Genomic DNA, 72,089 nt, shown 5'->3' with positions numbered 1-72,089 from the left:
CGAATGAACAACTCAGCATTTGTCAGCCAGACCCAAGGTGATATTTGCTAAAGTTAAAGGGATTTGTAGGAATGTCCATATCACAGTTAATGGAAATTGCAAGTCAGGTGTATATGAACAGGGAGGTGAATAGAGGAGTTGAGAATAGGCTGAGTAAGGGAGGAAGTAGGAATCACTGTGTGTATTGTAGAGAGGAAGGATATTGGAAAAGTGACTGCCCACAGAGGGAATATAAAGCAAGTTATAGATAAGACAAGAGAGAAGGTTACGAGATGGTTACAGAGGTGGCTATAGAGAAAGTCTTGGAGGGAATGACAGTAGTAACAGAGGAGGTGTTCAGGGAAGTAGATACTATTCCCCTACCCAGAGATTAAGGGATAGAGAAGATAGAGATTTTGTTGGTCTGGCTGACACTGTCATGGAAGACTATTGATACCGACTGGGCTCCATCCCCCTTTAGCCGAGTGCAGCCTATGGTCGATGTATCAATAGAGGGAAAGAGGAGCTCTTTCATGATTGACACTGGTGCTGAGTACTCTGTGGTAACTAACCTAGTTGCTCCTCCTTCAGGAAGACTATAATTATGATAGGAGCTACTGGGAAAAGCGCTGCTAGACCAATTCTCAGGAGTCATACTTGTATTCTAGGAGGCCATTTGGTTAAGCACCAGTTCCTGTATATGCTGGAGTGTCCAGTTCAGCTTCTAGGACGAGATCTATTATTAAAGCTTCAAGCCCAGATAACTTTTAAACCCAACGGATCAACGTCTCTGAAGTTTAATAGATCACCAGGCATAATATCAGTATCGGTGCAAAGGAAAGAAGAAAGGCACTTCTACTCTATAATAAAAAATACAGACCCTAAGAGTGATGAATCCTTATTTGACATTTCAAGAATATGGACAGAGAATAATCCTCCAGGACTTGCTCGCAATATTCCACCAATACACATTGAATTAAAGCTTGGAGCGTATCCTGTTAGCCTTAGTTAGTACCATATATTATCGAGGGCTAAGGAAAATATACAAACCTATGTGGATAAGTGTGTAAAGTACCTGTGAATATTAATCCACCTGTTCATTCTTACCATCCAGGGGATCAAGTGTGGATAAAAGAATGGAACACTGTTCCATTAGGTTCCAAGTGGAGAGGTCCCTATGTTGTTCTTTTATCTACCCCAACAGTTGTAAAGGTTGTAGAAGTGACTCCGTGGATTCATCACTCTAGGGTAAAAAAACCAGCGGCAGATTCCTGACAAGCTACCATAGATCCAGAGAATCCTTGCAAGATCCAGTTGAAGCGTGTGACCGAGTTGGATTAAAAGTGGTTTTTGCGAAGATAATATTGTTAAAAGGGAACATCAACAAAGATCTACAAGTGAGTGTTTTTGACGGCCATAATAACGCCTGTCCGCTCACCAACGTGTTATTAAAAGCCAGGAAAGTCTCGAAGGGACCCCTGTGAAGACGAGCAGAACTCCATTCCCTGCAGCCCTTACATCCTGGAAGCTGAGGTGCCATCGCACGGACGAAGACTGAGGATGAAGACGTCGAAAGAAGTGCTTTTGATAATGTATATTTTTGTGTCTTTTTATATTCAGGAAGGTAGAGGTACCGACACTCCTAGCTGTGAGGTTTGCATTAAGACTACTAAGACAGGTAATCATATTTCCCAGACCCTAATTTGGCATTCACAATATGAGTGTAAAGGTGATGTGTCTAGGTGTATATATCTAGGTATAGAATATAGTGTATGCCATTTAGGAGTAGGAGAACCTAAGTGCTTCAATCCGGAGTATCAACCCCGTACAATTTGGTTGACCCTCAGGAATGGAGATCCACAGGGGACCTTAATAAATAAAACTGTATTAGAAACCATACATTCTTCGGGTGTTCTGCTATTTGATGCATGTAAAGCAATATCAAGTGGTAGAAAGCCGTGGAATGTATGTGGGGATCTTAAGTGGGAGAGAACGTATGGGTCTAATGATAAATATATTTGTCCCAGTAGTAAGAACAAGTACGTAAGTCCAAAATGCCCAGATAGGGAATATAACTTTTGCCCATATTAGTCTCGTGTGGGGTGGGCAACTTGGGGACGGACAGTAGATAAGGATATGATTGTTACTAAGTTGCCTACAAAGCCATATTGTAAGTCTAGGGAATGCAACCCAATCCATATACTCATAAATAATCCTGAACAACTTTTAGATTTGGTTCGGTAACTTATTTGGGTTCCAAATATATGGGACGGGTTTAGATCCTGGGACAATATTATTTATAGGGATAGAGACCGATACCGTAGCATCCCAAACTCATCAGGTTTTCCATTCTTTTTATGAAGAGATGAGTGTAGAAAATAAGATCCCCCATAACGCTAAAAACGTATTTATAGATCTAGCCGAAAACATTGATGGTAGTCTTAATGTCACCAACTGCTATGTGTGTGGAGGTACTAACATGGGAGACCAATGGCCCTGGGAAGCAAAGGAGGTAATGTATTCCGGTTCTGAGACAATTGAACAGTTAATATCTTCTCAAACTGATTATCAAGTGAGTGTTAGAGGTAAATCTGAGTGGCGATTAAAGACCTCAATTATAGGTTATGTTTGCATAGCAAGGAAAATAATAATGTTTAATACATCTGTAGGAGAATTGACTTGTCTAGGGCAAAAAGTTTATAATGATAGTACAAAAGATACAACTTGGTGGTCGGCTTCAAATGTCTCAGAACCATCTAACCCGTTTGCTAGATACGCCAATTTAAAGGATGTGTGGTTTGACCTATCCATCACATCTACCTGGAGAGCCCCAGCAAATTTGTACTGGATCTGTGGTAAGAAAGCCTATTCGGAGTTGCCACAGGACTGGGAAGGGGCATGTGTATTAGGTATGCTCAAACCATCCTTCTTCTTGTTGCCAATTGAAACAGGAGAGACCTTGAGAGTTAAAGTGTATGATGTGAATCATAAAAAGAAGCTAGCATCCTTGAATGTAGGTAGCTGGGAAGATAATGAGTGGCACTGGCTACCTTAGCGCGCTTCATTGCCAATAGGAGGGATGTAATATGTGAGGGAACTGGTTAACAGCCAAACTGTATGCCCATGAAGTGTTATTGTATTCTAATACAGGGATTCAAGCCTCATTTTACCATCAGGCAATTATGGATTCCTCTGTAAAGCACATAGCCTTCTTACCAGGTAAACCAGTTGGGCTGTTGATAAAGTCCTCCATTCACTTCCAGTGCAAATAGAAGGAGGTGTATGTGGAAAGTTCAATCTCAGCAACTGTTGTCTGCACATAGATGATGAAGGGCAGGCAGTGGCTGATCTCACAAGCCACATGGCTAAACTGACGCATGTACCGACTTAAGCCTGGAACGGGTACAATTCTAGTAGTTGGTTTGGAAGTAGGTACGAGCAGCTTGGAGGGATCAAGGCATTGGTAGGAGGAGTCATGTTGATTATAGTGTGTCTCTTTCTACCATGTTTGGTTCCATTGGTAATTAGGTCCATACAGAGTGTCATAGAGAGCACGACATAAAGGAAACAAGCTGCGCATGTAATGGCTGTTTGCAAGTATGAACCCTTAGCCCAGAGAGAATCAGAATGAGGAGTGCTAAAGGAATTTGTAAGGATGCTAAGATGCTTACGAGGTCTGTTCTGATTCATGGCAACCTGAGGTGTAAGCAAACTATGGTTAAGTGATGCATCTGGAATTGTGAAATATCAGAAGCATCAAAGGGGGGAATGTGGTGGAATCTCAGTAAAAATAAATTTACTAGGACAAGATTGCCATGTGGCATATGTGTAAATGTTGTATCAGTTAGTTAGTTACACGTAGCTAAGATACAATCAACACTGTATTGAGCAAATGCAGGAATGCAGAAACTGAAAACACTTCCCCTCCTCCATTGTTCTGGGTGAGCCATGTGGTCTAACAGGTAAGGGAAGTTGGGCTTTGTTCAGCTGATTGTGTAAAGAGTATATGTGGGTAGAGTTAACTATAGGAGGAGCTATATGTCTATATCATGCATTTACACAGTCAGTTCTGGGCTCAGATCTTGCTGTATTTTGGTGACATTAGTCCCTCTGAGCCCCGGTCGGTGAATCGAATAAAGAATCTCTTCCTTCCTGAAGAAACCTGTGTCCATCTCTCTGTGCTTGGCTTCCGTCAGTTTCTCCGGTATCAATTCATTGAAACTCCACTCTGCAAAGCTCACATTTGAAGGGCAATTTCTAAACTGCGACTGTGCCTTCATTGTTAATATTGCAGAGAAATACTATACATCAAAATGTAGGTCTTGGTCTTGTGATTCTCACAATATAAAGCTCTTCGCTGTAGGATTTATAGTTTTTAAAATACGACCGTTTGAAGATGGCAACCGCCAAAATACTCTGACCTGTGCAAGGCTGCAGCAGCATGTGATGTCATAGACAGGGCCTTTTCTACACCTGCTAATATTTTTATAAATGTATGTTTTAATGTAACTGTGCAACAACATTGCAATTAAATGTGCTATATAAATGATAACAGTTACTCCGCCCACTCCAGTTGTAGACTACTGGTGGAGGCAAGAACACTTCACACAATTTCCCCAGAAATTGTAGCTTTTCTAGTTATTATTATTATTATTTTTAAATGTACTTCCCAATCACTCCTATTTGCTTATATTTTGTGCAATCCAGAACAGGATCCCCTGGAAGGAATTGCTCGGTCTACATTTCCAGTGGGTGTAGATCCCTGCCAGATCTTGTTTGGATGTTACAATGCTCATATACAACAAATATCACCACATTGAACAGTGTGCTGACATCCGGAGGTGCGTAATACACGCTCCCATGCAAAATAAGCAAAGCTGGGCTGGTCGTAAGAAATGCAAAATATGTCCATGACAACTAGTGAAGCTACTGGAAGCCCTCTTTGGGTTGGTGCTTCTGTCTTGCAGTAATGCCAGTCCTGGGTGGAGACCAAAGAGATAGAATAAAGGTTGAAGATAACTGGGGTAATATATATTTCTCCACTTCACAGCCAAAAAAAAAAAAAAATAGTAAAAAAAAATAGCTAATTGACACTTCACTGGATGGATGAGCATCGTGAGAAAAGTACTTCAGTCATCTGAGATTGCTGTTTAAAGATACATTCACAGTGCACAAACATGAATAATATTTACGGTATATTAGAATACATTCATTTGTATGTTCCGCTGTACTTCTTATGTGTATGTGGTGAATGTTACCATGTAAATAACTATTGTAATCAGTGCACTTTGTATAAAAATCTGTTTTAAATGTGAGTTACCCATATGCCCTGAAAGCCAGAGTTCTTGAATAAATTCAAGCAGTTTCTTTACGTCTATGACATCATGTATTTGAATAGATTCTGCCGAATGTTTCGTTGCTGTGCAAAAAGAAGAAAGGAAAAACAAAACAAACACCGCTCCATTTTGTGATTGTTATGGATTTAATTAACATTTCAGACTAAATAAACTGCTGTATAGCTTTTACTGAGCTTATCATTTTATATGTTTTTAAAGGATTAGTCCAAGCACCATGCCTACTACGGCATACAGAGTTTAACCCCTTTGCTGCCGGAGGTAGCTAATATAAATTCTATGCAAATTTTCATGAACATTGTGCCGTTCATTGGCTGAGAACGGTCAGCTGACGCTCTCAGACATTGCCTGGCGACTGGATTGGCTTCCCCTGCTGCACAATAGACCCGGAGTTCCGCCCCTTAACAGTTTGCCCCATTACCATCAAATGGGGCCAGGGTATGGCATCATAACCAGTGCAGCGGACCAACGTGGCTATGATGCTTGCTTGCAATAACCCATAAACTATGGCAGAGCTGACTTGAAGGATTGTTCTTCTTCCTTTCCATTTGAATTAACTTTGAATACTCACTTTAATAGGTAACCTCTTCAGGTTTTGTATCCTCAGTAAGAGAGCTGATATCTTCCTGACAGCGATTATGCTTTTTTTGGCACAGTTTTTCATTTGTATTAGGGACACCAATAGAAAAAAAACACCTACTTTCGAAATGTGTTTTTCTCAAAAGAGCTACTGATTAAAATGATCCTCTAAGTAAGCCCAGGTACAGAGCAATTGGCAGTTAGGTTATGTTTTGTGTGTGGACGTCCAACTTGAAGTTTGATTGTTTTCTTTTTTTTCTAAATCATAATACACATTCTATTATGAAAAACATACACAATGGTGTGCTATGGAAAAAATTATGTCATTCAGGGGTTCTGGATAAACTGAAACAACTCTCATGGTAACATGGTTTATGTTCATGGATTATGTATGTACTGTCTCTCTCTCATGGGTCCAGAGATATCCTGGTTTGAAGGCTGACAGCAAGCCTAAAAAATAAATAAAATAAAAGTGTGTGTGTGTGTGCGCGCGCAATGTGTGTGTGTGTATTTCTCCAGAGTATTTATTATTATACAGCAGAAATACCTATGAATATTTTACAAGTATAGGGAACCCAACAACCAATGCCTTCAGATTCAAATTTAAAGTACTGATTTTAATTTCAAACTTGAAATATCTAAATAAATCCTTCTCTACCTGTCACATTCCATTTCTAACTGTGATTGACATTTTGTTTTTCTTGGCTCTAAAATGATGTAATAAAGAGGTAATGGGAGTCCGTGTGCTGTAAAGACAACAGAGGCAGAATAACCCTCCAAACATAAGAATTCCTTCAAGGACAATCATGTTCCCTCTGTTGACAGTAAGTTTCATAGAAACTTAAAGGTAATAGTATGGTCTAAAGCATTTTTTTAAATTCACTGGCATGCTCAAATAGCTTTAACCTTTTGTGCCATGTAATTGCATTTTGTAATCTATGAATAATTTGTATAAAGTAACAAAATCCAGAGCATACCAACGTTTATAATATAATTGGCATGCCTGGTGTTATTTAAGGTCCCAAGCTGGCCCAGGTCTGATTTGATTATCTTGTTCAATTGCACCTGGATGAGATGACATAGTTCTGCTATTGTTCTCAGCCGCCTAGAGCTGCTGTGGAAAGGCTGGGAAATTAGTAATGTCAAGCCACAGATCCTGGATGTCTTAAAAGACAGGCCTATGTATATTTTTCTGTCCTATAGGGATTAACAACATGAGGAGATTTAGTTGGACCTCTCGAAAGTAGATATTGTTTTAGAAATACATGTAAGTGGACGTTTATATCGTTCAGCAGGGAATGACATCTTATTAGGTCAGGGATTGAGTAAATGGGGGTAAGTGGGCACAGCGAAAAATCTTGAGTTACAGTCAAATTCCGAGGGTAGAACCTTGCACCACACCATTTGTAAACTTCACTAGCTGCCAATGAGTATAGGGGTGTATTAAGAACAAATTATATCACATACAAAAAGAGCACACTGGCTATCGTATACAAGTATTCACCATCATATAAATACATTGTTACTAGCAACTACATGTGAGTGATATGTTTGCATGTAGTATGAAGATGGCAGCATTTGCAGTCACCTTAATAGCAGTCACTTTGCCCACTGCAGAAACAAACATATCACACATGCATCCACACTATGCATGAGGAATAATAAGACTTTCAATACAGCAAGAGAGAGAGATTCAGAATACCAGCAAGACAACACAGAAATATCAAAAAACATAGTTTGCTAACAAAATAAGAATCGAAATATCAATAACGACCGGATGACCTACAAGTCCACAGTGATGGAACACACGCATTACATCGCGATGGACAATCTGCAGAATGACGTTAATCAAATGAACAGATTTGAGGTCAGTTATCAAACTATTTCACCCAGACAGGAAACCAGATTACCTAAACATCGACCACAGCAACAAAAGCTGGCACCCAGCAAGCAACCAGAGTAACCAGAAGAAACAAGAAGGGAAATCAATCCAGCTACACCACTCAACAGAATAAAACAGACAGCCATTCTCTTTTTTTGGTTTTCAATAAACATTGTCAAACTGAGAAGAGGTTTTTGTGTCTTCTTTGTAAGTCACTTATTGTTGGTAGGGTTGTGAACTGAATTGTAATTTTTGTATAATTCTTTATTTTTCTGTGTGTAGAGTTACATACAGGCTTGTACTGCCACAACAACAGGTACAAGCTTATGAGAGCAAATTCAGATAAACAGTATTATGACAGTTGATAGGTCAGCACATTTTTGGGGTTAATAAACATGTTTCACAATTCTACCATATGATAAAAGCAGGTAAAGATTTCACAACAATACTGTGCAGAATCAGATATAACATTCAAGGTTTTAAATACCACTGGGTGGTCAACTTAAATTGTTGCAGATAATTAGTTTTATATATATGATCAGGACACAAGCACAGTATTGGCAGAAAGAGATTCAAATAGCTGCCCTGTCAGTTAGTTGTTTAGGAGAGAACCTGATCTATCACTGTAACGTGAACGTGTGTAAGCTTAGCCTAAAATCCACTTTTTTATGTCAAGCGGGTGCTGCATGGTAGTTGGAAGGCTCTAAATACTAGAGACTGAGCTAGATAGGATAGCTGTTCTGCGTTCACAGGTAGATGCTTGTCAGGAGATTATACTTTATTGTGTTATGTCAGGCTAAGCTCAGTGAAGCATGTGTATTGCCCCTAACCAAGGGGGAGGGGGGAGAGAGGGATTCTCTCTTTAATCGTGGTGGGTACAGCAGACTAAAGTTGTACATCTTAGTACGGAAGATAAGGGCCTTTGAGATGCGAGAGTAATCCTTGATAATGAATAAAACAACTGGTGAGAATAAACATAAGAAAGTAGAGAAAAGCATTTTACAAGTAACATTTAACAATTGGGGCTCCAGGTGTGCCCTCTCTGCATTTCTCTCAGGTTCCCTGGCGGGTATCAGAGGTACTTCGTGGGATGAAAGTGACAACTGTGGCAGGATCCCAAGTTTGCTAAATGTGTTGCTGAGTTTTGTTATCAGTCAGTGGGGGGAGACCCAGCGCTCTGAGAAATGCTAGAGCTTCTGTAGCTGATGAAAGGTTGAATACAGTTCCCTGTTGGGTCACCAGGAGAGTCTTCGAGGGGCCCCATCTGTAGGCCAAACCCGCTTCTCTGAGCCAGCTTGTCACCATGCTAAGAGACTTGCGCTACTGGAGTGTGGCTCTGGTGAGATCATGAAAAAAGGAGAAATGAGAGTTCTCAAAGGGGTATGGTGGTTTACCCCTAACAGCAGTCATGAATTGTCCCTTATCTTGTAGTGAGGCACAGCGGACTATGACGTCCCATGGTACAGCTGTCGTGGCCCGTTGGAGTTTCAGATGGCGGTAAGCCCCATCTACTGTGAATTTCCTGGCAACATTTCGGGGCAATACCACTGCCACTAGGCGTCTCACATAATGTGGTATTTCCTCTGAGGGAACAGTGTGTGGTATGCCACAGATCTTGATATGGTTCCTCCGGTATCTATCTTCCATAGAGGTTAGTTGTGTGTTGAGCGTCTGGTGGTAGGATTGGATTTGTGTAAATTTAACCTGGATAACTGAAAGGTCCCTGCACATATCCATGATGTCCTCTTCATTAGTTTGGACTGTTTAATCTCGTGGAGGAAATTTTGAATGTCCAGCTTTGTGGCCAGGTCTGTCGCCTCCCGGGGTAAATCTAGAGAGACATGTGTTGCCAGTTCCAGGGGCTGTGGGATAGGAGTGGAGAGCTCTCTAGGGCTTGGTGAGGTTTCATGGTAGCCCTCTGTCACCATTTTAGTTTGGGGCTGCCGTTGGAGCATAGATCCAATATCCCTGGTGTCTGCTGCGGCCCCAGCCATCTGTTTCTGGGTGCGACGTCCTATTGCCGGTTCGTTGCCAACCTGCACCATCTGATCATAAAGCACCTTAGTGGGAGATCCTGCTCAGTGGGAGTCGCTGGGTAGCACGCTGAGCACAGCCCCAGGAGGTGAATAGTGGGCCACAGGCCTGCGTTTCGATCGGGAGACCTTTGGTGTATTAAAAAATGGCATGGGTCTCAACTTGGGTAACCCCAAGACCGATAAAAGTCATCACTCAGGCAAAGGCCTGGAGCATAAGACATTAAGCTAACGGCGACACATACCGTTATAAAGGGGGCACCCTGTAAAACACAGCACAAGACGCGCGAGTTAGAGGTACTGAAAAAAACAATGCTGTTGTGTCCAGATCAAAGAGACATACTGTAAACACTGTGACAATTTTGTACCCCAGTACACTCTTCTTATTTCTGTACCCCCACCCTGAACAACAAAATAAAAATTGTCAACTTGGAAAAAAAAAATGGCATGGGTCTGATCGGTAGGACACCAGGAGGCAGATGCCAGATACTTCACTACCAAGAGGTGGCTAGGTATCAGATTTTTTGGGGGAATTGCAGGCAGTTGACTGGAGCGTCAAGAAATGGTGTCCACTCTCCCTCACGAGCAAGTTGCGATTGGTGATCAAGTTAAGCAGTGATATGGTATTTAGGTACATTTGTTACTATAGCCTAGCAATACTTGTCCAGTGTCACTTTATAATACATCGCAAAATCTTGACATAAACACACAACAGTTTAACTACAGATCAAAGATAGCTGATTAACTTGAAATGTTATTAAAATATTTATAGAAAAAATATTTTCATAGTGAGGTTATATGATAGAGGGCAGATACTCTGTAGCCAATAATACAAGTAATGTATCATTGAATGAGTCTGTTACAGGCCTACAGACTTCTCTCACTACTGTTATCTCCTTCCTGTGGAACATTAATAATGTGGGGGTCAATTAGAGAAGTATCTACTGGTATTGTATGGCAGACACCTCCAGTATGATTTAGACACCTAAACCTAGACTTTAAAAGACAAAAGACCTTTTCTGATAGATATTTTTATATGATTATATTTTATTATATTTTAACTTATCTCTGTGGTGGTTTGAGTTCTGCACTCTCAATTGTGGGATTGTGAAATGATTGCTCTACGTTTGCAAATAATTATCATAAAATGACATTTATACTTGATGACATTGACAGTAACAAGGTTTACATATGGTCTAAATTTGTGAAGAGCATTTGAAGAATACAATCCATGTTGGCATTGATGGGATGGTACAACATTTTCCACTCCCTGAATAGTTTCTTGCTGAGCAATCACATTGAGAATGCCTTTTCTGACATATAAGTCAGTCTTAAGCCTGTTCCACTACTACTGTGTGCTGGAGAAATGTATGAATCTGTGGGTGGAATCCTGGCGAATGTGGGCTATGGTTGCCACAGGGGAATCCAGCGTTCAATGTGACCATTGATGAGGCCATAGGTATGGTATGCTTAAAGGAGTAAATAAACAGCCATCTATTACCTTCTGGTCCAACTGGGAGCTGCATCACCTTCTCCTTCCCTCCAGAAGAGAGCAGCTCCCATGCGGTGTGATGAAGCCTTACTGAGGGAGCTCAAAATGTAATTTCCTGCTCCCTTCTACAGTAGGTTCCTGATATATTGCACTGTGAAGGAGTGGCTGGCGCAGGTAGACAAGTACAGACCAGCTCCTTTTCAGAGACAATCTTCACCCAGGCTTTCAGCAATTACGGCTGGTTGATCAACTAATCCTTGGGGACCACCTGCAATATCTTCTGATGCTCAGCACCTATGATGCTCCCTTTCATCTCCCGAATCTGTGGCAGTGCGGAGACAGCATAGCTGCTGTTGTTCCTCGCAACTCCTAATAGTGGGCAGTGCTCTGCTGCCCGCCCCATGTTACATGCCTTATTCTCCAGTTAGGTGAGTTAGGTGACCACGAGAACTCAGTGAGTGCAAGGCCTTAGGCGGCCAAATCTCCTCATTTTATTTTATTTTTAGTTCGTGTGTTGAAGGTAGGAGCACAAATCCAATCCATTATGATATGATTAAGCTAGGTAAAAATGCAAACCTTTCAGAAAAGCTTTGAGGGTTTATTTACTTAATGCTGAATGCCTACATCTGTTGATTTACTAAGAGATGCTAAGTTGACTTTTTTTTACTGAAGTCTGAAGTTTACATTTTTCGTTGAATGGTAGTCAAAATACCCCTCAGTAGGTTTAACCCTCTCCAGATGTGTGACCCATAGGAACAGGAGCAACAGATGCGTTCCTTTAATATTAGGTTTCATCAGGTATTAATTGTGACTGTGATATGGTGGTATCTGAACTCCATGAAAAATGTGAAATATTTCATTGAGGGTACACACATAGGCCAGAGTCTATAAACAATCCTTGGAATGATTATGACAAAATAAAAACAGGCATTTGTCATGTCATATTACAGGGTACTAACTAAGTAAATCGCACACATGTTAGTAGAAAAATGGCAGTGATTTTAGAGCTTATTATTATGGTAGTGATATTTCTGTACATTACATCTGTAGTTCATCACAGAAGTCAGTAGGGGCACATTCTTTTAGACAGACTAGGTCTAACAAGTGTACACCTATATAAATGTAAAGACGGCTTACACATACATAATAAAACTAAAGGTCAACGTTTCAGCCTTTCCTTGACTGCACCATTGCTCCTTAAAGGGACATGCATCACTTTGAGAAAAATGCCTCATTTAAAGATTTAGCTTTGAAGAGACAGTTGCCTCACTCTGCATGCTGAAAAGAGGAGGTAAATATGTTTTTTTCATAATTACCTTCTTTTTCTTTATTATGTTTTCCACACCCACTACAGGGTGTTTCTGACCAATCAGTGTCCTATCCCTAGGTAATGCCTGACAGCAGGGCCGGACTGGGAGAAATATTCGGCCCAGGCATTTTTTATCACAGCGGCCCACTAAGAGGAGGTGTGTTTTGTCATCACCAATGACAAGCACGCCCCCTCTCAAAGTGAGCATGTTGGTTCAATGCTCTTCCAGGGCAGATCATGCGCAGAGCTCTGCTGAAGAGCTCTAGCATGAGAAAAAAACAAACTGTATTTGTTCTGCACAGTGCAAGCAAATGTAATAACATGCTTGCACTGTGTTTCCTTGCAACTTGTCTCGGGTGTCTCTATAAATGGATACCAGGAGACAGAAGGGCCAGGAAAGAGCATTGTGCATGTGTTTGGAGTCTGCTTGTGGTATTGCGTGTGTGTAGAGTGAGCTGATTGTGGTGTGGTATTGTGTAATAAGGTTGGTTTTAGTCATGTTGTGTTTGTGGTGTGGTATTGTGTAATAAGGTTGGTTTTAGTCATGTTGTGTTTGTGGTGTAATGTGATGCATATGTGGCTAGGGGCTGTAGAGAATGTATGTATAGGGGATGTAGCAAGTGTGTGCATACAGGCTATAGAGTGTGTGTATGGGTGATGTAGTGTTTGTAGAAAGTGTGTGTTTAGGGGTGTAGTATGTGTTTGCTTACAAGGAATCTAGTGTGTGTGTGTATAGGGGATCCAGAGTGTGTATGTTAAGAGTGTAGTGTGTGTGTGTGTGTATAGGAGTCTAGTGTGTGTTTGAAGGACCTAGAATGTGTAGGAGATCTAGTGAGTGTGTGTTTATAACGGATTCAGAGTGTATATAGGGATATAGTGTGTGTATGTGTGTAGATGATCCAGAGTTGGGTAAGGGATCTAGTGTGTGTCTGGAATGTAATGTGTTTAGGGGTGCAGTATGTGTGTATGTATGTATGTATATATACAATATATATATATATGTGTGTGTGTGTGTGTTTGGAACTATTGTGTATGTGTGTGGTGCAGTGTGTTGGGGGGGTTCTGTGTGTATGTGAGGGGTGCAGTATGTGTGTGTGATGGGTGCGGTGTGTAATGTGTGTGAGAGTGCTGTGTGTGAGAGTGGTGTGTGATGTGTGTGTGAGAGTGCTGTGTGTGAGAGTGCTGTGTGTGAGAGTGCTGTGTGTGCTGTGTGTGAGTGCTGTGTGTGAGAGTGCTGTGTGTGAGAGTGCTGTGTGTGAGAGTGCTGTGTGTGAGAGTGCTGAGTGTGATGTGTGTAAGAGTATTGTGTATGATGTGTGTGTGAGAGTGCTGTGTGTGTGTGTGAGAGAGAGAGTGCTGTGTGTGTGAGTGCTGTGTGTGATGGGTTAGAGAGTGCTGTGTGTTAGAGAGTGCTGTGTGTGAGAGTGCTGTGTATGATGTGTGTGAGAGTGCTGTGTGTGAGAGTGCTGTGTGTGAGAGTGCTGTGTGTGATGTGTGTGAGAGTGCTGTGTGTGATGTGTTAGAGAGTGCTGTGTGTGAGAGTGCTGTGTGTGAGAGTGATGTGTGTGAGAGTGCTGTGTGTGAGAGTGCTGAGTGTGATGGGTGTGAGAGTGCTGTGTATGATGTGGGTGAGAGTGCTGTGTGAGAGTGATGTGTGAGAGAGTGCTGAGGTTGATGGGTGTGAGAGTGCTGAGTGTGATGGGTGTGAGAGTGCTGAGTGTGATGGGTGTGAGAGTGCTGTGTGTGATGTGTGTGAGAGTGCTGAGTGTGAGAGTGCTGTGTGTGATGGGGGTGAGAGTGCTGTATAAATGTTAAAATGGATTTTGTGTGTGTGTGTGTGTGTGTGTGGGGGGGGGTAAATAAACAAATGATATAACAGCCATTATGTCCCCCCCCCCTCCCTTCTTACCTGTAGCCTGGGAGGGGGAGACCTGCACGCTGGTGAGTGGGAGGGGGAGACCGATGCTCGCACATTATCCCTGGTGGTCCTAGTGGTGAGTGAACTCTAGCCTGCGGGCTAGAGTTCACTCTCGCGAGATCCGGTCGTTGCCATGGCAACGCTCCGGATCTCGCGCGAGAAACCCGGCGGAGCTGCAAGTTAGAGCTCCGCTGGTTCCTCTCTCCGGGCAGGCTGGCTCCCTCCCTCTCTCTCTCCCCGCCGGCGGCCGCATATCTATTCAAGTGGGCCGGTGAGGGGATCTCCCCACCGGCCCTCCATGGAATATAGCGGGGCCGGCGCTCGGATAGTGCCGGCCCTGCATAAACCGGCAGGGGAAGTCCTGGGACCTTCCCCTGCCGGCCTCGGCCCATGGCCACCGCGGCCCACCGGGCATTTGCCCGGTGTGCCCGATGGCCAGTCCGGACCTGCCTGACAGATTTACGTATGTGCAGTTGGAAGATCTCTTCACATTGCAACATTCTAGCAGGGACAGAAGAGTCTGATCAGTTGTGATCATGCAGAACAGGCTCAGGTATCTGGTTTCTCTCTCCTGGTGCCACACAATGATGCCCTGGTCTGGACTGGTCTGAAACGGAGAAGAGTGGGTAAGAGGGAGGAGCGTGGTAGAGTCTGAAGAAACTCCCCTAGCTTAGAGGCTTGTCCAATAGTGCAATCTGATCAAGTTTATAGTATGCTGATAAACATTTATTACTTTGAGTTTTTCTTGCTTTATTTTGCTTTGTATATTTGTTTAAAAGTGTTTGCAGGTCAAAACAATAATTGTCAACTAATGCATATCCCTTGAATAGTCTTCCAATCATATATTTGCTAAAAGTAACATATTATCTTGCTGCAGTGTAACTAAGTGAATCCAGATAGAGTAATCCCGCTGTTGGTGGTGTTGAACTTCCGTTTGCTCAGTTTTATTGACTGATGTATCCATTGGCAGGGTGGGCAGGGGGCACATAAGTTACCACAGTCAAAACTGGGGGGTACTAATAATTCTCTGAGGGGTGGGGTAATGCCGTTATGCAATGTGTGCTGGCATCAGACAACAAATTTGCACGGCATTCACACTAGTAACCTGGGAATTTTATTCTGGGCTGGCTAATTTTGAACTTCAAAATGTTTAGCAGGTAACTCCCCTATTTGCTATATTCATGTGGGATTACTATATTTAGAAACACAAGATAAGTGAGCTATTTGCTGCAAAGCGCCCTGATTTGGTATCCTTAAGTGTTGAAATGCCACATAAGGGTACAAACTTAGGGAATTATCTACTAAACAGCTGAAAGCTAAAAATTAGGGAAAGCCCTTTTAGTTAGCAGTGGGCACCCCCTCTCCTCCCCATACGAGCATTAGCACTCTAGGCAGAGGGGGAACATGGGGGATAATGAGCAATCTAGGGGGGATAATTGCCCACCCTTGCCCAACTGTGTCAACGCTATAGGCTGTATCCAAGTTACTAATTGTTATTGAAGAAGAACTTTGGTTCCTTTTTGATTTAATGTTTTTAGAGGATCCTGGAGAATCAATCCATCTCTTCTCATACGTGACAGAATCCTGCTCACTAAAGTCATAAATAATCATGGAAATGATCAATCTCAAGCATTGTATCCCTTACATCCCTATAATGCTAGAATGCTTTCCTGGCAGGCCCAGAGCACATGTAAACCAGCCTGTGTGTATCACTTATAGGAGAAATTCTCCCAGGACTGCTAGAGTTCCAACTAGCTACCATGGCATAAATAAATAACTAATAAAAATGTATTTAATTATATTGCCTTCAATTATGTCCCTTCCCTCATATAACCATTTCATATAGGTTTATTATACTATGGCTTGTGGCTGGAGCAGCTGTCCCATCAGCCCCAATTTTAGACTGCGGGGGAGACAGAACTCTCGGTGCCAATTCTATTTCTGGGTTGCCAAGGATTGGTCTAGCCCTGGTGTGTAAACTGACTTCCAGCTCTGCTTTTACCACATATTCCTCCTAAATCTTTGTTATTCTTTCTATGGCGGCTGCTTGTTTAAATTGATACAATCGCATTGAATAAAATGTCTTTAGTAAAAGATCAGAAGCCACGTGTGGACTTTTTATGATACATGAAGATCTAATGAAGCCTTTCTAGTTTTGGTGGACCAGGTATAATATATGCCACAGAAAAAAATGGTGGTGTTCCAATGGTAACATGGCCAGTGAAGATGAAAACAGTCACCAATGTAATCAGTTTTGATGCGAGAGGATATGATACTCGCAATGTTTGTTGTGAGATCCATTGATGGCAATATTGAGCTTGGTCATTAAGGGAGGAGCAGGAAGGTAGAAGCAGACACTCCCTGTATGTATAACCCCCTGCTGTCATTAATGTTATATTTAGAGGTTGTCCAAGTAGATATGTGTCTCTGGAAAATTATTTATGTACCATTGTGGAATTTGGCTCACTAGCAGCTGACAATAGAGATTTAGGATCTGCTGAGCAATGAAGATAGAGTGTCCATGAGTTTTCCAATATGGGTGTTCCCTTCAACAGAATCTCATAGCTAGTGTTGCTATCTCTGTAGAATTCCACTGACAAATTTCATGTTGTGTAATAGCCAAGCCTGAGGAATGCGAGTTTATCACAGTGGTTTGTGAAATAATTTGGATCCCTTGGTGGAATTAAGGTCATGTCTTATAATGGACATAGTTTTTTCATAAGTAGCATTAAGCATGATTATTATTTCTTCATTAGCATATGAGCATACAACATGTAATTAAAGGAACACAAAGGACACCATAATATCAAAATCCACAAACAATTTAACACCAACGTTTGTGCTTAGTAACTTCCTATGAATGTGACAACAAACTATAGACAACAAACTATGCAACAATGTGCAATGTCAATCAGCAGTGGCCAAGGCCAGTAAGGTATTGTCATGCATGAAAAAGGGCATTCATTCTCGGGACGAGAATATCATTTTGCCTCTCTATAAATCACTGGTAAGACCACATATTGAATATGCTGTGCAATTTTGGGCACCTGTTCTAAAGAAGGATATCATGGCACTAGAAAAAGTGCAGAGGCGGGCTACAAAATTAATAAAAGGAATGGAACATATCAGCTATGAAGAAAGGTTAACAAATTTAAACCTATTTAGTTTAGAAAAACGTCGCCTGAGAGGGGATATGATAACATTATACAAATATATTCGGGGCCAATACAAACCATTGTGTGGAAATCTATTCACAAACCGGACTTTACATAGGACACGAGGCCATGCGTTTAGACTGGAAGAAAGAAGATTTCGTCTAAGGCAAAGGAAAGTTTTTTTTACTGTAAGAACAATCAGGATGTGGAATTCTCTGCCTGAAGAAGTGGTTTTATCAGAGTCCATACAGATGTTCAAACAGCTACTAGATGCATACTTGCAAAGACAGAATATTCAAGGATATAATCTTTCAATGTAGGGTAATAACTGCTTGATTCAAGGATAAATCTGACTGCCATTCTGGGGTCAATAAGGAATTTTTTGTCCTAGCTTGTTGCAAAATTGTGCTTCAAACTGGGGTTTTTTTTTTTTTTTTTTTTTCTTCTCTTTTGGATCAACAGCAAAAAACAGGTGTGAGGAAGGCTGAACTTGATGGACGCAAGTCTCTTTTCAGCTATCTAACTATGTAACTATGAAGCTACTGACAGTCTTAGAGCATCAGCTGACCACCAATTAGTTGTGCCCATGCCCGACTGCAGTCAGTGTTTCCTTATCTGAATTTCAGAAACTAGATGTCGATGGGAATAGCGAGGAACGGTGCTGGAGATCAACTTTGGTTAAGGAAGTTCCAGGGACCTTCTGGCACACTATTTCATTTAAATTAAGTTGTTAAGGTGCCCAGCGTGTTCCTTTGACACACAAACAATTGATTATCACAGTAATAATAATGAATATATATATATATATATATATATATATATCAGACCATCAAAGACAACATAGATCATGGACATAGTGTAGCAGTATAGCAAAGTTATGGCAGCTGGGTGCACCCCATATTCTTGTTCTTCTTATGCCAAGTAAAGTATTGAGAGTTTGTGAGCTAGATACATTGAGAAAGATATTGTTGTGTACACTTTCTTGCTTTTCATTTCAAAAGTCACTTCTGTAGGTGTAGTTAATTTGGAAGAAACAAACTCCATTGTATGAATTGGATGTGTGACTATGATACAGGGATATACAGGTGTATAACAAGGGCAAAACAAGCAAAAACAAAAAAATAATAAACAGGAGGGGACTTAAATTATCTGGTTTAAAATGGTAAAGACCATAGAATCCTGAGTGACATACTCATAGCCTGAAAAATAGCACAATTATCTAAAAGTGTGAAATTAAATACTTGTATTGCTTAAAGAGATACTATAGCCACCAAAGCAACTTTAGCATAATGATGCATTCTTGGTGTGGATATCATGCCCTTACAGTCTCACTGCTTAATTCTCTGCAATTTAGGAGTTAAATCACTTAAAGCAGTCCTAGTCACACAATAGAAATCTATTTTTAAATGTCCTTTATTGCACAGTCTGTTTAATTTAGAATTTATTATATCCTACTCTGTTAATTGCCTGCTGGAGCCTGCAGATCCTCCTGCATACCTCCCAAGTGTCCCTATTTAAGTTTCTTTTTTGGGGGCCCAACCCACTCTGTCCCTCTTTTTCTATCACAATGTAGTTCTTTTCTAAGAGTAGTTTTCCTTTCTAAGAGCTCTGTATTTTTGTGTGTTTGAGTGTGTTGAGGTTCACAGCAATATTACTCACAGTATTGTGTTTTTAAACTGCTATAAATGTGTTTAGAAATCAGTCTGTGTAGATTAGATACATTGCTCTTGTTCTAAATTCCATTTTAGTTGCATAAATTGTAATTAAATAGCCACCAATAAAGAAGGGGAGGAAGAAGGGGAAGATAAATGCCTACAAGGGAGAAGCTCATTATAACAATTGCCTGCAGTGTGCGCAATGACGACAGGTGTAAATTTTGCACAGAATTTACATTAGACAGCCCGGAAAAGAGATTCAAGCTGCCTAAGCCATGTGTGCCAATTAGCTCCCAGCACACAGATGCAAATATCTCTGGATTTCAGTGTTTCAAGCTGCACGTACAGACTGCTACCATCATGACCAATTCATGACTACTCCCAGAAGAAAAAGAGAAAGATGAAATCTACCAAGTATTAAGAGGAAGTGTTACTTCCTAAAATTTTGCAAAACATGATAGCTAACTAAAAATTAACTATTGGTTGTGCTAGTTTATCTTTTAAACTTCTTTATAATTTTTCATTTGTACGCTTTGCCTTGAAAAGCCACTCAAAGCCACTTAAATTAAATTGTATTTATTTATTTATAAAATATTTTACCAGGAAATATACATTGAGATTTTGCACACAAAAGGCTCTGCAGGAAAAAAATACACATTCATACACACGAACAGCATTCAGCCATTTCGTACCCAAGTACGCATTGATCCCCAGGGCATCTTGGGATGGATAAATCACCACAAAAGTATTTACTGAGGTAAAGGAACAAGGAGATGCCACTTCTCTGGAAGATTCACACTACAAAATAATGCTAATATCTTCCAGCTGAAGTGGTAGAGGTTAACACAGTAAAGGAGTTTAAGCATGCGTGGGATAGGCATAAGGCTATCCTAATTATAAGATAAGGCCAGGGACTAATGAAAGTATTTAGAAAATTGGGCAGACTGGATGGGCCGAATGGCTCTTATCTACCGTCACATTCTATGTTTCTATAAAGTGTAATTATACAGCATCACCATGTAGCGCCCAACACAGGTGGTTATAAAACTTGCATTTCTCTTGTCTGTTGCTTTGCCAGCCCTCTCCTTATAACCCCACCCAGACTTTCTGTGGCTGTCCAATCACAGACTTCTTAATGCAGCTCAATGAAAAGTGCTTGCAAGGCAGGTGTTCTGAACAATTGCTACCACTTGAGTTTAGCTCCACTGAGCTAACAAAACAGTTTGAAAGCCAATGGGGGGTTTAACCAGGTTAATTTATAAAAGTTTAAATTTCTATTAAAATCTGCACTTTTTGCAAAATGAAAAAAAGAGGGCACACTCTTCACAAAGAAAGCTTTTCAGCAAACTTAAGTAATTCAGGGGTTTGGAGTGTCCCTTTCAATGCTTTATGTAAAGAATGCGTCCTTTTTAATTTTACTAAATGTGCAGATTTCAGTACAAATTGGTACTTTTATAAATTAAGCTTGTCATCCCCTCCCCCCTGGCTTTCAATCAGACAACTGGTCCTGTTTCTTCCTGATTTGGTTAGCTCAATGGAGTTACACTCAATAGGCAGGCAATTGCCCAGAGCACCCACTGCAATAAATCAGGTGAGCTGTTGTAGGAATGTTTCTTTTTTTGTACCAAATATATTCTGTTTGAATTGGACATCTTTGACTGGTTTTATTAATGAAGTCTGTGCAAAGTAAAGTAACCTACTGGTTGTCTTGAGATAGGTCTATTCATCCACCATTGCATTTATGTAAAAATAAAACAAATAAAAAATGACTGAGCTCTTCCCTATTAAAATTTAAAGAGTGTATTTACATATTGTAAATAAAAATACATTGTTAATATAACTGAACAAGTGCCTAATTCAGTTCACCCATGAAATAATGACATGTTATCAGAATAAGTCCTTTCCCACATTTATTTTTTTATAGTAGGCAACAAACTATTTAACTGCTTTTAAAATCTTAAAATGATACATGTAGTTATCCCCTCTCCCTCCAAACAGGTCACGAAGAGCAAGCTATAAGCAAACAAGGATGAATCAAAAAAAGGGGCAAAAAGGATGAGGATGGAGAAACAAATTCAAAGGGGCTTTCATTGAAGTGTTAATCAGAACAAAAAAAAACAAGAATTTAAAAGTTCTCCAAATTAGCTTTTGTGGTTTTGAAATTAATTTTTAATTCCAGACATTTCACACGTTAGCGACTAACCAAATCAAAACACATGGCTTATTTTACTCGAAGGAAATTTAGAGGTCTTTAGAAAGAGCAGGAATTGGCTGAGAGATTCTGGAACTGGTGGTCAGCATATAGGATCAGAGGTAAATAGCTACTGCATTCACTTACATCCCAGGTGTCCCTATTTAGGTGTCCACATCCCTCTGTCCCTCCTATCTAATTATCCCTCTTTTCTAGAAGCTCCATATTTATGGGATGTATAGCAGTGCTCCACATTAGTAATACCATTAATGTGCCTTTAATACAATACATGTGTTAGAAACCAGTCTGTATAAATAAGATACATTGTTCTTGTTCTTAAATTACATCTTAGTTACAGAAATGGTTATTAATAAGTAACCTAACATTTCTCCGAGCAGACCCGCTCCTAGACAGAGTTTTACTCTGCCATTAACACCCAGAAATTTAAGGTGTACCTCTTTGTCAGGGGCGGAACTGGGAATCACAGAACCCCGGTGCAAGAAAAGGAGGGCCCCTGCTTGCTCCCTCTAGGCAGCCTGATATGGAAGTATTGCGTGGCTGAGAGTTAGTCTGAGTGTAATTCTGTGTGGGGATTGGTTGAGTCTGAATTGTGTTGGTTGGCTGAGTGTGATATTTTTGTGTGGAGTGTGGTAAGTCACTAGTGGCCCTGCTTGGGGTCATTTCCCTAAGCATGGCAATCACCAGACGCTAACATGCTGGCTTCACTGTCCGCACAATGGCGGCTATGCATCCCATATCCCAATCAAGGGGAAATGGGAGGTATGTATTAGTCCTTACTGTGAAATGGTTTGTTGCTCTGTTTCAACTATTGCATCTTTCCGATTACTTTAAAATCTTTATATTAATATTAAAGGGGAACAAACTGGCATTTCTTTGGCATTGATAGCATTGAATAAATCATTGAAAACCACCCAGAACGCATGTTAATCTTTTTTCATGAGATCCTCCCAGAGAAAAGCATTGGCAGGCCGGTGCACATGTGCAGCAAAACACCTTATTGCACCATTTAAATGGTCTCTATTATACCATCTCATTGAAAGAGTGGAGTTTTAACTCTACTATTTTGGTGGAAGCATCTCAAGTTGCTGTCAGAGGCATTTTGACCCTGCAATGTGAATGTGGCCGTTCCTACAAAACAGCAATGTTTTCGGTTACAGGGCTAAAACCACAAGGGCATGGCTCCCAGAACATTTCATTGAGATGAAGTGCTCCGGGTGCCTATACTGTCCCTTTAAAGACATAATAATCGGGGGGCGTGGCCTGACCAGCATGGCGGCCGGTTGCAACATGCAGGAGCTCTCTCTCAAACCACTATCCCAAGCGACTTCCCGAGTCTCCTGCCGCTCTCAACCAGACCCGAACAGAGACCTAACTATCACAGAAGGCTGCCGTTGTGCCCCGGTACGAAAAGCCAGGATGCCGACCGTCCAAAGCATTGCAGAGCGGTTGCGGCAAGGTGGCGGCCCGGGGCTGGAGAAATGGCCGATCTCCCGTCCCTTGCCTCCTCCGCCAGCAGGACCACACAGAGTCCCGTTCCCCTCCCCCCCCCCTGGGGGGATATCCCGGTCCACACTCTACAGCAAGGGGGTTACCCTGAAGCGATCTTGAGGGGCTACCCTGAACGAATGACGGAGCGGAGCGGAGTAAAGCTGCTACACACTATAATGACTTACCCAAGATGGCGAACGCCACGTGGTCCCCCGACAACTCGGAGGACAAGCCGGGAAGTACGGCTAGGTTGGAGAGAATTTTCCGAGACTTCTGGTGTAAACTTAAAGCAAAGATGCTCCACCTAACACAGACCCAACCGGTTGCCGAAACGCCACGCAAGAAATGGCCTGATCCGTGGCAATTACACACAAGGCCTGTGTCAAAAAGAATCCCAACATCGTGGCTATGCAACACGCGCCAAAACAGAGAGGCGAAAAGGAATGCTGAACCGCAACCCTGCACAGGAACTGTCTCACCGACACAAGCCAACAAGACTCCAGCAAGGCATAGAGGCTCACCTCTAGGCTCCAAGCTTCACCCACAGCGGCAGAGGCGCGGTGCCCATCTGACTCGACAGACCACCCAGAGCCTCTCTTGCCCCACAGAGGCAGCTACCATAGGCCGTTCACAACGCCGACCCAGGCTGAGGATCACATGGAGACAGTATCATAGGCACCGACCACACTGCCAGGGACCTGCCTGCCGCTGGCAACAGAAGACCACCCAAGCTTCCCACGGCACCCAACGGAGGGATAAAACCCGGCTGACAACAACAACTGAGAGCCAGCGCCATCGCCAGGCACCTATTGGACATGCCCTGCAGAAGCCTGCGAACAGCAACAAAACCAGGGATGCAAGTACCTCAGACTGCCTTGGGACTCAGGGTGGGAGGCCAGCATTCGGACTCAGGTTCCCCAGGGAGGATAATCTGCCATCACTAGGCATTGGTTAGCAGGGATAAGCCCCCTAATGCAAGCTTTGCAGTACCTATCTAGGACAACGCAAACATACACTATAGCATTTAGCTTCAGTGGAAATGTGCTCTCACCTTATCTTGGTTTAATACCTAACCTCACAGTTTTATTTCTTCCCTTGTTTCTCATCCTCCCGGTATTGCAAGGTCTCTCAAACACCCATGCTGTGACAAATCATTATATAGCATAGTCAGATGTTCTCAGCTAAACCGGCATGTTTACTATACTTAGAAAAGAGACAGATTACCAGGAATCTAGGCACCAACTGTATATCTCCAATATTACAGTACGCATTCATTCCTTTACACACGTTGGAATGCTGTCTAACCTTGTTACTTCATCTTTTCTTTAATGTTTTATCTCTTAGTGCAAGTTGTCTCTAAAAGTTTATTTTGCCATACAAGTAAGCAGGGCCGTCTTTAATATGGATTGGACCCTGGGCAAACATTTTCTTGGGCCCCCTGAACCCTATCGTCCCCTCCCTGGCTTGCAATCATGCCCCCCACCCCAACGCAGAGGCGGACGTAAAGTAGAGACGGCTCTGGTGCATGAATTATTTGGGGCAAGAGGGGGCAAAAGGTAGATCCCCATCTGTCATGCAACTCCAACAATGCTTTGACAGCTGGGGCGCTACCATTTTCCCATGCATGCAGGGTTGTATTTAGCACTGAGCAGTAATTGTGTGTTTGAGTGTAAGCATGTTTTTGTATGGAGTATGTTTGTGTGAATGTAGGGGTGTGTTTGTATGTGGAGATGGCATTTAAATGCAAGTATGCATTTATGTGTAGTGTTGGTTTATGAATACACTGGTGTGTTTATATATAATTTTGTTGTTTAAAAAAAGAGGCGTGTTTTATATGTAGTGTTGAAGTTTGAATGCAGGTGTGTATTTGCGTGTAGTGTTGAATGCTGAGATGTATGCACAAATACACATGCACTGTCACAAACACACACACACTGTGATACACATACACACACAGAAACACTTGCAGATACACAGATATACACAATCATACAGATACAGCTATACAGACACATTCACACACACACACATACAGACACACAACCTGGCACACATGCAGACACACAGATGCACACACACACACACACACGCAGATACACTGACAACATATAGATACACAGACACACACAATGACAACATACAGACACACAGATACATAACCTGACAAATGCAGATACAAACACTGACACATGCAGATACACACATTGGCTACATACAGATACATGCACATGTATACACACTGGCACACACACAGATACATACATACAGATACACACTGACACACACACACACACACACACACACACTGTGACAGACATACTGACACTGTGACAGACATACATACTGACACATACACAGACATACTGACTGGCACACCGACATACATACAGACACACAAACTGACACACACAGACATACTGACATACACACAGACATACATACTGACACACACACAGACATACAAACTGACACACACACAGACATACAAACTGACACACAGACATATACTGACTGACACATACATACTGACACACACACAGACATGCATACATACTGACACACACACACAGAGACATACTGACACACACACAGACATACTGACACACACAGACAGACATACTGACACACAGACAAACATACTGACACACACACACTGACACACACACAGACAGACATACTGACACACAGACATACTGACACACACACATACATACTGACACACACACATACATACTGACACACAGACAGACACACACAGACACACAGACACTCTTCAGTTTCCTACCTTTGAAAGAGGCTTCCTTCCCTGGGGTCCAGTGTGCTGGCTGGGGTAGTTGGGAGTTGGGAGTCTGGCTCTGCTTGCTCCCCCTCCTCACTGGATGCTGGCTCAGCAGCCTCCCGCGCGGCCCGATGTCTGTGAGGTGGGAGGAAGTGATTCGCGGACGTCACTTCCTCCCATGCAGCCGTTAAGCAAGGGCCCGGTCGCGCTGTTAAAGGGCCACAGCGCCGATCGGACCCCTGCTGGAACATGCTCACTGGGTGGCCCTAAGGGTATGGGCCACCTGGTGGGCCCCCTTAGTGTGCGGGCCCCGGTGCAGCCGCAATACTAGCACCGCGGGCCCATTAGGTAGGGAAATATTTAAAAAAATAAATAAAAAATTATTGCAGGCGGCGGGGCCCACTGGGCAGCTGCTTTGGGCCCCCCATGAGTAACTGGGCCCAGGGCAGCTGCCCTGTTTGCCCCTCCTTAAAGACGGCCCTGCAAGTAAGGTCCTCGGACCAGCCTCAGTAGACACTGCTGCATATAAGCGTTAAACTCAGCGACTTGTGTTATTGTATGCTCTGAGCAACTCGATTCATAAGTTCAGGATTGCTTATGACAGGCGTATAAATACACATAATGTACCTTCTGGAAGCAGATACCTAGACCGTTTATCCTACGTTTAATTATGCTTTCTCGTTCATTATGTCTCTCTTTTTCTTTATTTTTAACTTACATGCGACAAACCTTAACTAAGCCTGCGACCCTTTCAACTCACAAAAAGTCAGAATGTTCGTCGGAATAGCTTATCTTCTACCTTACCAGATAACTGACATGCTGTCCTTATCCTTGACGATCTTACAACAAAACATAAAATGTGCACTATTTAGATATGCCAAACAAATGTTTCTCAATGTTGTCCTAAACGCAAGCAACAGCTGTTGTGGCATTGCCTGCCTATTTGTATTGTTTATGCACGATAAAATAAAGAATCTAAAAAAAATAAAGACATAATAATCCTGTTCAGACAATGCAAAGCCAGGGCAGACATTGCAAACATTGCTAAGATAAACAGGAACAATGGGAGACATTTATCAAAGAGTTCTGACAATTAAAAGTTAATATCAATCATCATTTCGGTCTTATTTATGAAAGCATTGCAAACGTGAGCTGAACACTGCAGGCTTTCTTTATAGTAAAATTCACCAACATTCAAAGTAATCTCCATCTCAGAAGATGGCAAAAATTGAGAAAATGGCAAAAAAAATATATAAAAAAAGACAAAATAATAAAAGGAACGTAGAGAGAAAGGACAGGAAAAATAAGTAGAAATAATCCTGATAGAGTGGGTTTCCCTCAATCTGGAGGGAGACTAAAGTGGGAAAAAGCAGATAGCTAATTCCCAACAATAAAACTTAGCTTTTAATTATAACTAAAAATAAAAGTAGCGGTTGGTATAGTGACCCACCAAAACACAAATATAAATGTATATATAAAAAATATGGCAACACCAGGAGACAGTGGAGCAAAACAGTGAGCCACTGTGACTTACAAAGTCGAAAGGGTTATACTGTTAATGATACAAAGCCACCAAAGTGTACACAGCGGTGTAAGCTGCTCACTAGATTCCTGCTACTGAGTGTATGTATAGCAGGGCGTCTGTTCAAGCGGTATGACCATTAAATAGATGAGCTTGCCGTTTTCAAAACACTATTTAGAGACATTATAGCGGTAAAGTAGCTGTATGGGTATAATTGACAGATTTACCAAAACACTTATGTCAGATATTTGCAAGCGGTCTGTAATGAAATAAGCTTGCCGTTTATAATGCACATATATACAGACGTTTAGGTAGTAAGTAGCTGAGTCGGTATATTAGCCAAATTGACCAAACAACTTTTGGCAGATTCTCAGACCGCTAAACCAAGGTTCTGGGAGAGACCGGTAAATTTGCAGTATTTGAATCGCTAATACTGGTAAAGCGTGAAAGGATGACTGAGCTCCTGAAAAGCTCAAATACAAAACTGATAATCAAAAAGGAAGGGGGAGAAACTGCAGATAATATGGTGTATAGTAAAGGAGACTATCTGCCTGTCACTAGTGACCCTAGCAACTCGTGCCTTCGAGGGCACCCCTTAGCAAAAAGCCTGATTTCTCCTGATCGCTAGTGCAGTGATATAAAGTCCCAACCTCCCAGCAAAAAGCCAAAACAGGCTAGAGAGAGATTTAGCTGAACTTGCTTCTAGATAGAGCAGATGAGTCAGTGTTGCCGTGTGTCTAACCCTGTTAGAAAATCTTGACAGGGATAGAATGTGACACTGATGATGCAGTGTGCTGGATAACGCCAGGTGAGAGCCCCTGACGTACGTTTCGACACTCTGGCTCTTTAGAGGGGAACTGAGCTCCTGTTCAAGTTCAGTTTAAATAGGAGGAAAGGTTGGATCTCATTGGTCCAGTAAAAAATAGTGGTTCAATGAGAAGTCCCAAATGATTAAGGTGGGAGGGGTAAAGGATTTAACCCTTTGAGTGCTATTTTTGGATTTAACCCTTCGAGTGCTATTTTTGGTCAAATTCAACCAATGTTTTTTTAAAATGTCTTTTAGAAATTTTTGCTCAGAGTGTACTAAACAGTTTGTTATAATTAAGAGTGAAATTGAATTATTAAAGAGTAGAAAATAATTTGTTGTTCGCACAGAGAGATAGTAACTTGGTTACAGAAAAAAAGGGTTGTCAGAAAGCAGAACTGCTATCAGTGGACTGTGGGTGTGTGTTAACTCACAAGGGGAAAGAGGATAGAACATAGGCATCTTGTCCCAGAGATGAAAAAGAACTGGGGAGTGTTAATGAATAAATGGAGTGAAATTGAATTCCTCATTGAGACCTGAGGGTGTATGGGTTTTAAATTCATGGATCCATTTAGACTCTCTTTTTAGTAGTCTTAGATTAAAGTCCCCCTTTCTAGCGTAAGTGGATAGACGTTCAATAGCTTGAAACTGTAAGTTAGAGGGGTCTCCTTGATGTTGGGAGCGGACATGACTGGCTACTGGTGTGATGATGTTGGTATTGGTAACTGAGTTCACATGTTGTAGTATGCGTCTCCGAAATTGTTGGTATGTTTTACCTATGTACTGTATCTTGCAGTTACACGTGATAACGTAAATGATTCTGGTAGTGCTGCAATTGATAAAATCCCGAATCGGGTATTGCTTGTTGGTTTTAGTACATAGGATAAATTTGGAGGAATTGATGTATTTGCACGCCTTGCAAGAACCACATTTGTGGGTGCCCTTCGTCTGTGATAACCAACATGGCATAGTGGTGGGAGATTCCAGATGGCTATGGACAAGGGCATCTCTTAGGTTTTTGGGTCTTCGTGCCGTAAGGCTGGGGTAGGGAGTAATATTATCTTGTAGTTCCTTATCATGTACCAGAATTGGTCAGTGGCTGGTGAGAATTTCTCTCACGGGTTCCCAATATTGGTCAAAAGTGCCGATACATCTTATGGTCTGTTTAGGTGGTTTCGGTCTAGAGGAACGAAGGCAGGTGGATCTATCCATATTGCTAACCTTTTGGTAGGCACTTTTTAGAATTCTATTAGGGTAACCCTGTTCTTTGAATCTTGATTTAATGTCTTTCGCTTCTTTCTGGAAGGCAATTTCACTAGAACAATTTCTCCGGGCCCTTAAGTATTGGCCATAGGGTATGCCAGCCTTGAGTTTAAAAGGATGGTGACTCTGACAGTGCAGCAGGCTGTTGGTAGCCGTGGCCTTTCTATGTAGTTCAGTGGATATGGTACCGTCGATATCAAGTATAATTTTAAGGTCCAGGAATTCTAATGTCTTCTCATCAATGACCGATGTAAATTGTAAGCCAATGTCATTGTCATTTAGGATATTGACCAGTTGTTGAAATTTCGGGATGGATCCTGTCCAAAAGAGAAGCACATCATCAATGTATCTGTGCCAATTCAGTATGAATTGGCTGTGCTCATATCCAATTTTAGACAATATTGTTTCCTCCCACCAGCCTAGATACAAGTTGGCATAGCTGGGGGCACAAGCCGTCCCCATAGCAGTGCCCATCATTTGTAAGTAATATGTTCCGTTAAATACAAAGTAATTATGTGTCAGTACAAAAGTTAGTAGATCCAGTAGAAATTGTTGATGTTGTGCAGAGAATTTGTTAGACTTCTCTAAAAAGTAAGATGTGGCTTTGATGCCTATATTGTGGGGAATGTTGTTATATAGTGATACCACATCTAGACTGGCGAGAAGTGTGTAGGGCGGGACTGTGAGGTTTTCTAATGTAAGTAAAGTCTGTTTAGTGTCTTGTAGAAAGGAAGCTAAGTTGGTGACGAATGGATGTAATAGATATTCAAGAAACCTGCTGGCATATTCTGTTAGACATTGATTCCCAGAAATGATGGGTCTGCCTGGTGGATGGGTAAGGTTTTTGTGCACCTTAGGCAGACAACAGAAAGTCGCAATGGTAGGTGAGTTCTTAGGCAGAATGTATCTTAATTCGTCTATAGTTATAATGTTATTGGTCAAAGCATTCTCTAGTAGAGTACGAAGGGAATTGAAGTAGGAAGGGGTGGGATCCCCCTCAAGTTTGCTATAACACAAGGAATTATTTAAGTGTGACAAACACATGGCAATGTAGTTGTCCCTTTCCATTAGAACCACATTGCCTCCCTTGTCGGATGGTTTAATAATGATGTTCTTATTTTGGCTCAATTCTTTGAGTGCATTTTGTTCCCCCCTAGAGAGATTATTCTGTTGAATTGTGGGTATGGGCAGGGATTCGATTATATCGGTGGTCATTTTGACAAATAGGTCCACATTTATATCATCAGTTTGACACAACCAACATGAAAATCATCAATCTCCCTAATTTTAAACTTCAATCTGACCACATAACTCTATTAAACAAAGGGCTCTCATTTGTACCCACACCTAGTGTGGACAAGTTTGAATGGCTGAAGGATGTAAATTTATTTGGCCGTAAATTGGCTCTATGTTCACTACATAATAAGAAAAATAATAAAGAAGCCAAGGAACTGGGGCTTGCAAACGAAGATTTCACACATCTTCAAACTCTAGTGCAGCTCCTTACTGAACAAGAGACCACACCCCCACTTACCAACTTTAAACCATTGAGTTGGTTTACCCCAAATTTGAGGGATGATATAAATGTGGACCTATTTGTCAAAATGACCACCGATATAATCGAATTGGCTGATGGCGGGCATTGAAAGGATTTTTATGACGAGGGGGGAGGTGAGAGGAAGTGGTGATTAGGAACCACTGGATGTTTATTGGCAAGGACGGTTGGGTCGCTGCATAGCACGTTGTTGTTGTTATTATATGTATATATGTTAATTTATGATTATTTATTTATTTCTAACAGAAAGAAGAGTTTAATAAAGTTATGGATGTGTTATGTAGTAATTTATTTATGTTTTAATTAATGCTGTGGCCTGTTCATCCATACTAAGTTGTCTGTCGTTACTGGGGTTTTTTTATTGGGGTTATCTATGTTATGTGGTATCGTAATTCCCCACTACGTACATACATGAAAACGGCAAGCTCATCTATTTAATGATCATACCGCTTGAACAGACGCCCTGCTATATATATACTCAATAGCAGGAATCTAGTGAGCAGCTTACACCGCTGTGTACACTTTGGTGGCTTTGTATCATTAACAGTATAACCCTTTCGACTTTGTAAGTCACAGTGGCTCACTGTTTTGCTCCACTGTCTCCTGGTGTTGCCATATTTTTCATATATACATTTATATTTGTGTTTTGGTGGGTCACTATACCAACCGCTACTTTTATTTTTAGTTATAATTAAAAGCTAAGTTTTATTGTTGGGAATTAGCTATCTGCTTTTTCCCACTTTAGTCTCCCTCCAGATTGAGGGAAACCCACTCTATCAGGATTATTTCTACTTATTTTTCCTGTCCTTTCTCTCTACGTTCCTTTTATTATTTTGTGTTTTTGGTGAATTTATTTCACTAGGGGTTAACCCCCAAGTAGGAGAAATCCACGTATATATCCCCCCCTCCCCCTTTTTTGAGATTTATAAAAAAAGAGAATTAAAAAAACAAAACAAAACACTTTTCTGTCGGAAAAAGTGATGGAAAAACAGAGCCCCTGCATTGCCTAAAAACTGTCATATATTTAAAAAAAATATGGATAGGGTACAAAAGAAGCAACACGTGACAAAATCCCACAGATTTAATAAATTGCATCAAAAATGTCAGGAAAATGAGACACTTTGATAACACTGCTGCGAGCTGATTGCTAGGTGCAAAGCACAGAGCTTATAACAATGAATGACAGGATGCTAACATGGAGGCCATAGTGAATTTCTTCATTTAATTTTATCTTTAATTCCTCACAATTACATATTTCTTAGATATAGAGTTAATTAAACATATAATATTAAATGATAACTTTATAACAAAAGAAAAATGAATACTTATATTTCTTTCACATAAAGACACAGATGTACTTTTGAGGGATTAGTTGCTAGTTTAGAAAGATAATAATAAATAAATTCCTAATACACTCCACTAATAGGGAGAGCAAAAGGAAGGGGCACAGTGAGGAAAAGTTTGCTTTGAAAGAACCCTAGCTTTTATTGCGATCTAAAGTTAAAAAGGAAATAGACCAAAAATAGCCCAATATTCAAGGTGTAAGCCTAATTGGGTCTATGGAATGAAGGGAAAAGGTGGAGTCCAGCAGTTACTCGTACTGCTGTATAGAAAGCCACCTCATGATATCCACCACTGGGCAGGTAGGTTTTATTGTGGGGTTAACCAGAAGAAAAAAGCTCTAATAGGACTCCCCCATCTGTAATGAAAGAGAGACTCCAGCACCCAAGCGAAGAACACCTCATAGGAAGTAAAGTGGAAAGAAGAGAGAACAGATCCCTAAGTGTACCAAGGGAGGACTAAGGGTATACACAGAACATAACTGTTCTAAACTATTCGCCACATGGAATCTCTCAATCATGATGAGCCAGACATATTGGGATTCAGGGGATAAGTAAAAGTGCAAAAATAATGGCTTTCCCTGTTTACCTCGGCACCACATGAAACTAATCCCTACCTGCACCAAAATCCCTATAGACTGCAAATAATATACTTGAATCAAAATTTTTATAGTGTTACCTATGTGGTAAAAACATATAGTGACAAAGGAAAGAAACGCCCAACGCGCGTTTCGGCGTGCTCAGTGGCCATCGTCAGGGACAACATTCTGTGACACCTTTACTCCCTCCACGGTTTGGTGGGATAGGTAATCACTGTATCTCTGGTCTGCTAGTTCATAGAGGCTAAAGTAGCTGAATTTGGATAATTAACAAAATCATCTATTTTTCCAGTTTGACTACTTTGGCTTCAAATGTGCTATTCCTGTAATTTCTCCACAATTCCTGTTGTTTTTTTTTTTTTTCAAAACTAAACAAAAGGAGTGGTTACGTGATAAAAACTGACTTGCAAAATTAAGGCTAAAATGGAGTTTTAATAGATTCTAGTACTTCTATAGGATATATTCAGGTACAATGCTTTAATTCTACAAAGAGGTGTAAACATCCCAGTTTACATGCACAAATGTACAGTGTTTGCTGACAACTGCATCGACTGGTCAAATAAGGACAGACGTTTCTCATACATACACCAGCTGGTAATATGGCATGCAATCCCCCCCCTTTCCTTATCAATGGGCACTAGCAATGTGCAAATGGCTCTACCAATTAAAACATTAAACTGTGCAGAAACATTATTTATTCATTATTTAATGTTAGATATAATGTGTGTGTGTATATATATATATATATATATATATATGTATATATATATATATATATATACAAACACACAAACATATTTATTTATTTATTTTAGGTAAGTTTATATATCATTTGAACTAGTTTACTTTATTTTTTTTATTTGGGAGTGGCAAATATTTCACATAAGGCTGATGGACTTGAGATTTTCCTTTTTAATTCTTATTATAATTAGATTTTCCTTTCCTATTATTAATTATGTCTGTTACTTATAATATTATTATTATACTATTAATAAAATAATTGTAGCTATTATTAGTTTGTTTATAAAACAGCGCTCACCAGTTGAGATGAGTTGCCCATTTTTTGCGCACCCTTCAAATGATCAATGCTCGGAACAATTTAGGTGCAGTGATTTTTTAGATAATTCAGCTGAAACAGGAGTCAGGAAACACAATTTTAGCAGTCAGCATGGCGATAGAATAGGATTTATAGTAACGACAAACAGTAACAGTTTATTTATCTCTTACTGTATGGAAACCTAGGAATGAATGTCCATTGCAGCCGTGGTGTGTAAAGATTTTATTAGTATGCACAGATACTGAATCATTCACAGTAACATAGCCCATAATCTTATTTTAGTTTACAATGTAATTCGATGCTCCTCGGTGCTACTGTACAAAGTCACAAAGTAAACTGTGGAGCTAATAGAGTGTCTTGGTGAAAAGGGTGGGGTCCAAATGTATACACTGAAGACTGAGTGTCTCCTGATTTTTATCTTTTGTTTATGAATCAAACTATTCAGTGGCAATTTAACCTATCAATGCCAGAACAGCCAAGAAAAAAGAAAACTACAGCTTATGTGCCACATTCTGAGCAAGTTCAAAAACCCGGAGAGCTCATGTAAACATTTAAAGGGTTATCCACTAAAAATCCTCTTAAATCTGAGGTCAATATAGTCAAATTGGAAAAATGATCTTACTTTTTTCAGCTTAGATATTTAGGCATAAAGTCTCTGGTGAATTCCCGGTTTAGCGAATTATACTAATAGCCACGGTTGGAATTGCAGCTTTATCATGACGTTGAAATTTGCCGAGGTGTTACGTACCCCCAGTTACATACTGATAAGTGCGAGGACAAAGCCTGAAACCTATTTTTATTGCTGCGCTATACCTGCAATGGGTGACATAGAGAAGCACAAGCGTTGTTATGGGCTTTTTAAGCTTTTAGGGTTGAAGCCCCACATCCTGGGTCTCTAGAAGATATTAGTGTTTTTTTTTATAATTTTACATCAGGAAGGCCTTTCTTAATACAGCTGCCTATTACAAAGAGAAAGATGAATAGCATAGTACTCCACCAGGGGGTGGGGTTTTGTCCCCCCTAGGTACATCCCTGTAGTAGTTAGCGTAGCAATTGTATTTAATGACTTACTGTGCTTTCATCCATTGGAGAGCATCAGCAGCACATTGAGTTTATGGACTACATCAACTTAACCTTTATTCAAGACCAGCATACTAATTCAAGACATACGTGCTTCTGGACTCCTCACACCAATAGAGATTGTGCAACCATCAGCTATCCAACACTATTGATTTTGTTTTTTTACACTTGAGAGCATTTCCATATTATACCAGATGTTACTGGTGGCCCATGACCCCCCCCCCCCCCCCCCCCCCCCCAGCATTTATGGCTCAATGGTAGGAAGAACTTGGGAAAACTTTCTCAGAGACCCATTGGTCAAAACTCATGGTACTAACACATCAAAGCTGCCACTGTAGAAAATACAAAGAAATTAAATACAAAGTATTGAGGAGGTAGTATATAATATAACACTATAACACTATCGCACCTCCACAGAATCTACCTGGAGCACTAGTACATGAGCATGAGGTCATGACCAATGTAGCAGATGAAGGGATAGTATTTACTACAGCTGATATGCTACTGCGCAATACACGCTTTTTATATCCAATTATAAAAGAACGCTGGCCAGGCATTTCTTGACGGCTTCCAAGTCCCTGGTCTTTGTCCACGGGAAGTGGCACGATGTACTGACACTTAGACAGCAGAAAGAGGGAGTTGAGGAGATTAGAGCAATGGAGGAATGAGAGCAACCCTTTAGGATAGATCAGCCAAAATTATTGAGAGATGGAACTCCTAGCTGGTATAAATGACTAACTTGACTGTTGAGGTTGAGAACTGTTAGCAGATGACAATTTGGTAGGGATTGTGAGAAATGGCCATGGGGCAAACCTGATTTATTTCCACACTATGCGACTAAATCGACAAATTGATTGGGGATAAATGTCACACCCTAGCTAGTGGGAAAATTTACAAAAATATTCACCTACCCTTTCCTCCCTGTCACCCATACCCCCTACCCAATTAAAACTCCAATTCTCTATTTTTCTCATTATTATTTTTATGATAGGTTAAATGCCATAGCTGTGCTTCAATCAAAATATACATTGCAGGCATGGATTATTTAATTACTATGTTATTCCTTTTTAATTTTATAACTTGTTTAAATTTGGTAAATGACATAAATAAAGCTTGTAAAAAAAAAAAAGAAGAACATTGTAAGCATCATAAACACTATAGCTTCCTGTTGGTAAGGTTTGACTTTTTACCTGTGGTCCACCTGGCTCAGCTCCCCACCTCCAATGCCATCAGTAAAGAGCCATCAGTTCTAAGTAGGAACTTCTGAAAGCTCTCCTGAGCTGAGCCCTGCAATGGAATGCTTAGCTTATTGGCTAATAGCGATCAGCTTGTACTCTCAAAAATGGGCTAATGGATGGTGATGGTATGGAAGAAGCTGAAGTGCTTTAGGGGTTTAGAGTGTCACTATGGATGTCAGCCATCCATGTTTATAATTTACAACTTAGATTTTGAGGTTTTTGCTTTTTTAATAGGACCACATTTGTAGAGGCAAATTCAACCAAAAATAAACTGATGTCATTCCTTCTTTCAAGGGAAACTACCCTCACTTAGCTGCCCTCCACTCCCTCTCATTTTCCCTGCTTGGGGACACTTTGTAGCCAATGTGCCAGCATCTAAACGGAGTGACGTCATTTCACTCCGTTCCTATACTCCCTAGTTGGCTATAGTAGCGCCGGTTAGGGAGTTACCATAGCATGTGCTATGGTTTCTGTAGGTAGAGTGCAGAGGGACCTTCTCTCTTCTGTTCTCCCTGCCTTCCAATTCCTCGGCATTGAGTGTCTGCTGAGAAACTGAGCTGGGCTTTGTTTGAGACAGCTGTGGGCTGCATATGCCCAGTCCATGGTTTGTCTCTCTCTTTAGAGGAGACAGAGAGAGCCTTCCCTATTGTGTGTGCAGCACAATTATTACAAATTCTTCTTGAAGCAGTAATGCAAAGTGGTTGTGGTGTTTGGACTGACCCGTTAAAGGTTAGACCAGTGGTTCCTAAGGTGGGCCTCTTGATACTGGTTAGAGGCATGCAGCTATAACTTTCAGATCTAAAAATATCAACATGCTGTGACTAAGTGCAAGCTTGAGGAATTTCTTTGGAATCCTGCACAGTAATGCAGGTACTATGTGATGTCATATCATGTTATGTCAGCTCTGGGAATCAGGATTCTCCCTGGAATGTAAGGGGAACTTTGATGCTATTTCAGCCTGCAACCTCTAGGCACCAGCTACTCTTTCATCATAACCGGCTTCTGTTCTAAAAACAGCAGTGGGGGGGGGGGGGGGGGGGCATGTGTTTGCATGTATCTGGTATGGTGTATCTGCAACTATGTTCATCTGTGTGTGTCTGAACATGTGCGTGTGTGTGAATCTGGGATGTGTCCATTTGTGTTTATGTCCAGGAGTGTGCGTGTTTGTTTGTATATATGTGTATCTGGGGAAATGTCCATCTGTGTTTATGTCCAACAGTGTGCGTGTCTTTGTAGGTGTCTGGGGAAATGTCCATCTTTGTTTACTTCTGGGAGTGTGCCTCGGAGCATGATGTATCTTTGTGTGGGAGCCTTTGTATGTTTAGTAATATGTATCTGTGCTGTGTACATGTGTATGTATGTGTTAGTGTGTTTGCACACTATGTGTGGGTTTTTGCTTAGTTTTATTTGTTTTTTGACAGTGTATAAATAAATAAATATGTGTATCAGTGGGTGTGTGACTTTGTGTATGTACCTCCATGTGAGTCTATGAGTGTTTGAAACAAATTATACTGCCCATATAATAAGTCATATTATATTTGCAGAGGAGATATAGTGATAGAGTAAGTGGTGGGAAAATGGCATGGGGCACTATAGATGGAGAAAATTGTACTGGAAATATAATTGATTTGTGATATGTCAAACTAGTCATTATAAAATGTGAAACAAAAACAAAATGTAGAGCAATGTGCAATGTGCAGGAAAGTCTCAAAGCTCCAAAGCCTAAAATAATCTAGTCTGTTGTGTATGAGTGCATTACAGAATTAAATTGTAATACAATTCACAGTAATCTGTGGTATGTAAACATTCTTTTCTTACTATCTGCTGCATTTACATATACTATGTAAAGACATAAACAAAACAACTGAGCAAGATATTGAAATATGGCAGAAGTTATCTAATCAAATTCAACAGAAGTTACCTTAACACAGCTGGTCGGTGCACTGTTTACGTTACCAAAAGTCTCTGGGCACTGTCTCCCCTTTTTTTTGTCAAACTATTTGGGAATATTTGAACAAAACCCAAGTTCTCACCTGTACCTAGAGACCACCCCCTCCTCAGCCTCCAACATCATGTGGTATTTATACTTTCAAATAATTAATGCCATTTCTAATTCTGTCTACTTAGATGTCAATGATAGACTCACATGGGGAGGGTAAGATCACAATTACATTTTGCTATCCAGGTTGCAGGAGTCCCAACAGTCCCTGTATTAGAGTTCCATTGTCTTGACTTTGTTTCCCTGGTATCCTTCTTTGGTGCCCATCAAAAAAACTACGCTTAGGGCACTGGGACCCTGCAGACAGTGCTGAAATAGTGCTTTCTGTATGGTTTGCCCTTAGTAGGCTAGCCTGGTTGATTGGCAGGCAGTCTGCCCCCTTTTCGATTTGTGATGCACATCACTGGCCTGCTCTCTTTTACCCCGGTCCCTGGCCATTTGTGTCCTGCTTCACAGTATGCCAATGTTGAGGGGTATGCAGCTTGGTCAAAATTTACAATTAGAACAGAAACAATAAACATAAAAAGGGATTAGTGAATTTTAAAACTTGGACGTTAATCTTCAATATATAATATTTATTTGCTAACTTCCATTAGCCTATTAATGAATGTGGAAATTACACCAGAACAATATCATTAGACTCATCCCACTGTCAAAGGGTTCTACGCTAAATTGAAAGGGCAGTGCTGCTGCAATAAATAATTTTGGTCTGATGAATATTATGTATCTGTTCCAACCCAAAAATATCCATTGAAATTAGTATGAGGAATACATTGTGGATAGCAAAGCAGGGTTTAGGAAACATCATTCTATACATTTGTCTAAACAGTTTGTGTTGTTTTGTCATAATCTGACCACGACATAGCTTAGAAAGAACTGATCTGAATGACCGCTGTTAACACACAATTGCTGGTTTTCTACTAAACATAACATTAGTAAGTAAATCGCATTTCTTCTATAGGGAAAATTGTGATTCATTTACAACAGATAAATTAATCTCTTATAATAGAATCTATTTGATGATATATATGGTAGGTAATAGCCAATATGTATATGTCCGATTTTTAAAAACATTTGTAACTTTTCACATTTTTCAAAACTCATTCAAATTTGTAACTGTAAAAATAATCTGCTAAACTGTATTTGAATGTAGTAAGGTAAAATAGTAATTAATGGGGTAATGCATTTGCTTTCATCTGAAGTGTAATTAGTCAAAATTCTGGGAGACTGGCAAATCCTCTAAATTCCATAAATATGAATTGCCATATGACTGAGTTAGTCTAGTGATTAAAGGCCCACTTTTTGCGCTTACTGAAAATCAGTTTTGTAAATACCTGTTGTGCATAGTAACGCACTTGATGCAAGGAAAGGTGCACACATGTAAAGATTCTCCTCTGTCGGCTCACCTGTTCAGGACAGAGCTCTAAAGAGGTGCAGGCCAGCTGATACACTGAATCAAGTATAAAGTCAAAAGATATGACAAAATGCCACTTGATAAGTATAAGGTAATTAGATTAGTAAAAATGATTCAGTCTGACTTTCTTTGTTAATTCAAAAAAAAAAAAAATCTGTAAGGAATTTTACATACAGATATCGCCATTTTATAAATTAGTGTTTTGTGGATATGTTTTCCAGGTGCTGGTGTAGGTATATAAGCATAACTGAAGTGGTGGTGCACTGACAGATACATGCTGGGATAGGGGTTGCAAGGTAAGAAAAGAAATGGTCTGGCAGTAGGGGAGTAAGCTGCTGAAATTCTTTTTGGTTGGCACTGAGTGTGGTTGCTAGGCTTACTTTAATTGTCTTTCTTTTTTAATTTAATTTTTTTTAAAAACTCATATAAAAAAGTATATTGTTCTGATTTCTTAAATTGTATTATAGATTCAGCAATGACATCATAATCCAGTTCAGACAAGGCAACCATTGCTAATGAAGAGGAGAAATGTAAACATTGTTTGATGAAACATGGTCTGGGGATGATACACCTGGATTGTCTTGGATATGATCAGTTTTACAAATTTTATTTTAAAAATCTCATTGACAGATTTAAGATCCTCCACTGCCATAGTAATAATAACAAGTATTTATGTAGCGCATTTCTCCCACTAGACTTAAAGCGCTTTTCAGCGCACGCTCTCGGAATTAATCAGCTGAATAATTGATGTTATTATTATTATTATAATGCAATATCTGATAGAGCAGCGGTGCCCTGGGTCACTGCAACGTGTACACAGGGGTGCCATGGAATATTTCTCCGGTGCTACGATTATAGCACCGGGGAAACATTACTGCTCAACAGGGACCCGGTCGAGTGCCGCGGTCCTTTGAGACCGCAACCGGGCCCCTGTAATGTCGGCCGGTTGGGAGGGAGGAAGTGACAGCCACAACCGGACTTTACATAGGACACGAGGTCATGCGTTTAGACTAGAAGAAAGAAGATTTCGTCTAAGGCAAAGGAAAGGTTTTTTTACTGTAAGAACAATCAGGATGTGGAATTCTCTGCCTGAAGAAGTGGTTTTATCAGAGTCCATACAGATGTTCAAACAGCTACTAGATGCATACTTGCAAAACAGAATATTCAAGGATATAATCTTTCAATGTAGGGTAATAACTGCTTGATCCAATGATAAATCTGACTGCCATTCTGGGGTCAAGAAGGATTTTTTTTCCTAGCTTGTTGCAAAATTGGAAGTGCTTCAAACTGTTTTTTTTTTTTTGCCTTCTTTTGGATCAACAGCAAAAAACATATGTGAGGAAGGCTGAACTTGATGGACGCAAGTCTCTTTTCAGCTATGTAACTATGTAACTATGTAATATGTAACATTATGCAGGGAGCCAGCGAGGGAGGAAGAGGACACAGCCGCAGGGTGAGGGGAGAGGAGCATGAAGAGCTCGAGACCCCTCACTACCACCGCAGCAGGACTCTAAGCCACCTTCCTGGCACATAAGGTAAGGTAACAGGAGGGTGGCTGGAGATATTTAAAAAAAAAAAATCACTTGTGTGTGAGTGTGTGTATGTGTGTGAGAGTGTATGAGTGTTTGTGTGTAAGTGTGCATATGTGTATGAGTGTTTGTATATGTGTGGGTATGAGTATGTGTGTGTATATGTATGTGTATAAGTGTGTGTGTGTGTGTGAGTGTTTGTATGTGTATGAGTGTGAGTGTTTGTTTGTGTGAGTATGAGTGAATGTATGTGTATGAGTGTGTATGTGTGTGGTCAGGGTGTGCATCTGTGTGTGTGTGTGTGTGTGTGTGTGTGTATATATATATATATATATATATATATACACGTCAGTGTGCTTCTGTGTCTGTGTGCACACACACATCTGTGTATGTGCATCTGTGTATCAGGGTGTGTGTTTTTATGTCAGTGTGTATCTGTGTCATGGTGTGGGCATGCACAATGTTTATGTGTCAGGGTGCATGTGTGTATATGTCGTTGTGTATCTATGTGTGTGTATGTGTCGGTGTCTATATGAATTTGTGTGTATGTGTCGGTATATTTATATGCATCTGTGTGTTAATGTGCAGAACTATATGTGTAAGTATGTATGTATGTATGTGCATACATCCAAGCACTCAAACACGAGCACAACATACAAGCACACTGCTGCAATCTAACACAAATATTACATACAAACACAGCCCTGCATTCAAAAAAATATATATTCAAACACAAATACTTCACACAAATGTACATCCACATTTAAAAGTGAACATTGCATTCAGACACACACCTGCAATCAAACACAAACATTACATACAAACACACCCCTGTATTAAAACACAATAACTATATACAAGTACCCCTTCAAACACCAACACTATACATTACACTATAGCGCCAGTAAATGCGGCAGCACTGTACAGATATACAACCTAGAAATTTTGACTTGGGGTGCCTTGGAAAAATACTGAAATATTAAGGGCGCCTTAAACCTAAAAAGTTTGGGAACCACTGTGATAGAGGAAGTTGGATTTGCACTGAGTTTAGTGAAATAAGGAACTTTCCAATATTTAGTAACTGAGTTATAAAGGATTTCGAGATCTTGGCTGAACAGTATATGAATCACTGCTATAAAGACTCTGTAAACTTGCATCTGCTGGTAAGCAATGTCTTAGTAATCTTATTACAGTGGCAAATGGCGTTTAGCATATGTGGTGATCTACAGACAGCTGACAGCAACACAAGTAGAAAGCAAACAAACAGTACATTAAAATCACCTTTAATTATCAAACTATGTATCTCAGTTTAACTACTTGATACATTCTTTAAACTTATTATCAGGATGTTACGGAAAATAACAAGCAAGGGGAACAAAAACAAAGCTGGACCACAGTTGGGTTAGTCCTCCTAAATCAAAATATTTAACGGAAAGTCAGTAAATCAATAGATCTTTGTGAGATCAGATTAGATCAAGTGTTGTTTGCTTTAGATCCAACATAGAAGAAGCAATATTACCAATTATTTGTGAGGGAGGGCAAGGTATACAATATTTTCCAGTGCAGAGGTGGTAAGGCTGCACACACTGCAAACACTGGTAGAAAACCTGATGTCTCTTCTCCTTTAAGATAGGTATACCTCTCTTAACATTTCCCTAAGGTTCAGGTTTGCTTGTAGTTTCATCTCCTCGGGCACATTGCTCTCAGTATGCACTAAAAGAAATACCCCGCTTGCTGCTTATACCTCTGGAGGCACAGTGAGGATGGCTCTGTCAAGTCAACTAGACTGAAAAAGCAGAACTTGTAATTATCTGTTAGACTGCACCCCTCTGGATAAACCATAGAAACTTGTTATAGAAATCAAGTCTCTATCAGTTAAAGCAATGTTATGCTCAATTAGGATAAACAATGAAACTAAGTATATACTGTGTTAGTAGAACGTGTATACTCACGTATGACCTCATTTTAGCATATTTGCCTATATGCAATAGCTGTCGATGGGCAAGAATTGGAAGACAAGTTAAGATGTAAAGAATGTGTCATTTGTTCAGATTATTAAAGGAACACTATAGCATAAGGAATACAAGGCTATAGTTTTAATCTATCTGTACTGGTGTCCACCCGCCATGTGAATCCTTGCCGCATCAGTCTCTGTGGGACAGCTCCCACTGTTTGGCTGATATCATCAGCATAGATTATAACAGCCAATCCAAAGCATTCCTTTAAAAAAGCATGCCGATCAGACGGTCTCTATGAGTTTTAATCAGCTGTTTCAGTGGATGCTCCTCTAGGGGCTATCACTTTAACCCCGCAATGTAAACATTGACGTTCCTGCAGAATGTTTTTTGTTGCAGGGTTAAAACGACAGGGACATGGCACCTAGTCTGGGTGCTATAGTGTCCCTTTAAATGTGCACTGATTAGTAGGCCACAAAGCTTGGCTGAAGAAATCTATGCAATTTCTGGCCTAAAATTTTAATTTTCCATTTAAATCCTTCATAATTCCGGATGTAGTAAACAAACTGTGATCTTAAATATTGTTAAACTTCAAAGTATATTATTTTTACACAACTTTTTTCTTGGTTCCTACGTTTGATCCTTGTACATTCTGTACTTTCATTTACGTTTTTTTTTTTCATTTGCTCAACAATCTTAGAATCATGGAAAATTGACATGGGAACCGCAAATGTCAGGCCAAAATAACAGATATGGAAAATGTTTTCACCTTTGGCTACTTTAGCCTTTATTGTTACCATAATAGTGAATAAACTCACTTGTATTTAGATGTGTCAGATGTGACATTGTCTGCCCCACACTCAATACACAATAAGGACAATTTTACTCATGCTAATGTAGCTCCAATCATCTGAGTTGGCTGAAAAGTTCAAAAGTTTATTCCGGGAAATGCGTACGGGTCATTTTATTATTTTTTGTCATTTTTAGTCTTTGCTGTACAAGCAGAATACATGCAAGGAACATCTTTGTTTTATCTTGTTTCTTGATGATTCACCAGGAAGTTGCTGTTTTTTCAGTGGACATTTAAATACCTTCTTTTAAAGCACTGCTCATCTGGACACATCCAGACTAGAGAGATATGAAAGAAGTGACTGGAATTTGCAACTGGTTATGCAAGTTAACACAGGGAAAGGGGCTGATATACGACATAGAATAACTCCGTTCTCCAGGCAGGGTTCATCATTTAAAGATAAAATATGCAGCGGAAATCCTCTTATCTTCTAGTTGCGCAATCTATAAAGAAAAAAGTAGAATTTTGAAACATTTTCAAAGATTGCAAAAGAAATGCAACGATAACCTTAAAACCTTGATGGGTATCGCAGGTTGGCAACCACTGTTTGTAAACATTAAATCTGGTTGAGTATCATAAGAAATAGTTTTAAAAAATATATCTAGGGTAGCAGATCAGCTCTCTATCATCAGGAAATCTGCAATCTGATTATAAACCTGCTGTACTGATGGGTCGATATAAAGCCTTCAAGGATTTTCATGCAAGTGGATGATGTTTTAGCAGGAAGGAACATATTATGCTTTACAATTCTACCTTTCAATATTTAAACGTGGTACCATTATTCTTCCATTTTAAATTACCCAATGCACCAATTTAAACATTTTCACTAAATATTTTTCCCCCTACCCTTATACTAGGCATTTCTCATTAAGTTCACTCTATGTAATTTTTGTATTTCTTACTTAGCAATTTATTTGTTTATTAAAATGAAAGTATAATCCACATGACTATATTAACTTAGGAATTTCATACCCACAACAACTTGCAATCTGGGAAGGGAAGAGGGTATACAGATACCCTAGCTGGACTAGCCCTTAGTGATGCAGTAGAGTTGCTTAGTGCAGCCACACATTTTAAAAACACATTCTTTTCCTAATCTGTTCCATGACTTAACCACTCAGTATTTTAAAAGAAGACACTTGGGATCCATGCCCCAGACTCTTCCCAGTAGGACTTCTGCAGGGCTGCATCCTCCATATGGACTGCCCTCTCACGCCCTCTCAACTCTCTCCATCTCTGCAGTTATTCAAAATTCAGTGAAAACACACTTCTTTAGAGAAGCCAATAGGCTTACCCACTAACTCCTCATGCTTTACAACCTTTCTCTAACGTCTCACATCTATTATTATTATTATTATTGCAATTTATATAGCGCCAACAGATTCCGTAGCGCTTTACAATATTATGAGAAGGGATTTAACTATAGATAGGACAATTACAAATAAACTTACAGGAACAATAGGTTGAAGAGGACCCTGCTCGATCGAGCTTACATTCTATAGGGATCTACTGTGCTTCCTCCTCAGAAACACCACTCTCATCATTAAAGGGATATCTCCATCATTTGATTCCCTCATATCACTCCATGTATTTGTCCCTTTTAGATTGTAAGCTCATTTGGGCAGGGCCCTTTTCTTGTATGTCAAGAGTGTTTTGTTAAAATTGTTTACTTTTATTTAGCAATTGTACAGCATTGCAGGATATGTTGGCGCTATATATAAATAATTGAGGACCTAGTAAACTGGACAGATATTGACGCTCATGGTCAAAAATAATTTCATTAAAACAACACTCCAAAACCCATAACCACTACAGCTTGCTGATTTATTATGGTGTGACTTCTTACCTGGTGTCTTCAGGGTCACTTCCATGATGAAGAGATGCTAACGATGAAGAAATGAGAGACTGCAGGACTTGAGTACAGAGAGCTAACGGAAGCGTCAGAGCTTCCGTCTCTTTGTTGTCAACTAAATGGGCACATTTAACATAAAGAAACTAATTAATGGGACTCACCCAACCCCATAACAACTCAAGCTTATTTGAGTTGTTATAGAGGTAGTAGTGCATGGTTGCTTTCTTACCATCAGGAGTTAAACTGTTTGCTAACGAGTGTGGCTTTGGTGCCAACACCTCTGCCTCCTGGCTTCTGTTCTTCTCTACAGAGTATTTTAACAAATGTTTACATGAGTTGTTACTGATAGGCCAAGAGTGCGAACTGGTGCTCTCAGTCAATCACTTGGTGCCTACTGAAAAAAATCATGCTCACTTCCTGCGCTTATGACATAGGAGCTGAAACCATCGTAAAGGGACAGAAATGACAACATTTACTTTTTGGATGCTATTGACAAGTTTAATGCTGCTGATCTCTTAGGCTTTTGGGCTCCAGAAAGTCCAACAGGAGTCTCCCCTCTTCCCCAAACATCTCCCCAGTCCTTCTTTCACAAGCATCTCCTCAGTCAGTATCCCTCCAGGCATTTACCAGCCTCTCTTATCGTAGCCCTCCCTCCCCCATCTATCTCTCTTTCAATCATCTCCTCATTCTCTCCTGCTTTCTAGTCTGTCCTCAGTCTGTCACCCATTTTTTCCCTGAGCATATCTGCAGTCTGTGTTTTAATCCTCAAACATCTCCCCAATTAACCTTCCCCCCAAAGCATCTGATTATTATTATTTTTTTACCCAATTCTCTTTTGCCTAGGTCCCCACTCATTCCCTGTCTCCACAATCTGTCTTTATTTAACAAATCCTGCCTAAGTCCTACAGTAAAGGAAAAGATTGTACAGCAAATGCTGATGGCAATCATTGATTATGGGGATGTAGTAAATGCCCCTGCACTGCAATCCCACCTTAATAAACTTAATAAATTGTATAACTCGTTCTACTGATTTGTGCTACAATGTAATTACAGGACCCACCATTGTGACATGCTAAAAGAACTAGATTGGCTGGACTCTTCATCTTTCCAGCCTTGTGTTTAAGAGCTTTTCTGGGAAGCTCACACCCCAGCGGAGTAGAATGCTATCCCTGGCTGTTCCCACCTACTATAACCTCCGATCCAGTACCAGCACTTTATTTAGTCTTATTCAATACAAAAAGAAAGCAGCCAAATTCTCCTTTTCCTACAGAGCACCGCAATTATGGAACGACCTCCCACACAATTTAAAATCTTCCCCAGGCCTAAAGTCCTTTAAGAGATCCTTCTCTACATACCTCAAAACTTTTGTATATATTGTGTATTAATATTATTTTTGTGACCCAGGACATACTTGAAGACGAGAGAAATCTCAATGTATCTTTCCTGGTAAAATATTTTATAAATAAATAATAATAAATAATATTTCCCTGATCACCCGATCAGGTTTTTCCATAATCATCGCTCCAATCCATCTACAGACTGTGAACATTGAGTTTCAGTGAGTTGACAGGTAAGTTGTTGGAGAGGAGAATGAGAAAGATGTTGGAAATTGTGAGATGGAGAGGTTGTCATAATAGGTGAGTATAGAGATTGCGGTTACAAAAGGCTACTGGATACAGGAATATAAATGAAAGCAGCAGAAAAAATGAGTAGCAAAAGTGATGAATGTTAGGGGATTATTCACCAATCTATGAATCGTAGGAAGACTGAAATCTGAATTGTAAAGTTAAGTCAAAAAGAAATATTGTCAGGGAAACTAGGAATAAGAGTGTGGGTGTGGGGTTAGGTGCAGACCTAATGGGAACAACTAAATCTTTCCTAAATGTGCATAAGTGCCTCGCAATGAAGGTACCTATTCAGCACTCTGAAAGAATTTTCAAATAAACTATTGGAATGTATATCAGTATAGTATTTTTTTTATTTAATTTTAGACACATTTTAAGTTAACCAAGCTTTACTGTTTTGATATAGTTTGTTTAAAGCTGTAATATACCATGCGTGTCTATAGTGATTCATTCACTATGTAAGTACAGAATGTTACCTTTCTATATATACACTTTCTGTGACATCATCGGGTCTCTTTGTAACATTAAGCGTAAGGCATTCCCAAAGTGAGTAAGACATCACAGACGTCCCATTCCCACATGTGTCTGGAATAATGCTGACTAACTCTCCAGCCACAGCAAGTTTTCCCACTCCCCCTCAATGGTTTACTCTCCCCAGAGAGGTCAGCGAGGAGGTGGCAGTGGTGAGAAGAGGGGAAATAACACAGGACTCGCTATCATGTTCCCCTAAACAGGACAACACATGCCAAGAAACAAAAATGTTCTCTCAAGGCTTACAGCTTTAGTTTTAATCGAGAATAGAAAAAAATTGGTTTAGCAACATTAACGGACATAATTATTATTATAATTATTATTGCCATTTATATAGCGCCAACAGATTCCGTAGCGCATTACAATATTATGAGGGGGGGAGAGGGGGAGATTTAACTATAAATAGGACAATTACAAGAAAACTTACAGGAACGATAGGTTGAAGAGGACCCTGCTCAAACGAGCTTACAGTCTATAGGAGGTGGGGACAGGACACTGTCTGAGATGCAGACCATAAGCTCCTTTGCAGCAGTGAGGAGGCGCAGAGTCTGTAATGGCAAACTTTTGATCTACGTGGGGGCTTTGGAAACAGCAGGCACACCTTAATGCACTACACCTGGCAAATGCTATTGACGCAAGATTGGTCTAAAGTCTATGTACTCCGCTGATCTTTCTGACCTATTCTCAAAGCTGCTTCAAACTAGACCATACTGAATTTAGGTGACTTCTGACATCAATATGCCAGAGGTTTTGTTTTCAAAATGTCAGCCTTTAAAAGGAAATTGTCACGTATCTGAAAATTGTACTTTTGAATAAAATGTTGAAAATAACCAATGAATTGTGTTAACCTTATTTTAATGTCCTGCTTTGCTTATTTGTACATTTAAATTAAAGATGATGTGATCTGTTTTAATATACTTATTTGGTACATAGCACTTTTTGTTCTTCTTCTTGTATTAATAAACTGTAATTGTAAAAAATGCCGTGATCTGTTGTAAGCTGTTTTATTTGGTTGTTTGTGCCAAAGTATTCCTTACTGTGCCGCTGTCTCCATTTGCCATTTAGTGATTCCCTGTTTTATTTTGTTTCTTTTGTTTTTGTTTAGTTAACACATTTGTCACTCTCAATGTACAAAGTAATGGAAAGGTGTGGATTTTGTGAAACAGGTTGACAATTGCTAAATTCTAATATCAGTTTTGAATATGTACCAATGCCCCTCTGGATAAAATCCCTCAAATAATGAGACTGACAACATCTTAAGCTGGCTAGGGCATAGGGCACAGCTTTATTTAGCTGCACAACTTGCCAGCAACCATCCAAAATAACAAACTGTTAGCTGCCGGGGGAGTAGCGGCAGACTGGTAAACATATACTTTAACCAGAGCCCACTGCAGTCCACATTCTACCTTAAGCTTCCATGCAGATCACGACTTCCCTGGCCAAAATACGGCGATTTCCTTTTATATATTCGCTGAGCTGGCAAGGGCACTGCTGCTGTGACCAGAGAAAATACAAAAGAGAAAATGAAACCAAAATGAGACAAATAACACAATACCTAACTGCCCATAACCATTATTAATTTGGGATGGCACGGGGAAACCAGTCAGCCTCGCTCAACCCTTCCGCTGCCGACTGGTAAGGCCCACCCAAATCTCCTCTTTTCCTCACCCTTACATTTGAAACATTGTAGCAACAGTTAATCTGAACCAATCCCAAGAGAGCCTAGGAGTGTGGAGCAGTCATGCTCCCACGTCCATTGTTGTCTAGGCCGATACCTTTCTTTTGTTTAAGGAATATAAAAATTATTCAAATTGTGAATGTATCTTTCTATCCCTAGTAATATAACTCATGTTTCTTATTTTGGGAATATTACCAATGGTAAAATCGTCATTAAAAAAAAATAGTTGTTATTTTTCATTACATTTTGCATGGCATTTTTCATCTCATCACAATCAGCTGTCTACCAGTCCTGATATATATGTATAGTGAGTGTATACATATATATATATTATGACTGTCATCTAAAAGTTCATCGTTAAAGTGCACACTTTTAAATAGAAACAAGCACCCTGTAAAATAATATTTCATTTGGAAAGTAGCCGTTATTTGTGTTATATGGATTTTCCAGCAAAAACATGGTTCGTAAAATTCCTATTAATAAAAGCAATCTAAAAGCAGCCCCCTGCATTATTAGAAAATAAAGTAATGTGGTGACATCATAGCATTCCTGCCTGGTGATACAACTGGCCGGGGGAGAAAGGGTCTCCCGTGAAATTAGGGGAGGGATTTCCGTAGATTGGACCAGGGCCAACTCTTACAGGAGTGTCTAGACTCCTTCATCACCAAACTCATACGAAACACATTTAAATCCAGTTAACTTTCTGCTTAAAAGGAAGAGAGCTCTGACTTTTATATTGTTTTATTCTAATTTATATACAGTACTTTCAGTTCTGGGATACAAACTGGCACTCAGCACTTGCTAACCCTGGAACTATCATTTTATTATGCACTATACAAAAGTGTAACATAGGTAAAAATCCCCACTATATTAAATATATGAAGAATTTCAGAGTTTCCTAAAACAATGGTTTTCTATTAACTTATTGGTGGCTGTTTTTAGTTATTTCCAATAATATAATTTATGATTTTCTATGTTTGGATGATCATGGTATACCACCATAGAACTTCTAGAAGCAGTGGAGTGTTTGAGTTTTTTTTTACATGCATTTTATTGTTTGTTCGAAGTAAGTGTTTTTAACTGCAGAGTTTAAAAAATATTGTACAATATTACTATATTGCCATTTTTGCCTTTTCCCTTTCTATATAGCAGTACAGTACACTTGAAGCACCTGAGATTCAATGGAGTTTCCCCCTCTCCATACATATCCACTCATCTAGAGCCTGGAGTTTGTGGCTCTGAAAAAAGTGAGTTTGTTTTCAAAAGAGTTTCAAGGGATATATTCTATTTTATTAACCCCTTAAGGACCAAACTTCAGGAATAAAAGGGAATCATGACATGTCCCACATGTCATGTGTCCTTAAGGGGTTAAAAGATTCTCTGTACTATGTAGTGTTTTTGAATTTCAGGCACACCAGAATGTTTTATGGTTATGTATGAAGTTTATATTTATGTCACAATGTGTGTAATATTTAGCACAGCACTGTTTTTCTTCGTTTTGACATTTTTTTCTTTTTGGTATCTGCAGCAATTTCATTGACTTAGGTAGTTTATTTTGGATGTAAGCGCCTTGAACGCCTTTTAAAGGTTAATTTACAATGGAAACAATTATATTTTAGCAAAGAATGCTGAGAAACGTAGTCCAATAACAGATTGTAGACCAATGTTCAGCTCTCTGCAATTCCTCCCACCTGTTTTCGAAATTACAAGAAATATGTATTTCACAATGACTCCTGGTGAAATGGCCCACCCACCAGAAATTACTAATGGGGACTGGCCAATCATAATCCTCAGCGATTGAGGGGTGTATTGATATTAGGGCCCTTAGCACTCTGTATGAACCAGGGGTCTTAACATCACTTATTTATGTCTTTGATGTGGGACAAAGATAACCCTAGACCAGTAAACATGTAATTACCCTCCAAACCCACAGAATTAGATGGGTGGAAAGGTTAGAGGTATTTGAGGCCTACCACCCAGCTAATGATTGTCCCTTGCTAAGAATACTATAAAGGAAGAGGGGAGCCAGGGCCGCCATCAGGGGGTGACAACCGTGACAGGACTGCTCGGACTGCTCGGGCCCCACTTTCCCTCCCTGCACACATAGATAGCGAATATCGCTATCTATGTGTGCAGCCCCGGGCCCCCGGCTCCCTGTTACCGCAGAGGGGGCCCAGGCAGCACACTGCTTCTTCTCTTCTCCTCCCTGCTAATAACGCTCGCGAGACCCGGTTGCCATGGCAACGCTCCGCGGGTCTCGCGAGAGTTATTGGAGGAGAGAAGAGGAGAAGCAGTGTGCTGCCTGGGCCCCCTCTGCGGTAACAGGGAACCCGGGGGGCCCCACCATGCCACCGGACCACCGGGGATGGAATCTCCCCCCTCCCTAGACACAGGTAAGCAGGGAGGGGGGAGAAACAATTTAATTAATTAAATTATTATTATTTTTAAATAATGTTAAACTGCCCCCCCTTCCCCTCCTCATTGGACATTTACACACACACACTACATACACTGACACAACACACACACACACACTACATACACTGACACAACACACACACACACACACTACATACACTGACACAACACACACACACACTACATACACTGACACAACACACACACACACTATATACACTGACACAACACACACACACACACTACATACACTGACACAACACACACACACACTACATACACTGACACAACACACACACACACACACTACATACACTGACACAACACACACACACACTACATACACTGACACAACACACACACACACCCACACACTACATACACTGACACAACACACACACACTACATACACTGACACAACACACACACACACACTACATACACTGACACAACACATACACACACACACACACACACTACATACACTGACACAACACACACACACACACACTACATACACTGACACAACACACACACACACTACATACACTGACACAACACACACACACACTACATACACTGACACAACACACACACACACACTACATACACTGACACAACACACACACACACTACATACACTGACACAACACACACACACACACTACATACACTGACACAACACACACACACTACATACACTGACACAACACACACACACACACTACATACACTGACACAACACACACACACACACACACTACATACACTGACACAACACACACACACTACATACACTGACACAACACACACACACTACATACACTGGCACAACACACACACACTGCATACACTGACACAACACACACCACATACACTAACACAACACACACACACTGCATACACTGACACAACACACACACACACTGCATACACTGACACAACACACACACTCTGCATACACTGACACAACACACACACTGCATAGACTAACACAGCACACACTGCATAGACTAACACAACACACACTGCATACACTAACACAACACACACTGCATACACTAACACAACACACTCTGCATACACTGACAACACACACTGCATACACTAATACAACACACACCGCATACACAAACACACACACTGCATACACTAATACAACACACACTGCATACACTAACACACACAGTGCATACACTAATACAATACACACACTGCATTCACTAATACAACATGCACTCTGCATACACTACACACTAACACACTCACTGCATCCACTATACTGACACACACTCTGCATTCGCTACACATTACCGCACTCTGCATTCACTACACTAACACACACTCTGCATCCGCTACACACTAACACACTCTCTGCATTCACTACACATTAACACTCTGCATTCACTACACTAACACAGACTCTGCATCCGCTACACACTAACACACTCTCTGCATTCACTACACATTAACACACTCTCTGCATTCACTACACTAACACACTCTCTGCGTTCACTACACTAACACACTATCTGCATTCATTACACTAACACACTATCTGCATTCACTACACTAACACACTCTCTGCATTCACTACACTAACACACTCTCTGCATTCACTACACATTAACACACACGCTGCATTCACTACAAATTTACACACACACTACATTCATTACACTGACACACTCTGCATTCACTACACCCTAACACACACTCTGCATTTATTACACACTAACACACACTCTGCATTCACTAAACTATGCACACACTCTGGATTCACTATACTGACACACACTCTGCATTCACTACACTAAAATACACTCTGCATCAACTGTACACACAGCATCCACTACACAAACATCCTGTATTCACAGTACACACACTACATCCACCACAAATTGAAACATTCTGCATTCACTATACACAGACAGTGTCTAATACACACACTTCATCCACTACAGACACTGCATCCACTAAACACATTTCATCTAGTACATACAAACACTACATCCACTACACAAACACACTACATCACTGTACACACACTACATCCACTACTCAAACACTCTCTGCATTCACTACACTAACACACACTCTTCATCCGCTACACACTAAAACACTCTTTGCATTCACTACACATTAACACACACTCTGCATTCACTACACATTTACAAACACTCTGCATTCACTGCACTAACACACACACTACATTCATTACACTGACAAACTCTGCATTCACTACACACTAACACACACTCTGCATTCATTACACACTAACACACACTCTGCATTCACTAAACTATGCACACACTCTGGATTCACTATACTGACACACACTCTGCATTAACTGTACACACAGCATCCACTACACAAACATCCTGTATTCACAGTACACACACTACATCCACCACAAATTGAAACACTCTGCATTCACTATACACAGACACTGCGTCTAATACACACACTACATCAACTACAGACACTGCATCCACTAAACACATTTCATCTAGTACATACACTACATCACTACACACTACATCCACTACACAAACACACACTACATCACTGTACACACACTACATCCACTACTCAAACACACTCTGCGTTCACTATACACACTGCATCCGCTACGCTAACACACTCTGCATTCACTGCACAAACATGCCACTGTAGTACCTACACTAAAAAACCATCCCTCGACCCATCCACCCCCTCTAACTACCGTCCCATATCCCTGCTCCCTTTTTCCTCAAAGCTTCTGGAAAGACTTGTCTTTACCCGTGTGTCTCATTTTCTCAATTCCAACTCTCTCCTTGACCCTCTTCAATCTGGCTTCCGCCCTCTCCACTCTACAGAGACTGCCCTTATCAAAGTTACTAACGACCTAATCGCAGCTAAATCCAAATCCATACTAATTCTTCTTGACCTCTCAGCGGCCTTTGACACCGTTGATCATGCTCTCCTTCTTCAAACTCTTCAATCGCTTGGTCTCTGTGACTCTGTCCTCTCATGGTTTTCCTCTTATCTCTCCCAACGCTCATTCAGTGTCTCCTTTTCTAATGATACCTCCTCCCCTTGCCCTGTCTCGGTTGGAGTTCCCCAAGGCTCCGTCCTTGGTCCCCTTCTATTTTCTCTTTATACTGCCTCTCTTGGCAAACTTATTACCTCTTTTGGATTTCACTACCACCTGTACGCTGATGACACCCAGCTATATCTCTCCTCCCCGGACCTCTCCCCTGCCGTCCTGCAACGTGTCACTGCTTGCCTTTCTTCCATCTCTGACTGGATGTCCTCCCGCTTTCTGAAACTCAATCTCTCAAAAACTGAGCTCCTTGTCTTTCCTCCTCCTAATACTGATCCTCCTCTTTCGCTCTCCCTCCAAGTTTGTGGTACCAACATCAGTCCATCCTTGCAAGCGCGCTGTCTTGGCGTCATACTTGACTCTGGTCTCACCTTTGAGCCTCACATCCAGCATGTTGCCAAATCCTGTAGATTCCATCTTAAAAACATAGCCCGCATCCGCCCCTTTCTTGCACCAGATACTACCAAGGAGCTTGTCCATGCTCTAGTAATTTCACGCATGGATTATTGTAACCCTCTCCTGATTGGTCTCCCCAATAGCCGTACTGCACCCTTACAGTCCGTAATGAATGCTGCTGCTAGATTGATTTTCCTCTCTAGTCGTTTCTCTCACACCTCACCCCTCTGCCAGTCCTTACATTGGCTTCCTGTATGCTATAGGAGTCAATTCAAGGTACTAACTCATCAGGGGCGTATTAGCCGCGAGGCAAACAAGGCATTTGCCTTGGGCGGCATTTTCCAGGGGGCGGCAAAAAACGCCGCCCCCAAATGCCCCAGGCAAATGTCTTGTTAGCCTTGCGGCTAACAGACATGCTGGGCTGGTTGCTGGGCGGCCAGCGAGGGAGCTCTTCCCCTGAGCTCTCTGCTCAGCTCCCTCGCGCGCCGCCCGCAGAGTGAGACTGGGAGCCGGAATATGACGTCATATTCCGGCTCCGCCTCCCAGCGGGCGGCGCGCGAGGGAGCTGAGCAGAGAGCTCAGGGGAAGAGCTCCCTCGCTGGCCGCCCAGCCTGCCCGCCAGTGCCGTCCTGCAGCCACTGGACCACCAGGGAATGGGAGAACCCCCCCACCCCCAGCATTCCCAAAGGTAGGGGGGGGGGGAGTAAATAAAAAAAAAAAAAAATGTGTTAATGTGAGTGTGTGTGTGTGTGTGTGTGTGTGTGTGTCTGATAGTGTGTGTGTCTGTTAGTGTGTGTGTGTCTGTTAGTGTGTGTGTCTGTTAGTGTGTGTCTGTTAGTGTGTGTCTGTTAGTGTGTGTGTCTGTGACTGTGTGTTAGTGTGTGTGTGTCTGTTAGTGTGTCTGTGACTGTGTGTGTTAGTGTGTGTGTGTCTGTTAGTGTGTGTGTCTGACTGTGTGTGTCTGACTGTGTGTCCGACAGTGTGTGTCTGTTAGTGTGTCTGTCTGTTAGTGTGTGTCCGACTGTGTGTGTTTGTTAGTGTGTGTGTCTCACTGTGTGTGTCTGTTAGTGTGTGTGTGTGTGTGTGTCCGACTGTGTGTGTTTGTTAGTGTGTGTGTCAGACTGTGTGTGTTTGTTAGTGTGTGTGTCTCACTGTGTGTGTCTGTTAGTGTGTGTGTGTCCGACTGTGTGTGTTTGTTAGTGTGTGTGTCCGACTGTGTGTGTTTGTTAGTGTGTGTGTCTCACTGTGTGTGTCTGTTAGTGTGTGTGTCCGACTGTGTGTGTTTGTTAGTGTGTGTCCGACTGTGTGTGTTTGTTAGTGTGTGTGTGTGTCCGACTGTGTGTGTCTGTTAGCTAGTGTATGCGTATCTGTCAGTGAATGTGTGTGTATTTAGAAGGCGGGCAGGGGGGAAGGGTTGGGGGGGTGGCGCGCGCGCAGGGGGGGGGGTGTCTACGTTTTGTCGTGCCTAGGGCAGCACAAAACCAAGATACACCACTGTAACTCATACCTATAAAGCACTGAACAACTCTAGCCCCTCTTATATCTCCTCACAGATCCATAGTTATGTCCCTTCTCGGTCTCTCCGTTCTGCCCATGACCACCTCCTGTCCGTTGTCCGCACTCGTACAGCCAACTCGCGCTTGCAGGACTTCTCGCGGGCGGCTCCCTTCCTATGGAATAGCCTGCCTACCGCCATCAGACTCTCCCCTAGTCTTGCATCTTTTAAGAAGTGCCTTAAAACCCATCTCTTTAGGAAAGCTTATGGCCTCCAAGACTAACCCTTACCTCACATACCTGTCTCTTGCCCTCTCCTAAAGGGCAGCCCACCTATTTGATTGTAAACTCCTGTCCTAATGTGTTTTACACCCCACCTCCTATAGAATGTAAGCTCGTTTGAGCAGGGTCCTCTTCAACCTATTGTTCCTGTAAGTTTATTTGTAATTGTCCTATTTATAGTTAAATCCCCCTCTCATAATATTGTAAAGCGCTACGGAATCTGTTGGCGCTATATAAATGGCAATAATAAATAAAAATAAATAAAAACAGTATCTAATGCACACAAACACTACATCCATTACACACATTCTAATTCACTTCCACTATACACACCACATTCAGTCCCGCATCATTGTCAGCGGACTAGGTAGGGCGTGGGCGGGCCCGGGAGGGATGGGGAGGGGGGGGGAGAGGAGGAGGGAGGGGGGGGCCCAGACCTTGTGCTTTGTCAGGGGCCCCAAAATTTCTGATGGCAGCCCTGAGGGGAGCTATTTGTTTAACTACCTGGATAACTGGGATACCATTCTCTATCTTATTGGAATACGGCCATTCAGAAGGTCTCCCAGGTATTAGGTCATTCTTGATCTTATTTGTTACAGGGACGTATGAATTTTTTTGTGGTTATTTCCCAGTTCTATGTACCTCTGATATTGTTTTTTATATTTTTTTTTTTAGTGATGTGTGTCAATTTGATGAAATTGCAAGTCTTGTCTGCAGTACTGAAAGATTATCTATAAACATACAGTGTGTGAGTGTTATGGGCTATGATCCTGATTAAATTCCATAATCGACATTTATCTCCTCATTTAGGGAGTCTAGCTATATTGAGACGAGGCACATTTGTTTGAGCTATCATGACAGGTTTAAGCTAGTGCAGGGTACTTGCCGGCTAAGAACGAGAGTTTTTGTTTAGTCTCTCCTACAGATTTTTATGGGAGTTAAATATATCGGTCAATAGGTGTTGTTATTTCCATATCTTAAGCATTTGATGGGTGTAATTTATGACTAAACGCACTAGTAATTTCCTCTTTCTACTCTTTTTTTGTGCTAGCGATGAAATGAAATCTCCCAGCTTGGATGAGAGCAGCTATTTGATTGCTCAGTACAATAATAATAATAAGATTTTATTTACTAAATATTGAGTTGTGGTCAATTTAAAACCGAATAAATAAAATGTATGCCAATATGTTCAAGCTGGGAGTAAAGCCGAGTTGCAGATTTTTTTTCCTGTTGCAGCTAGTTTTAAGTTAAAGTTTTCAAATTCATTTTTCTGTTGCCTCCATACATTGTTTCTGAGTAGATCCCTCATTAAAGGGTTACTCCAACCACCATGACCACTTCAGCGTATAGAAGTGGTCATGGTGGTAGTAGTTAATGTGCAGTTTTTCTGCTTGAACTAGTTACACCCCTAGCACACATGACTGTCATGACCTGCTGCATGCTGGCAACAGGTGTAATGAAAACTTGTGTATTTTCTTTCTTCTTAACTGCAGCCCTCCCTCCTCCATATCTCCTCCATATCTCATCCATTTTTTTTCCGCCCTCCCCACTCCTTCTCTTCCTCCCCTCGCTGGCTCAGTGTATGCGCCTGCACTCTGAGCCACTTAAATGGTTTGCTCATATGTTTTTCTAAAAAAAAACTTTCAATGGACCACTATGGATTGTGGTCACCTTGATGGCAGGTGCCTGCTCTACTAAAAAATGCCGGTGACCTGTCTATAGAGAGGGGGACGGAGAAGTCAGCCTTTCACTCCTCCCTCGTGCACCGTCTGTGATCCTGGGAGCCGGAATATGACTTCATTCTGGTCCCGGCATACTAAACAGCGGGCGGGAGGAGTGAGGAGCTGCCCCACACTGGACCCCAGGGAGGCGAGTGTTTGACTGTCAGTGAGTGTGAGTGCATGTATGTCAGTAAATGTCTGCCTGTTTGTGTGACAGTGAGTGTGTGAGTGTTTGACTGTCAGTGTGTGTGTGTCTGTCAGTGAGTGTCTGCCTGTGTGTGTGTGTGTCTGTCTGTCAGTGAGTGAGTGTATGTATGTCAGTGAGTGTCTGTTTGTGTGTGTGTCTGTCTATCTGTCAGTAAGTGAGTGTATGTATGTCAGTGAGTATCTGTGTGTGTTTCTGTTAGTGTGTGAGTGTATGTCTGTCAGTGAATGTGTGTTTGTGTGTCTGTCAGTGAGTGAGTGTATGTCTGTCAGTAAGTGTCTGTGTGTGTGTCTGTCAGTGAGTATCTGTGTGTGTGTCAGTGAGTGAGTGTGTGTCCGTCAGTGAATGTTTGTGTGTGTGTGTCTGTCAGTGAGTGTGTGTGTGTCTGCCAGTATGTATTTGTCAGTGAGTGAGTGACATGAGGGGGCGGCAAAATGGATCTTTGCCTAGGGTGGCAGAAATCCTTGCACCGGTCCTGTCTGTCCCCCATCCCAACAGTTATAGGGGCACAATTCCCTCCTTCTTAGTAGCGTTGTGGAGTATTATACTAATGATCTTTCTTTTTATATCATGCAGCTGTTTTTAGTAAAATTTTAAATACAAAAAAAAACAAAAACACTAATACCCTCCTTCCCCCTCTTACTTGTAGAGATCCCACACTAAAGAGTCCCACATCCAGGACTTCAGGCATGGGGTCAAGACTTTTGTCAAACGCAGTGGCGGATCCAGAGCCTGATCTCGGGAGATGCACTTGTAGATTATTTAAAAAAATAATCCAGGCACAATAACCACTGGATCAGCACAGCTAAGAGGAATAGGCCTTGACAGAGCCAGGAGGTAGGCATAGCAGCCACAAGGAAGCTAGCATGCTGGGTAGGGCGGAGCCATAAGGGGATAATTTACACCAGCCACTATATGAAGTGGCCATTTTTACTGAACCTAAGCTTACCTGTCAGTTGTGAAAGCTGCCTGCCGGGGAGGGAGAAGGCAGCAGCATGGAGGCAGCATAGAAGAACAGAGCAGTATTGAAGCAGGCAGCAGCATGGAGGTACAGGAGAGGCTGGAGTGAGCTGCTGCTGCATGCTCACTCCCATCAGCCTCAGACAGAACTCCAAGCAAGCCACAATCCTGGACACAAAGATTGTGGCAGAAATCGTGGCTGGTGGCTGCAGGAGCAGCTCGGGGGCCCCAAGCACGCCTGCCCCCCCCCCCCCCACGCGGCGACGGAACAGAGGCAGGCAAGGAGAGTAAGGCCGTCCCAGCGGCAGCCCGGGAGTGACATCGGCAGTTCGGCGGCGCAATAGCCTGTCAGGAGGCGTCAAGGGGACAGCTGAAAACAAGGTCGGAAAACAGGCGGGCGCCGTCTGTTCGATGTGGCGCCGGTCAAGCAAGGTGGCAGGCCATGATGAGGCCGCACAGGAAGAGCGCCCCCTGCCGTAAGGCGGGGGGCGGGAAAGCACAAAGGACAGCGGAATCCAGCATGACATGATGGCTGCCGGGCAGGGAGAGCGGCAAGAGGCGTCCTGGTGAGTCTGCCCCTGGTGGCATACCTGAGGGACAGGGGGAATAATGCAAGGGGCCAGCAGTGTAAAAGCGGTCCCCCTTGCCAATGGGCAGGCAGGGGGGTCCAGGTCGGCGGGACACAGACTGAGGCGGCCCTGGATGGGGCCAGGGTCAGGTCAGAGGTGAAGGAAGGGGATAGTGAAAGCAGCAGGCGGAGTCTTCACAGGCGGAGCAGAGCAGCTATGGAGGAGAAGGCCAGCAACCAGGATTAATTAATGGGGCCACAAGTGGATGAGGCGGCCGGGGAGAGGCCAGGTACTGCAAGCAGAGGGCAGAAGAGAGGACAAGGATGGGTGGAAATGGATGCAAGGGACAGAGACAAGCGGGAGCCCCCTGGGGGGCGTTCTCAGGAGCAGGAACACAGGAGGAGTGTCAGCAGGTGTGGGTACGGGAGAGAGCAGCGCAGGGACAATGACAGGCACAGCATTTTTAAAAGGGGAAGATAGGAAGGAGGCCGTAAAATAAAAGGAAAAGAAGAGGAGGGGAAAGGCGGAAGTATCGCAAGATACTAAAGACTTTGGGAATTGGCTTAGGGCTTTTGTATCCTAGTAGGCGTAATCGGGGTAAGGTCCCCGTTTCCTAATGATGGTGCAGGAAATTCGCTCTTTCTGGGGGCTGCCGGCACGCCCCCAGGAGGTGCGGTGCTGGCCGGACAGAAGAAAGGTCAATGCAACTGGGGACCATCGTGTAGGCTTGGATACGGGTGTTCTGGAGGCGGTGGGAGTCACGGTGTAGACTGATGTGTCAAGAAAGGAAAACCAAAGGCAGGAGGGGTACTCGCCGAGGCTACAGCTCGGAGCGGCACCGGTGACTATCAGTGCGTTGCTGCCGTGGCTAAGGCAGTAAGCCTCCCATGAAGGCGCTAGTTTTATGGCTGGGATTGTTGTTTTTTTTTTCGCTATTCCATTCAAAGTCGATTGGTCACGCGAGGAAGCCCAATTGGGGAGATGGCGGGTCCATTACATCCCGCCATTAGCGGGTGTCTCCATGGGGGGTGGTCCCCTAGAAAGGGGCAGGCAAATTCCGTCTGATACAAAACTTATCACACCCGAAAGGAGCATCGGTAAATGAGGACATCGACGCGGACCTGTTCTGTATCTTTGGCATCATTCGGCCTTGCCGTCGAGTTGGTTCGGGGGAGCGGGACGCGTTCGATTATTGACGACCCTTCCATCTTTTGGGTTGCATGTTTGCAGGTGCCTATTGGTAACCTCTGCTTGCCAAGGGGCAGTTCCATTTCATGTTCCTACTTCGTGAAGTTGGTTCCGTCTGGGAGTGGGTGGTGAAAGAGGAATCAGGAAGGGGTTCCTTAGTACATTATCTGTAAGATAGCTTGCTGTGTGGGCTCGGCTGGGCCGTGCCGTTGTGGACATACCTTACGGTCGCGGGAATCCTACCGCGCGTCTTAACTTAGGCTGGAAATTATTTCGGTGGTAGGAGATTGTCAATTGCCTGGGGATCAGTTGACTGCACTTCGGGAGTTCAGGGTGAAGATTCACAGGTCCAAGAAGGTCACGCTGAGAAATCACAGTTGTTCATAAGGCAGTTTCAAGTTCGCATGTCAGGTTAGTCGCGAGGAATGGGTCTGTAGCCGTTTCATGGCGAAGGCTACTTGTGGAGCCATTGCGGGTGGTATCGAGTTGTTCACGGATGCCTCTGGGAACATAGATTCCGGGGCATACTTGGAAGGCAGGTGGTGCGCGGAGCGGTGGCAGGAGGCATGAAAGGTAAGTCCTCTAATTCGAAGTTGGCATCTTTTGAATTATTTCCATCGGGAGTGGCCGTGGCTCTAAAAGGTGAATGTTTAAGGGACGAAAAGTCGTAATTCACGGACAATACGACGGGGTTCATGCGGTTTACCATCCAGCCGGGTCCTTGGTTCAGGAGGTACGCCAATGGCGGCGATTCGTATTATTGTGCAGGTCGTTTAATATCGGGTGCAGGCACGTCACGTGCCTGGTTGGCGGAAGGTAGGGGCTGGTTACTTGGCTTGCGCACAAGGGGACAAGCTGCGAATGGAGGCCCCAGGGGGCGCGGGAGGAGGGACAGGCCAGTCTGGAGGAAATGTGGCAGCTCAAGACGCCATGCTTGGAGGATTGATATGGAATCCTATGGCACCGTGCACGGGGACTGCCTATGTGAAGGTTTGGGATATGTGGGACGAGGCGGTTGGTTTCACTGGGGGGTCCCAGTCAAAGGAGGGGCGAAGGGATACCTTGCTGTGGTTCCTAAGCAGGCCCGGACTGGCCATCGGGCACACCGGGCAAATGCCCGGTGGGCCGCGGTGGCAGTGGGCCGAGGCCGGCAGGGGAAGTCCCAGGATCTCCCCTGCCGGTCTATGCAGGGCCGGCACTACCCGAGCGCCGGCCCCGCTGTATTCCATGGAGGGCCGGTGGGGAGATCAAAGATCTCCCTCACTGGCCCACTTGAAGAGACATGCGACTGGGGAGGGAGAGGAGCCGGCGGAGCTCTATCTTGCAGCTCCGCCGGATTCCTCTCGCGAGATCCGGCGCGTTGCCATGGCAACGACCGGATCTCGCGAGAGTGAACTCTAGCCCGCAGGCTAGAGTTCACTCACCCACTGGACCGCCAGGGATGGATGGCAGAGTGCCGGTCCCCCCCTCCCATTCACCAGTGTGCCGGTCCCCCCCTTCCAGGTTCAAGGTAAGAAGGGAGGGGGGGAGATTTAATGCCTGCTTAGTTTTTTGAATTTGTTTATTTATACCCCCTCAACACACAAACATTCATCCACAGCACCCTCATACCCATCACACACAGCACCCTCACACCCATCACACACAGCACCCTCACACCCATCACACACAGCACCCTCACACCCATCACACAAAGGACTCTCACACACAGCATTCTCACACCCATCACACACAGCACCCATCACACACAGCACCCTCACACACAGCACCCTCACACCCATCACACACACAGCACCCATCACACACACAGCACCCATCACACACACAGCACCCATCACACACACAGCACCCATCACACACAGCACCCATCACACACAGCACCCATCACACACAGCACCCATCACACACAGCACCCATCACACACATCACACACAGCACCCATCACACACAGCACTCTCACACACATCACACACAGCACCTTCACACTCAGCACCCATCACACACAGCACCCATCACACACATCACCCTTCACACACAGCACCCATCACACCCAGCACCCATCACACACATCACCCATCACACCCAGCACCCATCACACCCAGCACCCTCACACCCATCACACACAGCACCCTCACACACAGCACCCTCACACACAGCACCCTCACACACACAGCACCCTCACACACAGCACCCTCACACACACAGCACCCCCACACACATCACACACACAGCACCCTCACACACACATCACACACACAGCACCCTCACACACATCACACACACAGCACCCTCACACACATCACACACAGCACCCTCACACCCATCACACACACAGCACCCTCACACCCATCACACACAGCACCCATCACACACATAACACAGCACTCTCACATCCTTAACACTTAGCACCCATCACACACAGCACCCATCACACACAATCCACAATTATATCCACAATTGGACTACAGTGTACACTTTTTATGGTCCCCAGATCAAGTTATCATAGCTACCTCTGAGCCCACTTTTGCTGTATATATTGTACATATTCAATAGCCCTTTCCTATTGCACAGATTTTGAGCATTCCCTTTAATATAATTTCTGTCAGTGAATGAGCAATTGTTTACCCAGGTTTCCCTAGAAGAAGCCACGGTTGATTTGGATAGGTTAGCCCCTATTATTATTTTTTCACAGTCTAAATGCCCACAGTGTTTGACTTAGGCACCTATCCATTTGTAGCTTTAGTTCATCTACTAACAATTGCTAGATGTCAATTGCTAGAAGTTTTTAGGATCGGAATTCTAATAAAAGTAAATTTTTAATCACACTAAAGAATTGTAAATTATAACACAGATCCCATAGGGACCTTTTCCGTGACCCCTGGCAGTTGTTCTTTCCCTCCAGGGATCATTCGCTCTATAGTTTATCACACATCTATGAGGGTTACCCCCTTTTGTGTTCCCTACACACACACACTGGTTCCCTTAGGGGCACCAGTATACTCTTCACTTTGAGAGGGGGCGTGTTTATCATTAATGATGACAAAACACATCCTCTCTGCCCTGCCCCCTTCTTAGTGGGCCACTGTAATAAAAAAATGCCCGGGCCGAATTTTTTTCCCAGTCCGGCCCTGTTCCTAAGCCACTTGTTCTTTCAGCGTTAGCTCCATCGGCAATGGACAGGAGCATGGCGGCATTGGCGTTAGGGTTCAAACTGACCGATTGGGAGGAAGTGACGGAATGTTGTCACGTCCGTCAGGCATCGCGGGTCTTACGGAGAGGTATGAAATATGTCGGTGCCGGGCGGCTGGTTTCCTTGGGTAACGCAACGCCTGGTGGTGTGTTACTCTACTTTTGCAGTGAGTTTGTTTGCGGTGGCCTTCTCGGGGGCTTGGAGCAATTCGAATTGGGGAGCTGATGAGATCCTTTAAGGCAGGTGTTGGGGGGTTCTACACTTGGTTGTCGAACCTCAGTCGGTTAACGTAATGATTCGGTAGGGTTGTACAAGAACGGATGTGTCTGGTAAAGGAGGTTTGGTAAAGCTATATTCCTTGCCGGGGTCAGGGGTACGCCCGGCGTCAAGCACATCATGTTACTTGGAGCTTCGCCCGGACATCCCGGGTGGCATACTGGTAAAAGGGGACGGATCGGCGCTGTCACGATTCAATTCCCGCAGGGGTTTGTTCGGAGGGGTTTGACAATGTTGGGGCCCATGCTTCCCGGATAATGGCGGCGACAGAGGCGTCCCGCCTGGTTTTAAGTGAGGACCTGGGGAAACGTTTAGGCAGGTGGGAGTAAGTACGGTTTAAGTCCTGTTTACGGACGGTCTATTTGGTTTAATGGCTATGAACGTATGGGTTTGTGTTTGGGGCTATGCCTTGTCGCTAATTACTTTCGTTTCAGGTTTGGTGACATGGTTGGTGGGCCACTCTTACATCTAAGGGGCGCAGAAGGGAGCCGCGGTTCGGGTCAAGCGCAACTGGGCTTTCCTTTGGAATTGGTGGAGCTGGAGTGGCAAGTCAATAGTGGAGAAAATTTTCCGGAAGGTAACAAGGGGTACTGTCCAGGACATTCTGGTAATCCGCAAGGGCAGGAAGGATATCAGCATGGTCCCGGAAAAGGAATTGAACAGATGGAGGCAGAGGGAGGTGGACTGGCTATGGGAGCTGGCCACAGGTGTGGTGGTGGTGCGGTCCGAGATGGTTCCTCAGTTACATTGGAGACATACTAGGTACCTGGTCTCGGTGGCGAGGACGAATTAATAAAAAATTGATGGCGGTATTTATCAGATGTGGGGGCGGTGTAACAGTGAGACACAACGAACTGGGAGGCAAGCTCCCTGGGTACTCCAGGGGGGATGGGGTACGTTTTCGGATGTAAGGTGTGATCTGTTTAAATTGGGCCTTCAGGAAGGCATTCAACAGGCCTTATTCCGGTGTGGTGGGGGTCGCTCAGGAGCTTTAGGTGTCCAGTCCTGAGCTGTGGCAGGGAATGGCCTGGTTAAATCGGAGGGTAGATGGAGGAGAAAGTGGGCATCCTGAGGTTTAGTGTGGATTGGGCAGTGTTGCACGTGGTTGGTAGGTTCGAGCCCATCGGTGGCTCCGAATCTGGGGGTGTGGTGGTGTCTTGGTACACCCTACACTGGAACTGGTGGGTAGTGGTGTCTTGGTACACCCCTACAATGGATATGGTGGGTAGTGGTGTCTTGGTACACCCCTACAATCGATATGGTGGGTAGCGGTGTCTCGGTACACCCCTACAATTTAACCTGGTGGAAATGTGGTCATATTGGGCGGCCAGTTTCTGTATTAACATGTTATTTAGATTGTTATCTATTGTTATTATTGTGGGGTCATTGCTAGGGGTATGTTATGTATATGGGGGGATGTTAACTTTGATAAAATTTGTTGGCAATGACCCCATAATTTAATAAAGCTGTGGACTATTATTTCCAACAGTATAACCTGTGTCTGTGTTTTAATGGGGGTTTGGGTAAGGTTAGCGCATATGCCGGCAAATCCGACTGTGCGCCTGTCAAGTAGTTATGGCGCCAGTAGTGCCAGGATCCCATCCCAGAGTAATTGTCAAACCGTTTAAGAACAGTTTGAAAACGTACCTGGGGTCTGCTGGGATATAGGACATAGGAGCAGTGGTATGTGTTAGGGATGAAGTGTGTGTGAAAGGTGCAGTGTGTGTGTGTGAGCGGTGAAGTGTGTGTGCGAGTGCGTGAGGGCGGCAGTGTATGTCAGGGTTGCAGTGTATGTGTGGTGCAGTGTGTGTGAGAGAGCTGCAGTGTGTGTGAGCGGTGCAGTGTGTATGGGCAGTGTGTGTATGGGAGGCAGTGTTTGTGGGGCAGTGTGTGTATGGATGTGCAGTGTGTGTATGGGGCAGTGTGTGTATGGGTGTGGGGTGTGTGTATGGGGGCAGTGTTTGTGGGGCAGTGTGTGTATGGGGGGCAATGTTTGTATGGGGGCAGTGTTTGTGGGGCAGTGTATGTAGTGTGTGTGTGGGGACAGTGTTTGTGGGACAGTGTGTGTATGGGTGTGCAGTGTGTATGGGGGGCAGTGTGTGTATGGGGGCAGTGTGTGTAGTGTGTGTATGGGGGCAGTGTTTGTGGGGCAGTGTGTGTAGTGTGTGTATGGGTGGCAGTGTGTGTATGGAGGGCAGTGTTTGTGGAGCAGTGTGTGTAGTGTGTGTATGGGGGGCAGTGTTTGTGGGGCATTGTGTGTAGTGTGTGTATGGGGGGCAGTGTGTGTAGTGTGTGTATGGGGGCAGTGTTTGTGGGGCAGTGTGTGTAGGGCAATGTGTGTAGTGTGTATGGGGGGCAGTGTTTGTGGGACAGTCTGTGTTGTGTGTGTATGGGGGCAGTGTTTGTGGGGCAGTGTTTGTAGTGTGTGTATGGGGGCAGTGTTTGTAGGGCAGTGTATGTAGTGTTTGTGGGGCAGTGTGTGTATGGGGACAGTGTTTGTGGGGCAGTGTGTGTATGGGGAGCAGTGTTTGTGGGTCAGTGTGTGTAGTGTGTATATGGGGGGCAGTGTTTGTGGGGCAGTGTGTGTAGGGCAATGTGTGTAGTGTGTATGGGGGGCAGTGTTTGTGGGACAGTCTGTGTTGTGTGTGTATGGGGGCAGTGTTTGTGGGGCAGTGTTTGTAGTGTGTGTATGGGGGCAGTGTTTGTAGGGCAGTGTATGTAGTGTTTGTGGGGCAGTGTGTGTATGGGGACAGTGTTTGTGGGGCAGTGTGTGTATGGGGAGCAGTGTTTGTGGGTCATTGTGTGTAGTGTGTATATGGGGGGCAGTGTTTGTGGGGCAGTGTGTGTATGGGGGCAGTGTGTGTATGGGGGCAGTGTGTGTATGGGGGGCAGTGTTTGTGGGGAAGTGTGTGTAGTGTGTGTATGGGGGGCATTTTTTGTATGGGGGAAGGAGGGTAGGGAGGCTTTTTAATTTTTTTAAATTTTATAAAATTAATATATTTATGTCCCCCTCCCTTCTTACCTTTACTGGGAGGAGGGGGGGGGGGCATTTCTGGATCCCTGGTGGTCCTGTGGGGAATCCCTGGTGGTCCCAGTGGGGAGAGTGAACTCTAGCCCGTATCTCCAGGGCTAGACTTCACTCTTGCGAGATTTGGAGCGTTGCCGTGGTAACCGCGGCAACGCTCCGTGCTCGCGAGAGGAGGACCTGGAGGAGCTGCAGGTAAGAGCTCCCGGGTCCTCTCTCCTCCCTCTCCCTCCCCTGCCGGCTGTCAGCACAGTGCCTGCGGACCGGGGAGGGAGATCTCTGATCTCCCTCCCCGGTCCACAGGCACATTGCAGGGCTGGCACTTGGACAATGCCAGCCCTGCATTAGCCGGCAGGGGAGAATCTCGGGGGGGCGAATCTCCAGGGGACCCCCCCATGGATCAACCACTGGTCAAACGCTTTTTCTCACCAGGTCATTTTTTAATATAAAGGAAGTGTGATCATTCTTTCTCTTCCTTCCTTCTGTACTATTATTTACTTTGCAAAATCATATTTTTCCATTACGTTTTGAACTGAATTGTGTATTTCTAATGCATGGCAAGGATCAGGGCCGTCTTTAATATTGACCGGTCCCTGGGCAAAGCACACCTCTAGTCGAGGCGCTGCATTTCCCCATAGAATTATGATATACAAAGAAAAGTAAAAACATTTCTCCATAGAGATGCATTGATTCAATGCATCTCTATGAGGAAATGCTGATGGGTAAAGCACATCATTTTGCTGTGCATGTGCAATAGCCTCCCAATACTTTCCTAAGGGAATGCATTGAATTGGCTGTGATCATCAAGGAAAAAAGATGAGTAAAAATACCTTTCCCATGCGACCGGAGGGGGGCCAGCCGCTTAAATAGTTAGCTTAACACTATAGTGTCAGGAATACATGATTGTATTCCTGACAATATAGTGTTTATTTAAATTAACACATAAAAAAGACAGACACACACTCATTGACAGACAGATACACAGTCACAGACAGACAGACACACAGTCACTGAATTGACACACACATACTCACTGACAGACAAGCAGTCTGAGTGATTCTTTAAAATGATGTATATACACTTATGATATCATGGTCCTCTGTAACCAATCACAACCCAGCATTGGGTATATATACTTTCTGGTTGTCCCTATTTTCTTGACCTGTCGTGGTACCTGTTTCCTGAGATGGTGTTTATGCTGTGTATTGGATTTACTGTTTCCTGACCTCGGCTTGTTTGACCATTCTTGCTCTCTGTTATCCTGACCCTTGGCCTGACTATCGATTCTGTTTATCTCTGTTATCCTAGACCTGTCTTGCAGACATATCATCTATCTGTTTTAGGCACTAGCCCGGCCACTCTAAGGACCGCTATGTGTTCCTTTAGGTTTGCGTGTTAGGGTATCTCCAATCCTGACAATGTACCCTCTTCAAGTTATATCTCTTTAGCTTTCTTCTTATTATAGACAAGATTGCCTATCAGCGATTTATATTATATTTCTATAGAAATGTCATTCCACAACAGAGTCTAAGTCTGTTCAACATATTGTTCCTTATATATTATACATATTGACAAATGTTGTATGATTATGTTGCTTTATGTGCTACTGTGATGTGACCAATAAAAAGAGAATTCAAATTAAAAAATAAAAACCATAAAAAGGGTCATAAGGAAAGGAAAACTAAAAGAGCAAATAAAAGTGAGATGGCCACTTAAAATAGAACAAGTATCAGCACTGGGTTTGTTCTCTCTAACTTCATATATGTGGGTGTCTGTAGTATGGAAGAGAGGTAGGTAGATGTGAGAAATCATAACATATATTGAGTAAATATAATGTTTGTAGCTCCCTCCCTCACTCTGTACATGAGGACAGAGGATCACTTGTAACCCTGGTTCAGTGGTCCTGGGGACTGCAGCTTAATTGTCATGTTTCCCTTTAAAAACCTGAATACTGGAGGTTTTCAGGGATACATTACAATGAGTTGTGCATCTTATAAAACATGACTGTAATCTGTTATAGTTGTATTATTGTTAATACATATACAGTAAACCTGTAGACATTGGCAACCACTGGATACATGTACAAAATAAATCGCTGCCTGTCAATAAATAGAGAATTAAAATGTATTAAAAAAAAAACCTTCATATGAAAAAATCAAGCTAAAAATGTCACCATTAGATCAAAATTATAATGATACTACCTTAATTGTTTTTATTTTTATTTTTTGTAAATATATTTTTATTTGTTCAGCATAGATTCATATATCATGGAAAAAGGGTGAGACTCGCAGGTCTCGCACGTATCCAATGTGATAAATAACTTAACTTTAAGTTCTAAGGATGCAGATGCGTAGGTCTGGAAACATATTGGAAAAAGAGGGACACGCAGGTCCCGTAACCTATAACTTGTAACCACATCGACAGATATTATATGATACTGCATTCATATTAACTCGACACCCTTAATCTAACAGAAAAAAAAGATACTGTTGAAAAGGATTTATGGGGCACCTATGGCTTATGGTTTAGCATGAAGAATGTTTTGGTTTAGGCAGTTTCCCTGTTTGTGGGGGTCTCTTATAACCCACTGAAAAATATTTGATGCTAGCAAAGGAAACTTTTCATAAAGCCATAGCACAACAGCAAAGAAAAACAAACATTGACAAATTCAGACCACCTCCCGTACTTGGTAACTTAAGGGGGGACTTGAGTCAGTTGGGAGAAGGAATTACCCGGCAGCAGGTTGTAGAGTTGGGTAAGACTATGGAGGAGGTACAGAAATGGGTACAAGATAGATTACCTGTGAATATTTATCCCCCAGTTCATAGTTATCATCCAGGAGATCAAGTGTGGATTAAAGAGTGGAATAATGTACCGTTAGGGCCCAAGTGGAGAGGTCCTTATGTTGTTCTTTTGTCTACCCCTACAGCGATAAAAGTAGCCGAAGTGACTCCGTGGATACATCACTCCAGGGTTAAACCAGCAGCAGTCGATTCTTGGCAAGTTACAGCAGATCCAGAGAATCCCTGCAAGATCCGGTTAAAACGCACGACTCAGTCGGAGTAACGAGGAACTATTGTGGATTACAAAATTTTATTATTTTTTGGGATTTGGTGCGTGAGTGAGAAGGCCATAATAAAGCCTGTCCGCCCACCGACGTATAGTATATAAGCCAGGGAAAGTCTCGAAGGGACTCCTGTGAAGACGAGCAGAACTCCATTCCCTGCAGCCCTTACATCCTGGAAGCTGAGGTGCCTTCGCACGGACGAAGACTGAGGATGACGGCGAAAGATGTGTTGATGATAATGTTTATTTATGTGTATTTTTATATTCAGGAAGGTAGAGGTACCGACACTCCTAGCTGTGAGGTATGCATTAAGACTACAAGAACAGGTAACCATATTTCCCAAACCCTAATTTGGCATTCACAATACGAGTGTAAAGGAGATGTATCGAGATGTAGATACCTAAATATAGACTATAGTGTGTGCCATTTAGGAATAGGAGAACCTAAGTGCTTCAGTCCAGAGTATCAACCCCGTACAATTTGGTT

The sequence above is a fragment of the Pelobates fuscus genome, chromosome 1, assembly GCF_036172605.1.
Source record: "Pelobates fuscus isolate aPelFus1 chromosome 1, aPelFus1.pri, whole genome shotgun sequence".
Classification (NCBI taxonomy): domain Eukaryota; kingdom Metazoa; phylum Chordata; class Amphibia; order Anura; family Pelobatidae; genus Pelobates; species Pelobates fuscus.
The sequence above is the reverse complement of the archived record's forward strand: the minus strand, read 5'-3'. Positions refer to the sequence as shown.